Source organism: Magnolia sinica, chromosome 10 (genome assembly GCF_029962835.1).
Source record: "Magnolia sinica isolate HGM2019 chromosome 10, MsV1, whole genome shotgun sequence".
In the NCBI taxonomy this organism is placed as follows: Eukaryota; Viridiplantae; Streptophyta; class Magnoliopsida; order Magnoliales; family Magnoliaceae; genus Magnolia; species Magnolia sinica.
Window position 1 is genome coordinate 69,259,853 of NC_080582.1, and position 72,089 is coordinate 69,331,941.

Here is a 72,089-nt window from a genome sequence, read left to right on the forward strand (position 1 = left end):
GATCCACCTGAGATTTATATCCCTCTCATTTTTGGGCTCATGCTCTAAAATGATCTTTAAAAATGGATGAACGGAATGGATGAAACACATGCATCATTGTGGGGCCCACAAAGCACCGATCATCAGCCACCGGGAGGGTGGCACGGGGACGTCGGAGAGAGTAGCCAATCCGTTTCCCAGGGTCACGGGCATTTCGCTTCCTTCGGGGACTCGACAGTTACAATGTTAGTTTTGCACAGTGTTAAAAAAAAGTCGGAAATCCTGAACGTGATACTAGCCGCTTACTATTTTACCTCTAACCATTCATTTGGTAGCTACATTTGAATGGATATGATTGATTTATATTCGAGATAAATAATCCATCCACAATGGGACAAATGTGAGAAAGATGAGTCACCACGTGCAAAACCAACATAAGTAATAGCTCCCATCCATTTTCGAAAGAAATCCCTGCCAACCGTTGTCTTATACTATTTTTAGATCCTTGTCCTATACTCAAAAACTTTTGTGGTTTATTTAAGTTTTTAATGGTCGGTGTTACTCTCCCCACTGTTTTCTGTGGTGAGGTCCACTAGAGCTTTGGATTTAACTCATTATTTATATCTGTACCTAAAATTATCTTTCGAAATGGATGAACAGCGTATATACAAAACATACATTATGATGGGCCCACATAACTTGGTGACGTCACTTCAGCAGTGAGTCTATCCAATCCGAGTCCGCGGCAACAAATAAGCTACTCCACTGCCACTTGCCAATGGCTCGTGGTCGGTGCTATGTGGGCCCTACCATGATATAAGTGTTTCATCCTTGCCATCCATCTATGTTTCTAGTTCATTTTATGGTATGAGACCAAAAATGAGATATATCTCAATCTCAAGTGGACCACATTACAGAAAACAATGTTAAATGAACGTCGACCATTAAAAACTTTTTGAGGCCATAAAAGTTTTAGATCAAGCTTATCTTTGTTTTTTCCATTCATCTGGGTCTATATGACCTAATCAACAGATTGGATGTCAAATAAACAATACATTGGGCCTTAGGAGAATTTTAATGGTGAATATTCGATCACTATTGTTTTCCCATGGTGTGGTACACCTGAGATTTATATTACTCACATTTTTGTACCAAGCCCATGATATTTAAAAATGGATGAAACACATATATCATGGTAGGCTCAAAGAAGTGGCAATGTTAAGTTGGGATGTGTACAACGGAATGGAAAAAATCTCTCTCACAAAAGATAATTTTGGATTAAAAACATAATAATCACGGAGCGCCTTCTCAATTCTCCATTGAGCTAGATTCCCATCACCGAAGAATTTCAACACAAAGGAGTCCCATCACCAGAAAAACTTCAACAAAAAAAACCGTGGAGCGCTTCCCTTCTTAAGCTTTAACAAACACCACTAAATATGGAATATTTTCCATATTCCTCTTGAAGTTCAGCATTAACAAACAGGCCCTTGAGATTTGGATATGGTTCGATTTTTGGCTTGTGCAATAAAATAATCAAAAATGGATGGACGGCGTGGATAAGATACAGCCATCCTCGGTGGCCCCCAAAGAGTTTATTAAGAGAACTTTGATGCTCTGGTAGAATGTTATGTTTTATACACCGGCATGAAGAAGTTGCTATGATTCCATATACATTATTTAATTTAAACCATCCAAGTTGTGGGTCCCACTTTAGATTGATCTTTGAGATTAGGGATTTAGTGATTTATTTTAGTAAATGGTCGATTGGTGAACATTTGATGAACGGCCGAAATAATTTTTTCTTTTTTTAAAAAGAGTCAGTGGTCAGAGTTCAACTAATAACATGGTCATTAATCAGCGGTTAAGATTTCTCAATAAATCTAAAGTTTTGAAGATATTTACCTGTAGTAAATCTCGAAATTTAAAAATACTCGTGTTAAAGGTTTTTATGAGGTAGTTTATGGAACACATGCCACTGGATTACATCTGTACGTGACCTAAAAATGGAGCGGATTACGTTCGGCTCTTACCGTGGAGCCTACCTTGATGAATTTATTCTATATCAACGCCGTCCATCTCTTTTCCCATATCATTTTAGGAGATGACCATAGAAATGAAGAAGATTCAAATCTCAGGTGGACCATATTATAGGATACATTGGTGATTGAACGCATCGCCATTAAAATCTTCCTATGGCCCATCTTAATGTTTACATAAAGTTATTGCCATCCAAACGGTTGATAAGGTTACATCAACTAGGATGAACTGTAAAATAATAATAATAATAATAATAATAATAATAATATATATATATATATATATTAGCCTGATCCAAAACTTATATGACCCAGTCAATCACAACTGTTTCCTACGTTTTATAATCCATTTGCAAATTGAATCTGGGCTCGTCTCATAAAAAAAATTTGGCAAAAAAACAATGTACTGCAATGTAAAATGTAATTAAGTCACTCCATGCACACCTTTTTAGGTTTGCAGTAGGGCTGAAAGTAGGCTGGGCTGGCCTGGGCTGGCCTGGGCTTGGTTGGGTCAGGTTAGTGCTCAACTCTAGCCCAACATAAGGTTCCTGTGCCTCAACCCTAACCTAACCCAACCCAACCTTAGGTTGAGAATTCTCAACCCAAGCTCAAACCAAGTCGGCTTTGTCGGATTGGTTAAGTGGATATCTAACACCCCATACTTGTCGTACTCGGGTGTTACCATTATTACCTAAATTTGCATATTTGTGTAAAGATATATAATAAACCTATATTAGTAACGATCATTTGATAAGTCATAACCCACCACTAAAGCTTAATAGAAAGAGTACAAAATCCACAAATTCAATCATTAATTTAAAATAAATCAATAACCGTAGGTTGAGACCCTCTTATTGTGACCCACTTACAATTAAAATAACTAAATCTTTAATCAAAACCATATAGGAGAATGAATAAATCAGACTGATAAGGGTAGACCCACTTAAACAAATTACATAGCAGTAGAAGCAATTGTAGAAAATAATAATAATAATAATAACAAAAATGATGATAATGATGATAAGGTTATTAAATGCATCTTAGGTCATCTAATCCCTAATCCAACCACTGATTCCCAACTAAGTAGTCCCTATGACCCTATTAACCGTTGATGTCCATATTTGACCTGTAGATTATCAAAGATTCAAACTATTTATTAAAGCCCAAGTATCACTTGGTGTGGCCTACCTAAGCTGTAGAAGCGCCTCATCTTTGGTCAGGGGCACTAATTGCACCCTTAAAACTGAATGGACGGTGTGGATTGCACAGAGCATCACGGTGGACCCCACATCAGTGGTGTGCGTGCACTGAGGGTGTGTGCACCCGCCATGCACTAGAAGTGAAGACGGGTCAAACCACAAAGTTTGACCCAACAGATCTCGAAATGGAGAGATCTCTCCCTCCTTTCTCGGTTCCCGCCTACGAGCGTTCGAACGGATGAATGTCAGTGGCCCACCGTCAAGACCTAACAAGGAGATCTAAACCGTTCATCGTGTTGAGTGGGCCGTCCCGACCAAAAACCAGTGCCCTTGTACCGAAACCCACGAACGTGCGCACGGTCTCCAGTTAAATTAAGCTAGCGTACAGGTGGAGTTGTGTTTCCAGCCCTTCCAAGATCACCCTACTGTGATTAATGTAGGCCACCTTAGGCTAATCCAAACCGTCCATCTGATTTAGACAGTGGTCCTGGATAAGACCCAACTGATCTCATGGGTTTCCTTATACGTGTGGGCGCACGATTCTCGGCCCAAATTGAGGTTGTGCCTGGAAGTTTCCAAAAATAGAAGGTAGTTTTGTCCTGCCAAGCTGGCAATCCGCGTGCTTGCCCCCTCGTCTCCATCTCAGCCGTTCATTAAAGGCACATCTCAGTGCTTCTTTCGGTGCCAAAAACGGGCAGGCACTCGACTGAGAAACGGAAAAGGCACTGGAAGCATTTCCACTTCGGGAAAAGAGCGAGCTGGCACGATCCGAATCGTTGTTGGGGCTTCATGCGAACATCCTAGATGTCCGACTTAGGGCAGCGACGACATTAGTTGTATCCTCGAAAGAATCTCCCCTTTGCGTGAGAAAAAGGAGCTGCTGCGGAGAAATCTTGTGAGATATTGGGACATCGAGATTATCGGTTTGATTGGTGGACCCCACAACAGTCAGTGGATCCATCCGGTCCATCCAGGTGGCTTGGATCATCAGTTAAGGCCGTTGATAAAAATCCACCATGGGCGGCGACTCCATCTTCCTTGTCCAACTAGGGAACCCACCATGATGAAGTGGGCCCCATTTTCTGATCAAATGCACTCATCCGATGGGCCATGGTGGTGGGAATCCATCCCACGTGATGAACCGACTCCATGCACATATTAATAAAAAAAATAGCGGGTGCAGCCACCCTATTCGAGCATTGCGGCATGAAACAACGGCCGTTGGATGTGATCCAAAACCTAGCCCTACACCTATAAAAGGGTTGCATTTTCCTCGGGATTTCAACCGGGATTCCAAGAGAGAGGGAGAGAAAGAAGAAAAAAGAAGAGAGAACGAGAGAAAGATGACTCGAGCTGGTGCGGCACTGCACGGCCTGCCTGAGTCACTATTCTTGCAGTGGATTCAAGCCTCGGTCGGGCTGAGTCCTGGCTCAGTTCAAGCCATCCCACAGAGAGAGAGAGAGAAAGAGAGAGAGAGAGAGAGAGAGAGAGAGAGAGAGAGAGAGAGAGAGAGAGAGAGAGAGAGAGAGAGAGGGAAGGAAAGAAAAGCAGTAGGAGAGGGTAAGAGAAATGAGAGAATGGGTGCGTTGCTCGAATCGAGCCGTCAACTCGCTGGTTCGACTTAGTCGACTCCTTAGTCGAGTTGTAGGCCTGGTTCAGGCTAAAGGCCCTGCTGGATTCCAGCAAAGCAGAGATAGAGAGAAGAGAGAGAGAGAGAGAGAGAGAGAGAGAGAGAGAGAGAGAGAGAGATCAACTCGGTGGGATCAACTTGCTGGCATTCGAGTTGAAATCGAACTCGAGTTGGTTCCGAGCCATGCAATTCGTCCCTGAGTTGGCTTAGCTTATGCCACCGAGTCTAGCAGCCATTGCTGGACCCTTTTTCCAGCTAGAAGAAGATGGAGAGAGATAGAGAGAGACAGAGACAGAGACAGAGTAGTGGGTTATGGTTTGCCGTTGGAAACCGATCGGGTTTGGTAGCCCGATTCATTGTCAAGTCTTGAGTTAGGAAGGGTCATGGGTTGAGTTGAGTGTGGCTGGACTAAGTCCCAACTCAGTCTGGGTCCTTCCCGATAAAAATAAGTGAGGAAGAACGAGGGAGAGAGGGAGCCATAGGTTGAGTTGACTTAGGGCTGAGTCGACTCGCTAAGTCATGTTGTGTTGGAATCTAGTTGGATCCAGATTCTTTTGCTGGTCTATCTAAAGAGAAAGAGAGGAATGAAGGAGGAGGAAGAGAAGAAGAAGAGCAAGTAGAGAATCGAGATGTTGAGTCAACTTGATCTAAAATCGAGTCAAGTCGTTGACTTGCTAACTTGTGGCGATTTCAACTGAGTTTGGGGGTTTCGTTGTCCCTACTGACGTGCATTGAGCAAGAATAAAAAGAGAGAAGAAGAAGTCTTTGTTTAGTCGAGTCGACTCGTTGAGTCACCGAGTTAATAAAAAACCTTGCGTCTAATGTCAGTTTATACACTACCGGGTCGAGCTACCAAGTCGGCTAAGGATTCAAGCATTCTCTAGCAACATTAGTAGGCGATTCGACACATGAGGTGATGACTTCTTCCCCTTAAGTTTTCCACTTTCTAATTAGTCTAAGGGATAGTTTTGTTGAATTATAGTTGCTATCTTATAACTTGTGATTACTTACACTAATTATTGAATCTCAAGGGTTAGTTTACATTTGAATTACAGTTGATAGCCCCTTACTTACATGTTAGTTTCCATCTAAACTCCAATTGATAGCTTATATATTTGATTTATGATTTAATGTGATAGTTATGAACTTAATGATTAACATATATTTTGCATGTTGTAACCATACATTTTTATATGTCAATAAATTGTTATAAGTCGCTTGGAACTTATTTCACTACACCTACTAATAGTGGAAAAATTCTACTTGTGTATGTGAGCCCACACTTAGGATGTAACGAGATAGAATGTATTAGAGATGAACCCTCGACTTGGAAGTTATTTAGGATGTGGAATACCAATGTGGGTCTACCATCCATAGGTTGTCTTGCCTGCGTGGCCTTGGGATTGACTTTTTTATCGCTCTGATTTAACACTACCCTATAGAACCTCTTTACCGTTTCGATTTGGTATGTACTTCGTGCAGCCTTTTACCGCTTTGATTTAAGTAATTGTCCCATGATTTGATATTTGCCCTGCGTAGCTTCAATGGTTCATTCATATATAACGATGCGATGGTAATTTCCACGTATTGAATTTGATTAGCCATTAGTCGATGGGCATCCATTAAACATCTTAAGGTGGAAAAGCTCATAAGCTGGGAATGGTGGTCATGGGACACTATGCCCGACTGTCGGCCTATGCTGGGTGACGAGCCCCCCGTATTGACCTCTGAGTTTACTTAAATTGGTTGATTGTAATTGGAATAATAATGGTTTGACTAATCATGTATTTATAGCATGTGGGCGATGACGGGTGGCTAATTCTGGATGTTGTAGCACGTGCCCGTAGGCTTATTAGTGTGGTATCGTTTCACTAGCTCCCAGACCATCGACTATCGACCCACATACGTAATGTACGATGGCTTGGTCGTTATGTTATATGTGATGTACGCACGTGAAGTGTTACACTGGTGACCGGCCTTATGCATGGGTAATGAGCCCAAGTCCGACTGGATGAGCATCCCCAGGTCGATGTGCATTCATGCATCCATGCATTTAAATAGTCTGCATCATGTATTATTTTGAATGCCTTGTTATTTTTAAACTATGCATGACTAATGCAGTGGTGTGTAATCTTAAGGGGAATTCACACTAAGTTGATCACTCATTCATCGAATATATAACCGTACAGGTAGCGCAGGTGGTTTAAATAATATCCATGTAAAGATTAAGGAAGAGCAGGGTACGATTATCAGGGATGCAATGGCTGTATCTGCCAAGAAAAGTTGTGCGATCTTGCGGCTCAAGTTTATATGCATTTTATTATTCTCATGTGTTAAATTGTGTATTTTTTATATTTGTTAACAAAGAGACATTGGTTTGTATAAGTTATTATGGGTAGCTGCTCATATATTCTGAATGTAAATGCAAATTTTCCTTTATGCTTGATTTGTCCATCTTCTGCCTAAATACTCAATCTGAAAAGAAAAAAATGCATGAATTTAACTATCTTTAAAGGGTAACACTCGAGTTTTTGGAGAACGAGTCATATACTCGGTTCCGAATACTCGGGGCGTTACAGGATACATGCTAATATTTTCATTATTACATTAATCCATTATATTTCAATACACATCTTATTTTTTGTATCTATGATTTTATTAATTATATATGTAGTTATTTATCGTAAAGAACTTCATTTTTTCTAAGCAAACAAGCTAAAATATATATATTTGGGAGAGAAATCCGGCATATCTTGTTAGCTTGAGTCCTTGGAAATGGCGTGGACCAATGAGACTCAACGGCATTAGAATTTCTTATTCCTTCAACACAGACAATCCATACTCAACTATAATTTATAACTTATATATCCATTGGGTTCAAGTTGGGTCAGGCAACCCGAGACCTTAAACCAAGCCGGACCCAACTTTTATCGGGTTGGTGTTTATATAGCCCAAGCTTGAGACCAAACCCGATACATCCTACTCGAGCCCCACCCAATGTCGGGTCAATCACGGGTCGGTCAGGTTGAACCCACCCGACTTTCAGCCCTAGTCAGCAGCGCACAAAATCCCATTGGTTCACATGACATTGTAACCCCTAAAGCCCATAGGCCTAATCCAAAACTCTGGTGAGCCATAGCAAAGAGAAGCAAATCAAGGAATGAATTTGTTTTTTATTCTCCATGGCCTAGGAGAGTTTTGGATCATGCTGAAATTTGGACCTGAGGTGTTGCATCACATGTACCATTCGAATTAGACGCGGAACTGGTGCGAAGGTGAGCATATATATATATATATATATATATATATATATATATATATATATATATATATATATATATATATATATATATATAGTGTGTGTGTGTGTGTGTGTGTGTGTGTGTGTGTGTGTGGAAATGGTCTTGTGAGGTCGACTTCAAAATCTAAACAGTCCACGTGATGTAACGCCCCATGAAACCTCCAAGGCTCAACTTTATCCTTGATCCAAAACTCTGGTGGGCTATTGTAGACACCCCACCTAGGCTAGCAGCTTGACAAGGTATGGACGATCCTTAAGAACTAAACATGAACCCCACATCCTACCCTAAACCTCAGCGAAAGCAAACCTAGGTTACCCAAAGAGCCCAACAGCCCAAAAAGGCCACACCTAAGGCATAAAATAAAGACTACAAGTTGAAGTTCAGAGTCAATGGGAGCCGGACGGTAATCGAACTACCACTGGTGGTAATCTAATTACCGCCCTCTCTCGACAAATGTGCCCTCTGAGCACATAGTTGTTTCCCCTCCCAAAGTCAACTCTTCTATGCAATTGACCTTGAAACTCACCTTATTTACCACCCTACTAAGCCTCGAGAGCCTATAAGAAGATGTCATGTAGCACTACCCTCCTCATAACTAACCACAAGCCACCACATCATCTTTTACCCTCCAAAGTCCTAAGAATTACCGAAATTTCATCCTAAGAGCCTATAAATATCCTTCACTTCTCCTCATTAAAAAAACCAACAACCAACAAAAGCCTTATAAAGAGGAGAGAGTAAGAGAGAGGAAGCAAGTGAGAGAAAAGAGTGCTCAAGTTTCCAAGTTCCCACCCTTTTAAGCTTCCTCAACCTTTTCATTATTACTCAAACCTCCCAACCACCCCAAGTTATTTCAAGTGCAAGCCAAAGATCATGCAATCATCATTAGTATTTCATATCGCACCATTACTTCCCTTCTCAACCCCCCCTGCTCCTTTAGATTACCATATAATGTATGCTCTGTGACTTGTTAGAACACCAGATCCTATCACATCAGAAACTCATGGTAGCCTAATCCTATTACATAACATTCCAACATCATCGCATCCACTCTTAACACCCTTTCTCCTCTAGACATTCGTTGGATGTATGCTCTACGACGTGCCGAAATCCCATAACTCGCCATATCAGAAATTCAAGTTTGCCTAGTCCCATTTTTAGTACTTCATCATTTATCCCTTGAAACCATCTTACCACACGAAGTAGAGACCGTACACTAGTACGGGCAGAGAAGGTGTCTAACACCTTCCCTCTTTGTAACCGAGGTCCCTTACTCAGAATCTCAAATCGCAGATCAGGAGTCAACTTAAAGCAAGAGAATCTCCGGATCCTCATGCTTTATATATTCTGCAGGTTCTAGCCGACTGCGGGATTTTAAGTTAAGTGGCTAGTGGCGACTCCAAGTCTACTGCATCAATAATCCAAATCAATTTATACAACCCCAAATAGAAACATAAAATCAGCGTGGGTGTCGATTTCCCAGGGTTCACAGAATGGCGACTCCACTGGGGAATTGCTAGCTCGCACTAGTTGAGACCCGACTCGAAAACGTGTGGTAATCTAAACTCAAACATTCGCATCCATTAAAAAAATAAAAAATCAATAGTTGGCTTGCATTTGCTTGAACATCAACTCTTGCTATGACTACCCGATTTCGCGCAGCAATGGCTAGCCAAGAAGAAGAATCAACGGCCTTACCAGCTCCCGAAGTACTAGCACCGATACCAGCACCAACACCTCCAGCGAATCCCACAGACTCGCCAGCTACTACAACCATGAACAAGATGGCTCAAAATCTCAAAGTCAAGAACTACTACTTCGCCTAGTACCAGGAATTATACCAAACATGCAGGCACCACAGCCTAATGCTCAGAACAATTTAATCCCACAACTCTCTCTTGCCTTCTCCCTTCCTCCAGCAGCAAATTCAATTTTATCTTTCCCTACTGAATTAACACAAGATCATCAGCATCCTCCCACAAACCGGAACAACCTTCCCACACATATTCCAGCACATCTTCCAGTACATTTTTCAACACATCTCCCCGGAAATGGGAATCCCAATCAGATCGCAACACATGCTCCCCCTAACAGGAGTCACGGACAAGAATTGGCATATGCCCATGAAGGGGACCAATTTCAAGTCCAACATACTCCCCCTAATGGGAGTCACAATCAAGATCTGTCAGATACCCTAGACAGGAGCCACTTCCGAACATCACACCCTCCCCCAAAGGGGAGTAGAGTTCAATTCCAACTACCTCCCAGGAGCCCATCCTCTTTTCAATAACCTCTCATCCATGGAAATCATAGGGTCAATGAAATGGACCCTTATAATGAAGAAGCAACCCAAGCCATGCAGCAAGGGGCAAGATATCCTCAAGTAAACCGATCAAAAATTGAGGAGCTACATGAACAACTCCAGTTGATACAAAATTAGCTGCAAAGGCAACAAGGAGTGGATCATCTATCCACTAAATTTAAGGATTTATGTTCCTTTCCGGATGCTAGGGTACCTCAAAACTTTGAGGTACCAAAGTTCAAAAGATATGATGGTAGTTAGTGTCCCACAACACATTTAAAAGCTTTTTGCAGGGAGCTCAATGCAATTACAGGGAATGATAGAGCACTAATATGGCTCTTCTAGAAATCCATTAAGGGTGATGCTTTGGATTGGTATACGTCACTCGATAGCCATTAGATTCAGACTTAGGAATGAGTTTCCCAGGCTTTCACCAATCGATTCTCTTACAATCTGAACATGGCTCTGAGAAGAGTAGACTTGGCTGCCTTGAGGTAAAAAATTGATGAATTGTTGTCCGCGTATGTGGGACATTAGCGGGCCATGGCCACCAGGATGAGAAACTTCATCAATGATGAGGAACAAATCTCCATGATAGTCCACTCGGTAAATCCTAATATCTCTGGATACCTGATCTCGTACCCCTATGCAAACTTCTCCTAGCTCATCCAGGTTGGAGAACAGGTAGAGGCCAAGATAAGAGCCGAAACCATCGCCCCATGACCACATTAAGCCTCTTCAATAAAAAAAAAAACAAAATTAAGGGGAAACTCATCGGGTATGGGAATGGAAATGGCAATGCTCCCGTACAACGCACCACAAAAGTGAACAATATCGTGGCAGCCACTTAAGGCAATCAATATGCTCCACAGCAAGAGCAATATCAAAACCAGCAATACCATCCATAGCAAACTCAGCAGGGATATCAGTCACAACTATCTCAATAGCAACAACGGCCAAGGCAGAATACACAGTACTCATACCAGAATAAGCAAACAATGTTGGCCATGAAATTCACTCCATTAGCACAAACATACAGCCAAATCATGACAATGTTAGTGCAAAAATAACTTCTCACACCACTCCAACCTCGGCCTTCATCAAATCCCTTACCACCCAGTTACAATGAGAATGAGTACTGTACATATCACCAATCCCGAGGCCATCCTACGGACAGTTGCTTCGCTTTGAAACATGCGGTCCAAGACTTAATCGAAAGCCAAAAGATTAGGATCACCCCTCAGGCCAATGCCATGGCTTAAGCCAACATTCTCTAAAATCTCTTGCCATCACATCAAGCAGGGCCTAGCTCATTGGGCACCTCTACCATTAGCAACATCGAGGAAGGATGTCCTTCATACTCCTTTCCTCATCAATCTATACATATAATCATACCTGACCCAGTAAATTGGTCATGGGGGCATCAATAGATACCCTCACTCAAACCACATGTATTTCTAGAAGCAGCACCAGCAACAGAGCCTCTCATCCTCCAAGGGGCACCCCCAGCATCAAATTCCACATCTCAAAGCTCAAACAGGTCAAACTCTAAACCTCTCACCTAGCAAGGAGGACCCCCAGGACTTGCTCTATTGGTCCTGCAAGGGGCATCCCCTGCTCAGGAACAATCTCCAAGTTTTCTCTTCTTACCCCATCAATTGGCACATGCCAGAAGGGCCCCTCCCCCACAAAACACACCCCAAAGAAGGGAAGAGGGTCCTGTCATGAAACAACTAAAACTCCATGAAAATTTGGTTGTGTTCTACGGAAAGACACTTTGTCCACCACAAAACATGCCAAAATCGGCAACTCTTCCTCAGTCTCAAGATTAGGTATTCCTGGAAGGAAGTTCAGCTCCTCCCTATAACACGAAAGCAGTCCCATGGAATTACCCCGAATGCGCTAAGGTCGGCAACATGAATCCTGACAGGAGTGCTTCCGGAGAGACAATCAAAATCGGAATGAGGCCCATGGAACTTTGTCAGGAATGGCCAATAAGACTGAAGCTGCCTACGATGTAGTGGCTCAATTTAAAATCATTCCTGCACAAATCTCCATTTGGGAACTATTGTGTACGTCAAGGTCGTACTGAGATATATTTGTGAAGACCTTGAACGATGTACACATCTCTCCAGATGTACCACCCGAAATAATTGCGCACATGATAGGGCAGCTCCTTGCACCACAGGCAATCACATTTACTAACGACGAGCTGTCACTAGAAGGCTACAAACATGGGCGCTCGCTCAACATAGTTGTCCGTTACAGGGATCTCAAGGTCCCCCTGGTCCTCATTGATAATGGATCAAGTTTGAATGTCTACCCCATGAGGACTGCTGACCATCTTAGGATCGAACCATCCGCCTTCAGGCCCAGTAACATGAGCATTAGAGCCTTTGACAATTCCCGAAGGTAAGTAGAGGCCGAAATAGACATAGAGATACAAATCGAACTAGATGTATCCATCATCACTTTCCAGGTTCTTGATATATTCGCCTCGTTTAACCTCTTGCTGGGACGACCCTAGCTCCATGCTGCCGGGGCCATCCCATCAACTCTCCACCAAAGGGTTAAAGTTCCTTCCATGAATAGAATCATCTCTATGCTGGCCGAACCTGAGATCATCCTGCCAGCAACAATCGCTACCCCATAACCTGATATCTCGGTAATCGATATTCAGCATGCAGAGGGTGACATACCGTATCACAGTTTTGAATTTAAAATTGTGAATTCCATCACCAACCCCTACCCACTCGCACCAGAATATGTCATCCCTCCTGCTGAACGTCAAATCCTTAACTATCGTACTGAATTCCATGGAAAATGTACGATAATAAGACAAGCTGTGGCAAATGAGCGAAGACGGGGACTGGGGTATTAACCCTCGCCAGAGGATCAAGGCAGAAGGCCCAAAAAGAGATAACCATTCAAACACACACCCATCCGGTTTCTCCAATTCAGGATGGTTTGTGGGGACAAGGTGTCTACCCTCGAAGAACAATTCCAAGGGCTGAATCTATCCGAAAATCACAACAAGGAATCCATCTGGCCACCAATACGATGGGATAAGATCACCAGGACTCCAAAAGAGCATCTAATGCAAGGGGTAAAACCACCTGACCCATCGGAGAAAACTAGGGGCATGAGTGCGGGATCACCCACAAAAGACCACAACCAAGAGCTAGGGGTGCCCTTTACAAGACTAACAGACAAGGACAGGAAGTCACCTATTCCCATCATCAATCAGGGAAAGAACCTCCCATCAACCACTCAGAGCAACAAGGGGCAAAAGCAGTCATCCATTGGATTAAAAAAGGGAAGTGGCCTTCCCTTGACTGGACAAACATCAAGATCCCATAAGAATGTGGATCAGACGAGCCGGAAGAGCTCAAACTTCTGAGCGAAGAAATTAGGTCAGACACGGACTCTAAACCTAGTCCAGCAGATATCATGGTCATTGGATCAGATGATCCGTCAATACAACTGGATCAAGCCAGCAAAATCAAGAGGGGAAGGAACAAAATTGGTCAGTCATTCCCCTGATAGTCGAATCGGCTGGTAAGCCATCCAAGGGTACTGGTCCAATGTAAATAGCAATTGGCATCCCGAATCATGGCTGGATCAGTCATGGTTGCAACACCGTCCTGTTCGGGATCCCTTGGAGTAAAAAAATCAAAAAATCTCCAAAAATCAAAAACAATAGATATTTCAGAAAAATTTTAAAAAAAATCAGATATTTGTCAAAATCTAAAAAAAAAACCGGAAACTCTTTAAAAATAAAAAAACAACAGAAAATTTCACAAACAATAATGTGCCAAACACACTACTCACAGCGCCAGAGTTCAAGGTCGACTCATATAATTTCGATCTAGAGTTAGACTTTGAACTCATGGATTTAGATAAAGCCCAAGATGAGGAAAATGATAACCCGAGTCTCGAACTAGAGAACTTCCTCAAAAAGTTCGAAACAAAAGCCAATGTCGTTGCGGACAATTTCAAAATTGTAAACTTGGGATCACCGGAGCTCCCTAGAGAAGTGCATATCGGTAGATCTTTGCCTAAGGAATACAAGTAGAGGATGATGGAATTCTTGAAGCCAAGATTATCCAACTTTGATTTCTCCTACGAAGACATGCCTGGACTTGACGAAGAACTGGTAGTACATTACCTACTTACAAAGCCTGAAATGAAGCCGGTTAAACAAAAGCTCAGAAGAATGAAGCCATAATGGGCCTTGAAAGTCCGTGATGAAGTCATCAAGCAATACAACGCGGGATTCCTGGTGATCTCCAACTACCTGGAATGGCTAGCAAATATCGTACCGGTTCCAAAGAAAGACGGTAAAGTCAATATGTGCATTGACTTTCGAGATCTAAACAAACTTCGTCCCAAAGACGATTTCCCGCTGCCTCACATCGACATACTGGTAGATAATACAGCAAGACAAACTTTTCTCATTCATGGATGGCTTATATGACTACAATCAAATCAAGATGGCCATTGAAGACCGCAAGAAGACATCCTTCATCACACTATAGGGAACTTTTTGGTATCGAGTTATGCCATTCGGATTGAAAAATGTGGGCATTACATACCAGTGAGTCATGACTACCTTGTTCCACGACATGATAAACAAGGAGATTGAAGTCTATGTGGATGACATGATCGTCAAATCTCGCACAAGTGAAGGACATTTCGAAGACCTTAAGAAGCTCTTCGATAGGGTAGAAAAGTTCAAGCTCCGCCTCAACCCACAGAAATGTGTCTTCGGTGCAACCGGGGGCAAGCTGCTAGGCTTCATCATCAGTGAAGATGGCATCAAGGATGACGAAACTAAGATGAAAGCAATCATGACTGAGAAAGAAATTCAAGGTTTCCTCGGGCGAATACAATATATCAGCCTATTTATTGCTTAGCTCACACCCATTTGTGAGCCCATATTCAAGCTCCTAAGAAAAAACTCGTGAAAAGAATGGAACGACGATTATTAAGTGGCCTTCGACAAAATTAAGAGGTATCTGCTGAAACCTCCAGTGCTAATGCCACCCACTCTAGGAAGACCATTGTTGCTTTATATCTCTGTCGTAGCAAAAGCAATTGGGTGCGTCCTCGGCCAATACGACACTTCAAGAAGGAAGGAGCAAGTGATCTATTATTTAAGCCAGAGATTCACTGCTTACGAATCTAAGTATCAAGCTTAGAGAAAACTTACCTCGATCTGGTCTGGATTACACAACAGCTTCATCAATACATGATTGCTTATCCAATCCTTCTGCTCGCTCATATGGATCCATTGAAATACCTATTCGAAAAGCCATCATTAACAGGCAGGATCGTGAAATGGCAACTGCTACTCTCTGAGTTCGACATCAGCTATGTCACTCAAAAAGTAATCAAGGGGCAAGTACTGGCCGACCACCTAGTAGCACACTCTCTGCCTGATTATCAACTATTGAATACCTTCTTCCCTGATAAGGACATCCTCCTTATTAAGGGAGAAGAAGAGAGGAAGGCAGGAAAATGGATATTCTTCTTCGATGGAGCCGCCAATTCTAAAGGAAGTGGAGTAGGAGCAATACTCTATTCCCCCGACGACGTCCCGATCCCTATCTCCAGGCGGTTGGCATTTAATTACACCAACAATCTGGCTAAATATGAAGCATATATCACCAATCTAAGAGAAACCATCATCCTCAATGTGAAAAGATTGTGAGTCTTCAGAGATTCACAACTTATCATCAAACAGACAAACGGTGAATGGAGGACCAAAGATGAAAAGTTGATCCCCTATCACATCTATCTGAAGAATTTAAGCGAGGAATTCGATGAAATCACATTCTCATATATGCCCCGAGCCAAAAATTAGTTCGTAAACACCCTTGCCTCAATGCTAAAGATTCCCAAAGGAATTTTTGAGTGGGAACTTACCATGGAACTTCAAGAAGAGCCCACCTTCTGCCTATAAATCAATGAAGCAGAGGCCTCCCTAAGCAGCCGTCCATGGTACACAGACATCAGAGAGTACCTCGAGCACAAAAAATAACCTGGAGGAGCTACATCAACAAATCACCGTATTATCCAGTGGCTGGCAACTCAGTTCACAATAAATGGAAACATCCTCTATAAGCGATCCTTCAATCAAGTCCTCCTTCGCTGCGTGGATGAAACAGAAGCAGCCAAAATCATATCGGAAATCCACGAAGGGGCATGCGGCCCACACATGAATGGTCCTATGATGGCGAAAAAGATTCTACGGCTTGGCTATTATTGGCTAACAATTGAGACAGATTGCTGCAAACATGTCAGGAAATGCTTCAAATGTCAGGAACACGCAAATCAAATCCATGCGCCTGCTTCTGAACTGTATAATCTGATAGCGCCATGGCCTTTCTCTATATGGGGCATTGACATCATCAGGAAGGTCAACCGAAAAGCTTCAAACAGGCACGAATACATCCTGGTGGCGGTAGTCTATTTCATGAAATGGATAGAGGCAGCATTCTATACCACCATCGCAGCATCTCATGTGGTAAAATTCATGAAGAACAACATCATTAGCTGATACGGAATCCCTCATGTCATCATTACAGACAATGGGTCGCCTTTCGTCAATAAAAGGATGGATGAGTTCCTCAAAAAATTCAAAATCCAGCGTCATCGATCAAGTCCCTATCACCCTCAGATGAATGGTGGGGTCGAAGTTACAAACAAAATAATCATTCGAATACTGGAGAAAATGGTCAAGACGTATCGTGACTGGTTGGAAATGCTCTCATACGCACTTTGGGCTTATCAGACGTCTGTACGATCTGCTATAAGCGCAACTCCTTTCGAACTCACATATGGAATGGAGGCGGTGATACTAGTTGAAGTCGAAATCCCATCTCTCCGAATATTACTGGAAAGCGAGATCAAGGAAGGAGAGTGGCAATGAGAAAGATAAGATCAACTACACCTGGCAGACGAAAAATGAATGCACGCACTAAGCCACTCACAATGCTACCAAAGGAGGATCGCACAAGCTTACAACAAGACGGTCCAAAAGAGGAGCTTCAAGGTCGGCGACATGGTTATGAAGCGCATTTTACCGTCACATTTACCAAAGTCCAGAGGTAAGTTTAAACCTTCGTGGGATGGGCCGTTGATCATCCGTGAGGTACTTTAAGGCGACGCCCTTCAACTACCAACCAGAGAGGAGATCTTCTACAGCCCATCAACGCTGACAACATGAAAATCTATCACGGGTAACTATACCTAATTTCATCAATAATTACAATCATAAAGCTGAGGTTAAAAAACAAAAATAAATAAATAAATAAAACACTACCCTAAAATACGCCCGCCATTTCTTCCCTATACAAGTCCAAGAAAAGGAAACAGTTCAAAAACAAAACAAAAAAAAAAAAAGAAGAAAGAGGAAAAGTATAAAAAAAAAATCTTACAAAGCTATCCCACTTCCCCTAAAACAGGATAGTCCAACCCAAATAAACAACTTATGATTGTAATCAGAGACAAAGTCAAGAAGGTAGCCAATCAGCCGGCAATGAAGGAAATCTCCCCATCTCTCTCGGTACTCAACAAAAAAAAAAAAGATGACATGCCTAAGCAAGAAGGGCGAGTTGAAAACCCGAAAGGGTAGCTCGAGTAAACACGGCGGGCATATAGCGGACTTAGTGAAAACTTGAAAGGGCGCCAAGGGTAAAAAGAGCACAGCTGCCAAGGGGTGGGCAAAAGTAAAAATTCGGGACGTGGTGAATATCCGAAAGGACGCCACGGGCAAAAATGCATGACAGAAAGCCGGTCATAGCAAAAACCTAAAAAGGCGCTATGAGCAAGAGAGAGAGAGAGAAACAAAAGTGCAAGTACATGAGAGGTCAAGGTAACGGTCAAAGTGAAGAAATATAAGGAAAAGATAGATCATGGATCAAAATTATATCAAACTCTACCCAAATCTAAGGGTCATGATCCTAGTACGCGCTACCTTCAAGGAACTAAGATCCCAAGTAAACAACTCAGAAAATCGGATTCGACGTGGGCTAAGTCCAATGTTTTGATCCTATCATCTAAAGCACAAATCCAAACATAAGCATACATTGACCAAAAATGGCATAAACAAAAATATTTCTTTCCTTTCAAAGCTTTGGTACACATGCAAAATTTACTATTTTTCTACAAAACTGCTCAAAACAAAAATATAAAACCCTTTTTTAATAAAAGACAAACTGAAAATCAGAGTCAAAGACCGCCTGCTAATTCTCCCTCTCCTCCCTCATACATCGACAGCCGCTGCCTGAGTCTATCAACCTCCATGCACAGGTAGAAGACCTCATCTCTCTCCAATCGGTGGGATGCTATCATGCTCTCATCATATCACCGCCCCACCTCCAGACGAGGGCTATATCCTCGCAGGCGTGCCGAAGCACAGAAAGCTCAGACAAAAGGTGGCCATGTGTAGTTGACAAAAAGCAAGGGTCAATGAAGGGCCTCTCTTTGAACGCTTCAAAGGAGTCGTCGACCCCTGAAGAGGACAAAGCAAAATCCCCAACGATGTCCCTATCATCCTTATCATCTACCAGATGCCAACCAGGAACCTGACAGTAAAGCGACTGCTCCGCCACCCACCGTTGATATGGCACTGTCGCCAAAGGAGGAGCCTAGGACTCGAACTCCAATACAGTCGCATCCAGGCAATCCTGACACAAAGTCTGAATCCACTGGTGAAGAGCCGACATGCGCAGAGGAAGAGGGGCATGCCCAAATCCCGAAAAAGAAAAAGCAGGGATGTCCTGCCAGACGCCGAACTGTCAAAGGAAGCGAATTGAGTGATAAGAGCAATACCCTCGGAAGCCCAGCAGAAGCAGAGGAGTATGAGCGGCACTGCAAATCAAAGGCACCCAACAAAGCCACGAAGCCTCCCAACTAATCTCCCATCCTCGAAGCTCAGAAAACATATGGCGATAAAGGGACTCGGTAGCCTCAGCACCAAGAGGGAGCCTGTCCAAAAGCAAAGACAGAACATCGGTACGATGAGAATCGGGCCAAGAGAGGCGAGGTGTCATGAATAAGTGCTCCCATAACCACACCTAAAAAGAAAAAAAAAAAACAGAAAAAGAAAAGAGAAGAAAGGTGGAATGTGAAGTACCTAGAGGAAAGATTCACATCCTCTGAGGATGCGAGTCTGCCCAAGTGAACACTTAGACAAGCCTAAGAAGAGCTCCACCAGCACCATTGGAATGATACTCTGGCGAGAGAGGACGTGGCGAAAAGCGTCAACAAGAACCGTCAAAGATGATCACCGCCATCCCAAGAAGAGCAACTCTGCCATAACACAAAATAGCAGTGCATTCAAGCACTAAAGCTGACGAGTAGATCCATTGCCTCCTCGAGCAGATGAACATCGATCATACAAGAGCTCAAGGGAGAACTTGCCAGTACCACCATCAACTATGGGGAGAGCTGCTGAAAATCCAAACCAAGGCTTAAAGTCTAAAGACCGCACCTGACAGGATGGAGGAAGATACGGCTCCTGGGAGAAAGGGAGGCCAGTCAAATGGAACAACTCCTCCAAAGAAGGTCCTAACTCCAAATCATTAAAGGTAGCGCCGGAACCCAGTCGTAGGACGCAACACTCAGCAATCGCCAATCTAAGCGAACTCGATAAAGGTGCAGGACCTCTCTAAACCCCAGAAGATGCAGCTCGCGACTCTTAGAGGTGATCAAACTCCCTATCCAGATACACGATCTCTCTGAACAGGTACCGCGTGGCTGCAAGTGACATGTACGAACTGGCATACCCTCAACAATCTGGAGGCCTGGATCAGCTGGTGAATCATAAAAAATAGGCATCCCCTCGTCCAAAAAGTCAATATCATGATGAAGAAAGAAGCCTGACGCTCCCATAACCTCATGAAGCATGGCCTGAAAGGCAGCAACAGGCGGGCTAGAATCACCCACAATCATCACATCCAGAGCTGTCAGAAAAGTAACTGCCCTAGGCGTCGCAATACCAAGGTCACTCCAGTACGAAGAACTATCAAGACCACCACCCAGATCTCCACCATCATCCAGATCAACAGTTGCACCATCACAACCTCGTAACCCACACTAAAAATCATGCCCAAACCATCAACAAGGGGGCCACCACCCGTTAAAGTCCCATGATCCATCCCATCCGACCCATCCATCAAATCTCCATAACCCATCCCATCTGAACCATCCATCACACCTAAACTATCAATGTGGGGCCCACCATCCACCAAAACCCCATGATCCGTCCCATCCAAACCACCCATCATACCCAAACCAAAAAGATGGGACCCACCATCCAACAAACCATCCCCATGATCCACCCCACACATCAAAATCAAGCCATCATCTCCACCATCAAAATCCATGCTATCAACCATGACCAAATCCGGACCATCCACCATCATCATGGTCCCATCCACACCATCCAATGGCATGTCCACACCCAAACTCCTAAAAACCAACCCACCAAAATCTCCCTCCTCACTACCCAATGGCCCACCAAGAGTAGGCCCATCCAAACCATCAAACAACCATTCATCTCCCAAACCTCCTCCTACCACCTCACCAAAATCCATATCACCATTAATGGTGGTTGGAGCTACACCATAAATGGCATTCGCCTCTTTAAGTGGCCCTACCAAACCACCATTAACACCCGCCAACCCATCATCAAGAGCTCCATCCATAAATGAGTTCACACCCACCATCTCATTATAAAAAGTGGAAAGAGGTACATCATTTACCTCAATGAGTGGACCCATGCTCCCTCCATTTCCAGCCATTGAAAAAGATAGAGGGAAGAAGACAAGATAGAGAAGAGGACAAAAGAGGGGACAAAAGGGAAGATTCAAGTTGCAAAATACAGAGAGGAATGTTAAGATAGCAACCTCGGATGAATAGAGAGGAAGCTGCTGTTGCTGGAAGAAAAGCTGAATAGGGGTGGTAATCGGATTAATAGAGAGGAAATTGTTGTTGCTGACGGAAAGGCCCAGCCTCACTCCTACCACGATGAGGCATGCTGCAAAGTCAACATTTATAGGTAAGTATCCGCCCCTACCTCCACAAATGCCTCAATGGCTCAAACATTTCAAAAAGGGAAGACATATCATGAATGGGCTCCTGAATGCTCATTAGCCAAGACCCATTCCTAGGCCCTTTGTCTAAAGCCCACGTTTCTAGGCCCATGGTCCAAGCCCATATTCCAAAGCCCATTATTCAAGGCCCATAGTCCAAGCCCACATTCCAAAGCCCATTACTCAAGGCCCATGATCCAAGTCCCATTCTAAGGCCCATTGTCCCAAGGCCCACCTACAAAGTTCATGATCCAAGGCTCATTACAAGGCCCATTGTCCAAAGGCCCATCCAAGACCCATTATAAGGCCCACCATCCAAGATCATTATAAGGCCCATTATCTAAGCCTGCTGTCCAAAGCCGATGATCCCAAATCCTTTTTATGCCCATAATCCAAACTCACTTAGGAAATCCAAATCCACACATAGGGCCAAAATCATGCCAAAAGATGGGACCCACTCCAAAATAATGGCCCACCATCAAAATCCGTAAAATTGGAAGATCCAAGGGGGGCCACGAATCATCAATCCGGTCCATCAAAAGGATTACATTCTAGTGGCTACCACTTCATGATGTGTAAGGTTTGAACCTTCTTCCAATTCTAAGGCCCACTATCAAGATCATTATAAGGCCCATTATCTAAGCCCGTTGTCCAAAGCCCATGATCCCAAATCCTTTTTAGGCCCATAATCCAAACTCACTTAGGGAACCCAAATCCACACATAGGGCCAAAATCATGCCAAAAGATGGGATCCACTCCAAAATAATGGCCCACCATCAAAATCCGTAAAATTGGAAGATTCAAGGGGGGCCACGAATCATCAATCCGGTCCATTAAAAGGATTACATTCTAGTGGCTACCACTTCATGATGTGTAAGGTTTGAACCTTCTTCCAATTCTAAGGCCCACCATCCAAGATCATTATAAGGCCCATTATCTAAGCCCGTTGTCCAAAGCCCATGATCCCAAACCCTTTTTAGGCCCATAATCCAAACTCACTTAGGAAATCCAAATCCACACATAGGGCCAAAATCATGCCAAAAGATGGGACCCACTCCAAAATAATGGTCCACCATCAAAATCCGTAAAATTGGAAGATCCAAGGGGGCCACGAATCATCAATCCGGTCCATCAAAAAAATTACATTCTAGTAGCTACCACTTCATGATGTGTAAGGTTTGAACCTTCTTCCAAAAAAAAAATACATGCACAAATAATGAGTGGGGCTCTTTTCTTGTCACACCCCACTTCATTATTTATACACACACACACACAAAAATACAACATTTCCTGGCAAAAAATAAAATTTTCCAGCAAGATCAAAATGCCGGAATTTCAAGCAATCATTCTAAAGGGCCACATTTTTTGCCTCTCCTGTCAGAAAAAAGGATCCATGGCCATAGATAAGTTGAGTCTCAAAAACTCCTTCAACATGGGTACTGAAATCCATCAAAATAGAAAGATCATTGCACAAGGGAGAGGTAACCAGCTGAGAAGAAAGATTAGGACCAAGGAAAAAGGAAACAAGGAAGAAGCACTTGAAGGAAGAAAGGGAGAAGTTGCAAGAGACAGCAATGATGTCTCTGAAGGAGAGACCGAGAAGAAGAAATAGGGGGAGGCGAGAGCCAGTCCCTGACCAGCACCCCACTTCAAACCAATGGGCAAACGAGTGTCGGGCAGTAATCTGATTACCACCTGCGGTAGTTGGACTACTGCCCACTACCCAATGCATGGCCCTGCGCGATGTCTCCTTTTGATGGGACGTGAAAGCCCGAAAAATACTTTGGTCCAACGGGCAAAGAGAACAAATGAGAGAGAAAGGACAAATTCTCATGAGATAAGAAGAAAATAGGAATATCTCTTGAGAAATTGCAAAATATCATGAGAAATTGAGAATTTAAAGGAAAATAAAGGGAAATTACAAAAAAAAAATGACAAGAACAAAATAAAGGCTAGATTTGTTGATCAGCCCTATTAATTCACTAGTGGAGGCAATGAAACTATTTGGATTTATTATTAAAAAAAATGCAATAAAAATCGAACGACGCCGCCCTCCCGCGAGATCGGACGGATCTTTTCAAAATTTTTAAAAAATTTACAATAAAATCCCCACGGAGTATAGTTCCTCAGAGGACAGTTTTCAAAAAAAAAAGTAAATAAAAATTTTCAAAAAATTAGCATTTGGCACGCAAAATACTAAGAAATCTCTTATATTTTCCAGTAGCAACCAATGCAAATAATAAAATAAGATTCGACCTCTTCTGGTTTTCCCGGAGGATGATACAAGTACGATTGGCCTGATTCTCAATGTCAAGACAGTTGTACGAAGAATAAAATGAGAATAATGATAAACTTGATCCATCTCTAGTCAGAGTAACCAATTTAAAGTGGAGAAAATCCGTTGTAACCAAAATATCAAAATCAGAAAACTGCATGGAAAAAGGTCACCCGCACATACCTAGTCCGGGACACTTGAAAAGTCTAATTGAGTGCAAGTCGGCGTAGTGAGTTCCCCGTAAGGCCGTAGAATGCACAAGGCAGCTAACCACTTTGACGATCAAATGGAACAAGTACTCGTAGGGTGATTACATAGCAAAGGAACAACAAGATTCAAACAGTATGAGAATCCCCGTAAAGCCACAAAACGCGTGGGGGCCCTACTTTTCAGACTTATTCTCCAATGCTACTATCAATCTGATGCGAGAAGGTTGTGATTCGTGGCCCGTAATGCCGCAAAAAGCGTAGGGACAATCATAACATTTTTCTCAAACCCTCGTGGTATGTGCGAGTCGTCTCTTTTCCAAATAGTAGGCTGACTATGATACTATGGCAGACAATAGATCTAAAGTACAATCTTTTCTGACCAGAAGGGTGGGGTGTCTACTCGCTTTGGCATTCGGTTGCACCCAACCTCTGCCAAAAAGGGGTATCTGTAGGCACCCCACCCAAGTTAGCAGCTTGATAAGACATGGACGATCCTCAAGAATTAAACTTGAACCCCACATCTTACCCCAAATCTCAGCCAAACCAAACCTAGGTTACCCAAAGAGGCCAAAAGCCCCAAAAGCCCAAAAAACTCAAAAGCCCACAAGTCGAAGATCAGAGTCAACGGGAGCCAGGTGGTAATCGGATTACCACAAGCGGCAATCCAATTACCGCCATCTCTCGACAAATGTGCCCTTTGAGCACACAGTTGTTTCCCCTCCCAAAGTCACCTCTTCCATACAACTGACCTTGAAACTCACCTTATTTACTACCCTACCAAGCCTCGAGAGCCTATAAGAAGATGTCATGTGGCACTACCCTCCTCATAACCAACCACAAGCCACCACATCATCTTTTACCCTCCAAAGTCATAAGAATTGCCCAAATGTCATCCTAAGAGCCTATAAATACCCTTCACTTCTCCTTATTAAAAAAAAAAACCAACAACCAACAAAAGCCTTATAAAGAGGAGAGAGTAAGAGAGAGGAAGCAAGTGAGAGAAAGGAGTGCTCAAGTTTTCAAGTTCCCACCCTTCTAAGCCTCCTCAACTTTCTCATTATTACTCAAACCTCCCAACCATGGTGCACTCCAAACATCCAAGTCATTTCAAGTGCAAGCCAAAGATCATGCAATATCATTAGCATTTCATATCGCACCATTACTTCCCTTCTCAACCCCCTGCTCCTCTAGATTACCGTAGAATGTATGTTCTGTGACTTGTCGGAACACCGGATCCTATCACATCAGAAACTCATGGTAGCCCAGTCCTATTAATAACATTCCAACATCATCGCATCCACTCTTAACACCCTTTCTCCTCTAGACATTCTCTAGATGTATACTCTACGACTTACCGAAATTTCAGACCTCGCCATATCAAAAATTCAAGTTTTCCTACTCCCATTTTTTAGTACTTCACCATTTATCCCTTGAGACCATCTTACCACACGAAGTAGAGATTATACACTAGTCCAGACAGAGAGGGTGCCTAACACCTTCCCTCCTTGTAACCGAGGTCCTTTACTCAGAATCTCAAATCGCAGATCAGGAGTCAACTTAAGGCAAGAGAATCTCTGAATCCTCATGCTTTATATATTCTGCAGGTTCTAGCCGACTGCGGGATTTTAAGTTAAGTGGCTAGTGGCAACTCCAAGTCTACTACATCAACAATATAAATCAGTTTATACAGCCCCCAATAGAAACATAAAATCAGCGTGGGCGCCAATTTCCCAGCGTTCACAGCCATGAGAAATGGAAATAGTTTCTTCCCTTTATTTACCTTTCTTTTTTGTTACGGCCCACCAAAGTTTTGGATCAAGGTGAAAGTTGGGTCGTGGGAGTTTATATAGCACTGCATCACGTGGACCATTCGGATTTTAGCTTCACATCACGTAAGATGAGTTCTCAAAAAGTTCTCATGAACTCTCGTGAGAACTAGTGCGCAAGTGAGCATGACTATATATAAGAGGGAGGGAGAGAGAAGAGGGAGAGGAATGCTCAGCTGCTGCGCACTAGTTCTCTCGTGAGAGCTTTTTGAAAACTCATTTCTAGTTATATGAACCCTAAATATAAACCGTCTACCTAATGTAGCACTTATGAAACCCCTAGGGCTCAACTTTTACCTTGATCCAAAATTTTGGTGGGCCGTGACGAAAGAGAGGCAAATCAAGGGAGGAAACTATTTCCTTTTTCCATGGCCCACCAGAGTTTTGGATCTGGGTGAGAGTTGAGAGGGTTTTAATGGGATGATGCATCAGATGGACAGTTCAAATAAAAATTGGGCTCATGTTATTGTACATGAGTTCTCAAGAAATTCTCTCGAAAACTCATGAGAACTATTTGTGTGTGTGTTGGGGGGGGGCGCTCACCTTGATGATGTGTTGTACATCCACATCGTCCATACATTTATCCATACCATTTTTCTTGAGGTGTCCCAAAAATTATGCAGATCCAAATCTTAGGTGAACTACATCACAAGAAATAATGGTGATTGAGTGTTTCACCATTAAAAATTTTATAAGGGCCTATCGTGAGATTTATTTGCAATCCAACCTATTGATAATGTCACGAATACCGAGATGAAGGGAAAATATAAAGATTAGCTTGATTCAAAACTTATGTGGCCCACAAAAAGTTTTTAATGGTCATTCATCAATATTTGTAGTGTATGGTACACTTGAGATTTGAATTTTCTTTAAGGTTTGAGATCGCATCCTAAAATGAAATAGAAAAACAAATGGATAGCATGGATAAAAGGGTAAGTTCCAAAGCTTACTGAAATTTAAAATACTAGAACTTATTTTTAGCATTTATCATTGAATTTTGATATTTTTTTAATGATTCTTTTTTTATTCCTTACGTTTAGTAAATCAATATAATTAAGTGCTTAATTTCAATTTTCATTGAAAATAGATTTATTTTTTCAATAATGCTCTTCCTCTTCTCAAAAATTAGCAATACCTTTAGGTCACTTATAATGTTATATATATATATATATATATAACACAACCCACACTCACGCTGGTGGAATTTCACCACCTACGGATACTCGAACCCTTTACCGGGTGTTGAAACTCCCGAGAGTCTACCACCCGAGCAAGAATAAGGATCCACTACTTATGTCTGATCATATATGTAAACAGTTAATAAGTGGTCACTTGCCCATGACAAAGATTGGAGAGTTAAGGTGTTGGACATCAAAATTGGTGTATTGCTGCACATTCGATTACATGTGCGGTAATAACAAATTTACATCATATTATGACTATTTTTAAAATATTTTTACACTCCTTTTGCAAAATAAACTACATCTCACAGTACTCGTTGATGGCTTCCAAATAAGTGTCATGTGACTGACATTGGAGAGATGGGGGTTAAGGCACGGTCCCATTGCAAAAATACACCGTGGCTAATCGTAACCATTAGTAAGTGCAGGCACACTCAGGGTCATTGACAGTGGACCAACTACAGCAGGCAACATGCAACTAAACTCCCACGTGCTTAGTCCTCCCTACTACATTGAAAGTGTAGAATTTTTGAGTGCCTGTGTATCGACCATTACACTCTACCAGAGTATCAAATAACTCGTGTGTGTATATCTGTCCCTGCCATAGCCCCAAGCTCCAGTCGTCCTCTGTGATGGACCCGCGCGCTCTGGGACTCCCGCCAAATAGGATAATGGTGAAGCTGATGGTGCAGAACCGTTTGAGATGGAAATCCCTTCTCCAACCTCCTCACCACACCAACAAAGCCTCCTCAAAGCCCTCCTTTTCTTCTTCTTCACAACAACCTCTTAGGTCTCTCTCTATCTCTCTCTCTCTCTCACACACACACACACACACACACAAACACACACGCACGCACGCACAAAACCACCTACCCCACCTCCCACCTCTAAAACCCAATACCCAAAAATCTCTCTCTCTCTCTCTCTCTCTCTCTCTCTCTCTCCAATTGGGATGCTGTATTTATATAAATGACATGATGGGTGGGTTCAGATATGCAGTGATTGGAGCTGGCTTTGCTGGATTATCTGTAGCTTGGCATCTCTTACAGGTCCTTTCTCCTTCTCCTCCTATCTGCCATTTATAGGACTAGATTACTATCGTAGTTCACCACCGTTTTAAAGATGTTGGTTACTCTAGGCTGTACACATGACATAGTTGTAGGGAATCTAGACCATCCAAATCGCTAGCCAGACTGTCGATGGAGTATAGCCCAGGAATTACATGGAGAAGTTCATACCCATCATATTTCCCCGTTGGAAATTGGGCCACTTACTATTATTGAAATCCGTCATCAGGATGGTTAGGATTGCTCAAACAGTGCTATTTTAGAGAGACACTCGATCCCCAGTGTGCAACACAATTTGGATGGCCTGGATATCCGTACACGAGTGCCACATGAGAGGTGCATGAGTTACCACCATTTTCAAAATGGCGGTGAACTATCATAGTAGCCTGCTTACTGTTTCTAGTACCAAAACTAGGGATTAGACTCCTATCATAGTTCACCACCTTTCAAAAATGGTGGTGACTCTGCAGGGCTCTGCAACTGCAGAGTCGTAACATGTCATAATTTTATGGTGATCCAGATCATTCAAATCACTGACCCAATTGTGGGTGGAGCATAACCAAACAATTATACCAAGAAAGTGATAGTAACCGTCTGATTTTGACCTTGATATTTGGACAGCTCGCTATTTTACTTTTAAACTACCATTTGATAGCCATCAATTGGATGGTTTGGATTTCTTGATGTTTTTTATTTAGGGATATGGTCAGTCCACAATGCATCCCTAAATTTGGATGATATGGATAGTCATACATGAGTGCTACATGTAAGTAGTACAAGTCACCACCATTCTCAAGGTGGCAATGAACTCTCTCTCAACCCCTATTGAACCAAAAGTTCAAAATCTTACCCCAGTTGGTTGTATGAGAATGAATCACTTGTATCAGTATGTGTCATCGATACGATCAACATGACACCATGCTTGGTAATATTTGAATGTATCGTATCATATCAAGACTGTTTCACAATGAATACATGTAGCAATTTTTGAACCTTGATTTACACGACCCACCATGATTGATAAATACAACCCCATATTTCTACTTCTTTGTAATAAAATAGTACAAAGCTATATAATGTCGTCTTGCGATAATTACAGAGTGGGTGCCAATATCATTTCCCTTCTTTTCTGGCATATCTACATGCTTGCTTGATTAATTAGAGGAATAGAATGTTATGAACTTATGACCTTGATATTTTATGAAAGTAGTATGATCTTCAAGAGAACAAAATGACAGTGTTTTCTGTTGAGAGCAGCAGCTGAACCATGTGGGGCCCACCTTTTGATGATCCACGTCGTTCATCACTTATATGATGGGCCACATTATGGATGGGGTCATTCCATTACTTCTCCTCCATTGGAATATCTTATGTATCTGATTGGTTTCCGGCTGTTGGTGGTACATTTTATATATATATATATATAGAAATATTTTACACATTGTTGGCCATATGCAGTCAATGAGTTAAAAAAATGCCAATTCTATGGGTAAGATTTTCTGATGGGGAGAAGTTTTGCAGCATGTTCCATTCATGACGTGATCTACCAGATGAACAGCTTGGATCATGGATAGGTTGGTCCACTTATCACCAGCCAAGGGGAAAATGGTACTCAGTTCAGTTGAGCATTGTTTACTTTAACTGGAAACCATTTTTTTTACTTTAAATTGTTGAGGCATGCCAGTGTTGTGCGTAACCTCATTTTGCTCAACAAAGTGATGTACTAAACATCTACACTTACATGTGGCACATGTGCATGGTGATTGGGGCTGTTGATTTGGCAGGGCTTCACCTGGATGAACCTTACCCTGATAATTGAGTGATCGGACATATCCAGTCATTGCTCTCAAAATAAACAGTTAGAAAAGACTTGAGCAAAGAAGAGAACCATTCACATTCAACAGTCATACCGCACATTATTTGATGGCTGAGATCTTTGAAAAACTCACTTCCGGACTTGATGGCCCATAGGATCAACTGTCCCAATCACGATACACATCCCACGTGTACCATAGAGATGATACTTCATGGAACTTCTGTGCGCAGTGCGTTTGTGGTTCACTAGTGAAAGCTGCATAAAAATTTGAATCTTGACATTTGTGGTTCACTAGTGAAAGCTGCATAAAAATTTGAATCTTGACATTATTGGTATCTTTCTCGTATAGATTAAGAGTTTAGTATTGTGCTCTCTCTCTCTCTCTCTCTCTCTCTCTCTCAAAAGTGATAATATCATGCAGCATAGCCCCAAGGACACACATTTATGCATTGATATCTATGATGAAGTTGGGATTGGCGGTGGTGCATCCGGGGTTGCTGGAGGACTTCTTCATCCTTATTCACCAAAAGGTTCCCATCTCTACATTTCATGAATTGATGCCTTCTTTTCTGCAGATGCCTGTCAATTTTCTATTTTTTCTATTTTTATGGTACTATATTCCTTTAAAAGCCTTCGTCTCAAAAAATAAAATAGAATAAAATAAAAGCTTCTTTTTTTTCGTTTTTGCTTCTTTAAAATAATAATAATAAAATGAAACATCTTTTGTGAGTTTGATTAGTTTTAGGCTTTAGGTGTGAATGAAAATTGACATTTGATACTGTTGCATGGGATTTCCTTACTGCAAACTGGCAGCTAAGCTGCTGTGGAGTGGAGCTGAATGTTGGGAAGAGTGTCTAAAGTTGTTACGCATTGCAGAAACAGCTGAAGATGGAAGAACTACGGAGCGAGAAGCTCAAGATTTCACACGCAATTCTAATGGACTTCTAGTTCAGAGAAGGTTTTTTTATCCATTATTTTGTATGATTGTGCTATTCAGTGGGTTTTGATACAGGTCATGGCACTAAAATTATATAAGAATGATTACTAAGATGCACAAACAAGAAATTTTGAGCAACTGTTATCACTTCTGCGTAGGCGTTGGAGCTCTAGTAACAGGACTCATGTAAGCAACATGGAGAAGGGGCCTCACTGCACATGTGCCACTGCACATGTGCCTATGTGGCACACTTGTGCAAGATCCAGACAGTTTCTCAATTGGTGCCTATGGTGAACGTCCCTTGTTTGAGAAAATTAGGCCACTAATCAGGTTTTTCGTTAACTCATATGTGTATGAGAAAATGTATGGATGAAAAAAAAAAAAGTTGACCAAGGGTCCATATTCAACAGACGTTTTTGGACCACCCAGTGAGTGTACTGGCCTGATTTTGGGTTTGAGAATGATCACAATGGGGCCCACCTGATGAATGGTCTGTGATGTGCACTCCCACTGGCATGTGTACATGAGACCACCTTCCTCATCTCATTTGCACGAGTCCCATTTTTATTCCTCATAATATTAAGTAATGTTAAGGAAAAGTGGTGCCTTATGCCATGTGAAGCGTTAGGTTTGAAGCAGCAAAGCAAAGAAATAAATAAAATAAAAAGAGGGAATTAGGGATGCAACTTGCATTCAAGTCAATCCAAACCCAATTGACCCACTTGAGTTCAGGTCAGTTGCCAAGGTCCTCAGGTCAGGTTCAGGTTGGAAAACACCAACCTTATTTGGAATCAGGTTGGTTTCGGGTTGAGCAATTTTGGCTCAGTTTTGGTTGGGTTGGGAATAATCACATGTATTTGGCTCAAGCCAGGTCAGGTTGGGTTAGAGCATAAAGGATTTCGGGTTGGGCACCTTGGGTTGGAATTGGGGTTGTGTTGGGTCCTCTTGAGGTCGGGTCGGGTCAGGTTGGGTCAAGTATTTTGGATTGGAAATGGGGTTGGGTTGGATCCTCTTGAGATTGGGTCAGGCTTGGATTGACCCTCAACCCCACCCAACCAGCCCAAGTTGCACCCCTACAGGGAGGGAGATTAGGAGCTAACACATGGCGATTAGGGACATTAATAACTGACATTGATGGTTTATGATGAAGCAGAGATGGTAATCTATGCGTTAATCAATTATCTTGAGAACATGAAATATATATTATAAAGAACATACTGCAGTGTTCCAGACTTCCAGTATCCATCCATGATCTTTCACATGTAAGAACCAAAACACCAACTGTTAAAGACTACGACATCCACAATTCTATACATAAAACATTGGAAAAGGCAACTTGCGTATTTGAATGGAAGGATCATGAATATTTTGAAGTTCATAGGGTTGCCTAAAGGAGAGGAGCCTTATTCCACAATAATCTTGTTCCCTAGGGAGAGGGCCTTACCTGATCGTTTATGTTTGTAATCTTATTCTCTATACATGGCCTCACAATAACATGCGTGACGGATGGGGGGAAACCATTAGCATTGCGTTTAGATGGGTAGATAGGTTGGAGTAAGGCTCTGAAGATAAAACTGTGTACTTTGAATGTTCAAAAAGTCTGAGACCCACACCATGAAGAGATGATGCCCGCATTTTCTATGAAGCATACCAGGGGTATGCTTATGTTATAGTAGCAATTGAAATGTAGTTGGTTGCCACTGTAAGATGAATTTGCTGCTATATCTATCTTTAAATTTCAGACATTAATGTATAAATGAGTAGGGCAGAATTCAGGGCTTAGCCATTACGATGGTATGAAAATTGGGTTTAGACATGGATAATATGATCATCACGTGTTGTTGCATTTGGTGAACTTTCCGTATTACAAAGTAAGGACCCTTCATCTACAAGACCTTTAGGTTAGATGGGTCACATTGATACGAAGGTTTCAAACAAAATGAATAGATACAAAGAAGGTGAGTCCATGAAGTTTGAGACTAGAGAGCTCAAACGATTGCAATTCTTATAAACTGACCAAAAAATATGGTGTCACGGTCATTGTGTTCTTGAACTTCTTTAGGTCTTGGATATAACTTCCAAATGGTGTGGGGGACCTGTTTTTATAGAAGAAAACAGCTGGTTCAATTACTGTTTCAGATCAGAGATTGGGAGAGAGATTTTTGTCCATAGCTTTACCATGGAGAAGGTGAAAGCATATTGCAGGAGTCATTTTGACTGGGGATTGGTTGCAGCCTGGACTTTTTATAAGGATTTGGTGAGAAAGCCCTAAGCAGGTATCGTGGGAACTTTTAATGGTCTCTTTTGTTGAATCATGCTTCATTTCTAACACAAATTTTTTCTTGTAACCCTTTGCAAACAACTCTTAACTTTTCTTTATCTTCTGCCTTAGTTAATGTTGTCTCTTTTTCACTTCATCAGGAAAGGGATGTTGCAGGACCCTTTTCATTTCCTTAAAGAAAACAAGTGGGGTCATTATGGTTTTAAGTAGGTTTCTTAGATGGGCAAGGACTGGATTTGTGTAGATTTGGGCATATTGATGGTGGAATTGGATTATCAATCTTGGTGATTTTGAAATTTGATGAATTTAAGACTTGTGAAGTTGTTGTATTTGGAAGGGTTTCACATCTTATTTGGATTTGGGAGTTGGAAATTCAATCCTTCGTATTTTCATGCTCATTTGAACGTGTTTTTAAAGACAGAGTTGCCTTTGGCAATTTTTTGTATTTTCAAAATTTAGAGAACTATGATAATTTATTGAAGGGATTTCCATCTAAAGAAAATTGAACTTCTAACAATGTTTTAAAACTCACGTCTTATTTGTACTTGGTGTGTAGAAGCCATTGTACTTCAATTTCTCACTGTCCAAGGATGATCAGTAGGCCTCAACAAGATTCAAAATGATATTCCCTCCACATTTTGCCTTACAATTCTTGCCTAACTTCGATGCACTAGGAGATCAACTACACCGACTATTGGTGTACACATGGGTACACAATCTTTTCCAAATTAAAAAGCATCAAGTCTATGTAAGCACGGAAGTCGATGTCTTGGAGGCAACTGATCTTTTTTAAAAAATCCCAAAAACACAACCCTAAACTGCTGGGAAAAGGCTGTTTGACCAAACTGAACTCCTATTGTGACCTAAAAGGGGGAAAATCAAAACAAAGATCAATTGAAATTGGGGTCCAAAATTAGGAAGAATTCTATAAGTTCTAGATGGTGAAGTGGTTCTCAGATCATGGCATGCGAGGTCCAAGTACATGCATTTGGGGGTGATTCGAGACGGTGTTTATGAGATCTGTGTTCCGCTAGAATCTTCCATACGCCTATTTCCGACATTGGGATTGATCAGATTATCGATCACCAATCGTGCCTGTGTTTTTGTCGTGCAGCAACCCAAGACTTACACCCTGTCGACCGCTGGAATCGTAGCGCAGCACACCCTGTTTCAATACCCATAGTGAGATACGCGTGTTTATGTAAATTGAGGCAGGCACATATATCAATGCATGCACGCATGATGTGGACCTCACTTGCTAGGAATCCAAAAGGAATCTTTACAAGCATCTTGGCATATTCCCTATCCGATGTGAAATGACTTCACCATACTCCTACTAAAGACAAAAGACACCCATGCCCCCCATAGCTTTTTTCAAATTTCAAAAGACATTATTACATAGCCTTTGCCAAAAGACCCAAATACCCCTACAAAAGATTTTAACCTACCAATTAATTAAGAGTAAACAATAGAAAATAAAATATGATTTAACCTAAATTGCATGCTAAGGCTAGGTAAATAATGCAGATAGTATAAGGGTGCTTTAGTAGTTTCTGTAGGGGTATTTGGGTCTTTTGACAAAGGCTAGGTAATGATGTCTTTTGAAATTTGAAAAAGATTATGAGGGGCATGGGGTGTCTTTTGTCTTTAATAGTAGGGTGAAGTCATTTGACATGGGATAGGGAATATGCCAAGATGTTTGTAGAAATTTTTTTTGGATTCCTAGCAAGTGGGGTCTACACCACACGTGCTTGCATTAGGTGTGTGCCTACCTTGATTTACGCAAATGTGCTTATCTCACTATCCGGATAATCAAAACGGAGCGTGCCGCACAGCATTAAAATCGTAGTTCCCGCATGGTCGCCAGGGTATAGGTCTCGGGTTATTGCGGTTAGAGTTGTACACGAGTCGAGCCAAGCCGAGCCGAGTATCGCCCTACTCGTACTCGGCTCTTAATGCCCGAGTCCTACTCGTACTCGGCCAGCGAGCATGGAATCCCTGCTCGTGCTCTACTCGCCCGAGTACGAGCAGAAATTGAGTCGAGTCGAGTCCGAGTATTCGAGGTGAGTTCGAGTCCGAGTCTGAATTTAAGCCCAATTCGAGCAGGGTTTTCGAGCAACGAGTTCGAGCTTTGAGCCGAATTCGAGTTATAAATTGAGATTCATTTGAATTTCAATTCGATTGTCAATTGGAATTCGAAGTTGACCGAAGCAATAAAATATATAAAATGCACATAATTTATGATTAAAAAACTTCGATAATTACATTAACATATTTACAGTGCATTGTTCAAAATGACAATTTATAACTAATAACCTCCATAAGAGGAGTGCCTTCCTGTTTTGTCATTTGATCCATCGGAACTGCTATCTATTTTTTCATATACATATTGGTTCACTTCCTTTGAGTCAGAAGGCGAAGAGATATTTCCTTAGTGCGCTTTGACACTTTGAACTAGATTTTTCAAACTTTCTTTATGTGAAGAATTGTATGTAGTACCCAATGCCTTATAAAATTCACTGAGACGGGTCAAAAATTTGAATTTGTTACTCTTTTTCTTTTTCTTCTTGTTTGTCGTACTCGACCCTGCTTCAACATCGTGTTGTCTTTGACTCGAATATCCCTGAAGTCTAGAAACATCTTCCATACTACGTTTTAAGGCGAGTTGGAATTGTTCTTCCTCCAAAGCTTTTAATCTGGCTTCCTCCCTTGCATCTTTTATGGATGTCATTCATGTACTAGATCTAGAAGCAGAAGGTTTGGATGGAGTGGAATGTTTTCTATTCGAATCTAACAGGGCTTGAAAAAAAATTTGGACATCCTTAGGGGCATTGGGGCATGGTTTTACATCACCACCTTGACATGACAAGTGTAAGCAAAAGCAATTAGTCTTGTTCACAAACTTCGTGCCACACAAACCACACTTAATCTTTGTTTTTTCAGACCTTGGTGGTGATTCAACCAGGGAAGCGTAGTCCCATATGTTTGTCGATGGGTCAAATGACGACATATCTACACTCAATTTTTAATTTAAAAAAATCAGAATATTGATAAATAATTTGAACTTGATATAGGAACAAAAGAAAGCAATATAAATATATCAAAATTCAAAAATAAAAGCAAATGAACAGGCATATGTAAATAAATATCAAAGATTCAAAGTCTTCCAAACCATATTCCAAAAGGACCAACACTTTCATGTTTGCAGTTGCAGTGAAATAATATTACAGATCATTCAACTTTCAACCAAAAAGAATTGAAAAACCAAAAATAATTACTGATCTACAGGTAGAGACTCGTCATGAATCTCAATCTCCTCTTCTTCATCATCATCATTCATATCTCCTCCCCATATCGGGCGCAACCAATCTTGCGTACAATTCAACGCTTCAACTATATTTGGCGAAAGTGAGCTTGGATACTTGCTCACAACCCTGCTCCCTGTACTGAATGCGGATTCTGATGCCACTGTTGAAATTGGTATTGATAATATGTCCCATGCCATCACAGATAATGTAAGGTATTTTGATTCACTAACCCTCATCTTCCACCATTTCAACACATCAAATTCGGATCGCACTACGATTGACTCCTTGAGGTACATTTCTAGCTCTAATTCCTTAGTATCAACTCCCATTCGTGCTTATGTCAAGTATGATATGTATTCATTTAGCACATCCGGATTACAGTTACAGAAATATCCGCATCTGTACTTTCTTCAACACCCGCTGCAGGTAAAGTATTAACATACGATTTGTACAAATCTTCAAGGGCTTGACGAACCTTAGACGTCTCTGTTGCCGCTCTTTCAGTAGGATAAAACTTCATGAAAATAAAGCTAACCAACCCCATATTACAACGAGGATCAAGAACAACTGCCAAGGACATCAACAGATGACATTCGTCCCAGTATTTATCGAACTTCGTCTTCATACCAACTGTCATCTGGCGTATGAAATCTGGACCCGCACTGACATTTTTCTGTAGAGTATCACGGAAGAAACAGATTCGCGGTTGGATACTGATTCCCAGAAAAAATCTTCGTGCAATCGTAGAAAACTTTGAGAAATGTGTGAACTTGTTGTGCTTTGGCCTAATCATCTGTGCTCGGCAACCAAGAATACGTTCTGTCACGCGCCGCGTATTCAGGAAATGTAAGCTGTAATTCGATTGCCGTATCTAACATTTCATAGGTCGAGTTCCAATGTGTACAGATATCTAACTTCAACGTTTTTTTAGATGGCACATCCAAACGTTGGATGATGTCATTCCATACACCCAGTCTTGATGGCGACCCCCTTATATATTTCACACTTTCTCTTATGTTCTCTATAGTGTTGTCAATTTCTTTCAGCCATTGTACAATCAAATTTACAATATGGGCACAACATCTGGCCTGGAATATTTTCCCTTCAAAAAAAAAATTTCCTGTAGCCCTGAACTGGTTACGTAAGCATGAAATGACACTGTCATTTGCTGAACCATTGTCTAAAGTTATTGCTGAAATTTTCTTTTCAACGCCCCAACCTTCTAGATAACTGTAGATGCAATCTAAAATAAGTAAACCAGTATGTGGAGGAGGAATGTTGCGGAAGTTCAAAATTCTCTTGCATAGTTTCCAATCCTTATCGACAAAGTGAGCGGTTAATGAAATGTATCATTTTCTTTGATTGGACGCCGTCCATAAATCAGACGTCAAAGCTATTCTGGACACTAAAGCCAAAACTTCTTTCAGTTTCATCTTCTCCTTTGCGTACATTTCCATGCACTCTCTCTGCACTGTGATGCGAGAGACATTCTCGGCCCGAGGGTTAAGGAATTGACCGTAAGCCCTAAACCCTTTACTTTCGATCATTCTGAAAGGTTTTTCTTCCAGAATCACTAATCTAGTATACCACTCATTCATCTTCTTTTTGTTAAACTTATGAGTGGACACTACGCCTTGGGAGTCGTCCCCTTCTGACTTCGTAAATTACAGCAACTGTTGGCCGGGAGGAGGGAGTCTTGGTCTCTTAGGACACGTCTTCAAATGTCTAATTAGATGTGTCATAGATCCTCCTGGAATCTTGCTAAATAACTCTTTGCAGTGATTAAACTTTATCTTCTGTACACTGTTAACTGTCACATCTTCGAAATCATCTCACACTGTTGATTTCTTCTTCTTCCCTTTGCATGCAGTTGACATGTCTGTGTCTCCCTCTATAATTAGAGATGTGGCTGATGCACCTATTCCATGGGTATTTGGGATTTCGTCTCAACTAGTTATCTATAAAATAAAATTCTCGATATGTTATACTGCTATACCTAGACGGCTAAACCACTAGACGGGCATACTTACTTAACTGTCTAAATCAGTTACCCATTCAAGGTTAAATAGATTGTAATGCCTTCATTTTCCAATTTAAATGCTACGCCGAAATTCCGGCAGCATCTCGCCTTACCTCTCTAGAATATATTAATCTTGTATTTGATTCCCATGTCAATCATCAACACAAATTGTGGACATTTGACAACAGAAATAAATACATGAAATATATACAAAGAGAAAAAAGATAGACGAAACCAGAACAGGCATATGCATTTAAATTGGAATAAATGAAGACATTGCAATCTATTTAACCCTGAACTGTCCAAAATGGGACAATTTGAGAATTTCTATGCATCCAAGAACACACTGAATCTATGTCTGGCAACATAGAAATCCTCAAATAGGCAACTGATTATCCTATACTACAACTAGAACAATACAAATAATAATAAAACCTGACAATCAAACAATAAATGAATTGAAAGTGCAATCTGAAAGATGAATGCTAAGTGTAATAACTTGAGTGCACTGAGCATTCCTCAACCCAAATGTCAAATCCAATTAAGCTATTGAAACCCAACTCCAGCTACTAAGCATCCAACAAAGATAAAAGAATCGCTATATTAAGTTCAAAAACAAATAACAATCTAAATCCAAATCACAAATGAAATCAGAAAAGAAAAGGACCCAAAACCAGTTTAGACATTAAAACACATATATCGAAGTGGGCCCATAGTCAGCCACTCACCCACTAAGCTGTTATTCGAACTCACCTAATTGAACTCTCTTTCTTTATTTGCACCTTCAAAGTTCAAACAATATTATCTGGGTAGCAAATGGGCCCAATCTAAGTTCAACCTACTTTAGGCAGGAATACGCTTGTGGGTTTGACTCGATGCAAGATTTAAGCTTGATAATTAATTGGGTTGGACGGGATAGTATTTGGAATTGGATACCGAGTCGGCCTTGATTAGAAAATCCATTTTGGCCAAGTTGACATGTATGGAAAGCTACCATTATTTTCTATTAAATTTTTTTTTTTCATAAGATTCTCATTGTGATTTTCATGAAGAGCCAATTTTATATGATAGTAAGAGGCATTAAACAAAGCAACTCATAAACTTAGTGTGATTTCAAATATTATAAATGTTTCATATGCTATTATGAGTCATACCCACAAAACTACAAAGTAAAATTTGTGTTTGTTTTTTAAAGGTATAACTAATTTTATTTGCAAAAGATGCATTATTTTGTTTTTCTGAAACATTTATTCTATGCATGGGTAGACCTTTGTTTCCATGTGATTAAGTTAACAAAAAATAAAAATAAAAAACACACATGGAATGAAAATGTATTAAATTAAATAAAACAAATAGCTCATGTTGAATATTTGGCGTGTTTGAAAAGAGAGGGGATGAACTATTATTTTCTAATGGAATTCAATTCTAGCTAATGGTCATTTAAAATACTAAAAAGTAGTTTACGTACTTTTGCATTTTATATATCACTAAAATATTTGTTTAATTTTTTGTTGAACAGTGTAAACTTGCTCATACACATAACACGGCAGAGTGGGCCACCCAGCCCATTTCAACACCTGAGTCTAACACATGGTTTTAAATTTTTAATACCTCCCCAACTAGGACTGACTCACATGTTCCTTTCAAATATTCTATCAGGTCTTATTTGACTAGGTTGAGCTTGGGATGGCCCGCTTGGGATCGAGCTTCAGCTTTCCTTCCTAGCCCACCATCCTATCGTCTATCGTAATCATATTTCATCATACCCATTAACAATTCAGCTAATAATTATTTTATATACAATTAAAATAACAATTCTTACCTGATGGACGGACAAGGGCACCGGGCAGGGGTGGGACGAGCTACGGACAGGGGCGTCGGGCAGGCCAAGGACGAGCTGCAACAGGGACAGGGGCACCGGGCAGGGCAGGGACGAGCTACGGACAGGGCAGGGCAGTGACAAGCTGCGGACAGGGGCGCCGGACAGGGCAATGTGAGCGCCTGAGAGAGAGAGAGGAAGAAGGGTAAGGGAAATGGCGACCGGGCAGGGCAGGGACCGCCGAACGGTTGCTGTGGCTGTGCGGGTTAGGGTTTTTTAAGAGAGGGTTTTTTTTTTTTAAGGGGAACGTCGGAATGACCGAACGAGAGAGAGAATAGCACCGGACAGGCCGAGGGACGAGCGGCAGGGAGAGAGAGAGAGAGAGAAGAAGAAGAAGAAGAGGTGCAGGGAGAGAGAGGCCGCAGGGCCGGACGGCACCGGACTGGAATGAGAGGAGAGGGGGGGAATGGGTAGGGTATTTTTGAATGGGCGTTGGCCGCTGGGAGGGAGGGAAGGAAAGGGAACTAGGGAAGGGTATTTTTTTTTTTCGTTTTGGGCGGGCGGGCGGGCGAAAGCGACCGGGAGCGGGAGGGATTAGGGCTTTCGTTTTAGGTATAGGGCCATGGTCAAGTATGAGTCTCAAGTACCGAGTCGAGTACCGATTCAAGTATACAACCACGAATCTGTTTCTTTCGTCTCTTTGGAAGATTAAGGATGCTCTATAGAAAAATGCCAGTGCGGGTCCAGATTTCAAATGCCAGATGACAGTTGGTATGAATACGAAGTTCGATAAATACTGGGACGAATGTCATTTGTTGATGTCCTTGGCAGTTGTTATTAATCCTCGTTGTAATATGGGATTGGTTAGCTTTATTTTCATGAAGCTTTATCCTACTGAAAGAGCGGCAGCAGAGACGTCTAAGGTTCGTCAAGCCCTTGAAGATTTGTACAAATCGTGTGTTAATACTTTACCTGCAGCGGGTGTTGAAGAAAGTACAGATGCGGATATTTCTGTAATTGGTAATCCGGATGTGCCAAATGAATACATATTATACTTTGCACAAGCACGAATGGGAGTTGATACTAAGGAATCAGAGCTAGAAATGTACCTCAAGGAACGAATCGTAGTGCGATCCGAATTTGATGTGTTGGAATGGTGGAAGATGAGAGTTAGTGAATCAAAATACCCTACATTATCTGTGATGACACGGGACATATTATCAATACCAATTTCAACAGTGGCATCAGAATCCGCATTCAGCACAGGGAGCAGGGTTGTGAGCAAGTATCCAAGCTCACTTTCTCCAAATATAGTTGAAGCGTTGATTTGTATGCAAGATTGGTTGCGCCCGATATGGGGAAGAGATATGAATGATGATGATGAAGAAGAAGAGATTGAGATTCGTGACGAGTCTCTACCTGCAGATCAGTAATTATTTTCGGTTTTTCAATTCTTTTTGGTTGAAAGTTAAATGATCCGTAATATTATTTCACTGCAACTGCAAACATGAAAGTGTTGGTCCTTTTGGAATGTGGTTTGGAAGACTTTGAATCTTTGATATTTATTTACATATGCTTGTTCATTTGCTTTTATTTTTGAATTTTAATACATTTATATTGCTTTCTTTTGTTCCTATATTAAGTTCAAATTATTTATCAATATTCTGATTTTTTTTATTAAAAATTGAGTGTAGATATGTCGTCATCTGACCCATCGACAAACATTTGGGATTACGCTTCCCTGGTTGAATCACCACCAAGGTCTGGAAAAACAAAGATTAAGTGTGGTTTGTGTGGCACAAAGTTTGTGAACAAGACTAATCGCTTTCGCTTACACTTGTCATGTCAAGGTGGTGATGCAAAACCATGCCCCAATGCCTCTAAGGATGTCCAAATTCTTTTTCAAGCCCTGTTAGATTCGAATAGAAAACCTTCCACTTCATTCAAACCTTCTGCTTCTGGATCTAGTATACGAATGACATCCACAAAAGATGGGAGGAAGCCAGATTAAAAGCTTTGGAGGAAGAACAATTCCAACTCGCCTTAAAACGTAGTATGAAAGATGCTTCTAGACTTCAACGATATTCGAGTCAAAGACAACACGATGTTAAAGCAGGGTCGAGTACGACAAACAAGAAGAAGAAAAGGAGTAACAAATTCAAATTTCTGACCCGTCTCGGTGAATTTTATAAGGCATTGGGTACAACATACAATTCTTCACATAAAGAAAGTTTGAAAAATCTAGTTCAAAGTGTAAAAGAGCACGAAGGAAATATCTCTTCGCCTTCTGACTCAGAGGAAGTGAACCAATATGTATGCGAAAAAATAAATGTTCCGATGGATCAGATGACAAAACAAGAAGGCACTCTCTTATGGAGGTTATTAGTTATAAATTGTCATTTTGAACAATGTAATGTAAATATGTTAATGTAATTATCGAAGTTTTTTAATCATAAATTATGTGCGTTTTATATATTTTATTACTTCGGTCAACTTCGAATTCCAATTGACAATCGAATTGAAATTCAAATGAATCTCAATTTATAACTCGAACTCGGCTTAAAGCTCAAACTCGTTGCTCGAAAACCCTGCTCGAACTGGGCTTAAATTCAGACTCGGACTCGAACTCGCCTCGAATACTCAGACTCGACTCGAATCGATTTCTGCTCGTACTTGGCTCGTACTCGGGCGAGTAGAGCACGAGCAGGGATTCCATGCTCGCTGGCCGAGTAGAGCCGAGTACGAGTAGGGCGATACTCTAGTACCGTGTACCGTGTACAACTCTAGTAGGGTATTTTTGAACGGGCGATGGCCGCTGGGAGGGAGGGAAGGAAAGGGAACTAGGGAAGGGTTTTTTTTTTTTTCATTTTGGGCATGCGGGTGAAAGTGTGAAAGCGACTGGGAGCGGGAGGGATTAGGGCTTTCGTTTTAGGTATAGGGCCCTGGTCGAGTACGAGTCTTGAGTACCGAGTCGAGTACCGATTCAAGTATACGAGTCGAGTACTACCTAGCTCGTACTCTACTCGAAATCATAACGAGTAGCAAAAATCCACTCGTACTCGGCTCAAACACCTGACGAGTCGAGTTGAGCGTGTACCCGAGCTTACTCTGCTCGTGTACAGCTCTAATTGCGGTACAAAAATACGGGCACAATCAGCGATTGACAATCCAATCAATCCCAACGTCGGAAACAGGCGTATGGAAGGTTCCAGCAGAACACAGGTCTCACAGTGTTTTATATAGTGAATAGCGTGCAGCATAGCGTTCCCCCTTTTGAAGTGTGAGGCGTAAGCTTCATAACATGTAGTGTAAGCTACATGCTACTTCTGGATTTTTAATCAAGATTGTGCCTTCATGATATTTTGCACCAAATTAGACTGATTAATAATTAAATTTAATAAAATTTTATGATATTTGGTGCACCCAAATGCAACCGAAAGTAATAGGAAAGGATAATAATTGAGTGTAAAGGTTTTTTTTTTTCAAGAGCAAAAAAACTGATTAATATTGTCACTAATATTTTTTTTACTAAAAACATTGAAAAAAAAATTAACTAATTTTTTAAAAAAATATATAAAAATGTAACAAATCATTGAAAACATTAATTGGTTTTAATGGCATAGTGAAAAATAATTTGTAATGTGAGCTACATAGCTTGTAGCATATGCAAATTATATGTAGTGTAGGCTACATGCGACTTGAGCTATTTTCATGACATACGTAGCATAAGCTACATGCTACATAGCGTAACTGTTTAAAACACAATTGAGATTTGTTAAAGGACTGTTGGCCAGATTTGAGTTGGAGGATCTACCATATCTGCTGCAGGCATTTTGGTAATTCCTGAACAAGATAGACATGTAGTTTAACAATAATCATGTTGCCCACAGTACTAGTTGAAAATTGAGGATTCGGCTAGACCAAAAAAAAAAATCACAGTTATATTCGGGAGATGGATGACTTTTCTAATGGTCAGAGCATTTCTTTGTTCGTTAAGGTGAGGAGTGAATTAACCTGTTTGGAAGAAAACCAAGATGCATTTTTTTCCTTCCTCCCTTCCCCTTTTTCAGAGATCTGAATATATTATCTTCAAGATATTGAAGTTCCCTTTCATTCTTAAATTCATAAGGATTTCCTTTGACTGAAGCCAACAATACAGGTTCTATTGCACTGGAAATATGGAGTATACATCCCTTTTCATTCTTTGCTTTTCTTCTATTCATAAAAATGTCACTCATTACCTGCAACTGAAGTTGACAGTATAGGTTCTATTCATATAGTAATGATATGAAGTATGTGTGTGCTCTGCCTTCTGATGCCTAGCTTTTGCTCCTTGCAACCTGTCTAGATGATGCCTCTGACAATGACTGTGGCCTCCAGGGGCATCTTAAGACCTGCATCGGACATGAAGAATGCAGATATCTTGAAGGAGGTAATTTCTGACATCTTTATTGATAACAATGTGGGATGGCTTTGTTCAAGGAATTCAAAAACAGTTATGTAATGGCCATTACGTAACGGTAATGGTGGTGCTGTTATACGCTAGGGGCCGTAAGACCCAATTTGAAAAAAGATAGCCCGTAATGGGCTGATGCAGGGTTGATACTTTTTTTTTTCTTTCTTTCAAAAAATTTTCAACCATTGCAGGCCCATAATGGATGTTATGGCCCCTACAGTAACAGCTCACAGCCACCGTTACTGTTATCGAATACCTTGTGTGTTATCAGAATTTAAGTTAGTGGTGATCCTGATTATCTATTGCTTCAAATTAAACCGTTGCCTGTATCGTAACAGCGATAAGGCTGGCCATTACAGCCACCATTACCGATATTAAATACCTTGTTTATTATCAAATTTTATTTTGTGGTGATCTTGATTATCTATTGCTTCAAATTAAGTAGAATGCTCAGAACTGCCTTGGGAGTTGCAGAATAGAATTCATTCACAAGGATGCTGCCCAGAATCTTGTACCTGATCTCTGTGTGCCTGTCAACTCTGCTGTTTACATGCCCCAAGCTGTGAATGTTCATCCTAAGCGCTACCTTCAGGTGTGAATACTTTCCCCATATTTACCCACACCCACGAGCTTTTTTCCTGTGTCTTCATTTATTACCTCATGGCTTGTTTGGTAGATACCTAAAAATGAGTTCATCTCATTTTAGTTAATCATAATTATGAATAGAGATCATATTTCCTTTTGTGGTTGTAGAACTCACTGATTTGACTTGAAACTTGACACAGTCAACTCAATTCTACGAGACTTTGAACCGAGACATCAGAAAACTCAGTTTTGCAAGTGAATTGGCCCTGATTCGGGCAGACTTGTCAAGTCCACTTGCTACGGTCAACTCGACATGACTCATGGTGACTCAGGCCAGGTCACTTATGTTGTTAAGGCACTGTTTAATTAAAATAAATGAGAGCAGAGGTAAGAGATAAACCACAACCTGTGTGAGTGCTAATGCTCTCCACCAACAAGCTATAGCATGGTTAGCTATCTGTTTTCATGTTTATACTTATACAAGCATAACTAGTCTTTTACTATCCTAGTAGGGTGATATTTTTAATTTATAGTTATAGCTATTGTGTCAATTTGGGTTTCGAGTCCACCCTACCTGTATGAACATTGATTCAAGTAAAAGTTTTTGGGTTTTTAAACTATGTTTCTCATTTTCAAGAATTGAAAATAATCTTGATAACCAACAATCATGATCTCTACTTGTACATACTTATGATTGACTGAAATGAGATGAACCCATTTTCAGGCGTCTACCAAAATGGCTCTTAAGGATTTTATTATTGCTACATTTGACAATCGTCATATATCTCGGCACTCTCTTATAGGCTCTCTTCTTGGCATGCCAAAATCTTGTGAAAGATTTGTCAGCAGCAGGGTATTATGGGAAAGAAATCCACATGCATAAGAAATCTGTCAACCGCCTCCTTGAACTAGCAGGTGACTTTTCCACACAAACTCTAGTAACGGCCCAAATCTCTTATATTTGCTTGGTGCAGTAATGCTTTATTTTCTTCCATGCAAGCTCATCGATTACATCGCATTTTCCAGTATGAGGGACCTGCAGTATCAATAGCTATTTCTTGATGATGGACCGTGTGTGCGATAAATGAATGAGTGATATTGAACATTTTCAATAGCGATAAAGACTGGATACAGAGATCAATGGAAAAAAAAAAAATCACTCAACCAGTGGTGGCGATCTCACCTATAAATGAAAGAGCCAATTCATTTAAGAGAACCAAGAAAGAAAGATGATGCAGGACATGAAATTTAAATATGATATGCATGATTTTAGGCTTTAGATCATACTAATTCACAAACAATAACATAAAAATTCCACATCCCACACAAAAGTCCAAACATTCAAACAAGGAGAATCTATGCGGGTCCAGGCCCACATTGGCTAGGACTGGATCAGTAAAATTATGGACCAAACAATGCTCAAAGGGAAATAAGAATCATCCACACATGCACAGTAACCAGTCACTAATCCATGGGATTCACCAGTTCCAATTCAGAGAACCCTAGGGTGACAAAGGAATAGAAATTGGAGATTTAGGGCAATCTAGGATTAGGATTTATGAAAAACAAGTATGAGAGAGTAAAAGAAGAAGGAAACCTGAACCAGAGGACAACCTCCACATGCGGACAACGGTTGAGGCTTGATGCACGTGTGTGGGGCCTACGTACCCAAAAATCGTCCTCTTGGGGCTGGTCGGCCAGGCCTGAGCTTCATAACCCCAAAGTTTCATGTTGATCCGAGCTGTGGTCTGTGCGTAGTGTTCCGCCAAAGTTTCAGACCTCCTGCAGGTCCAGATTCTGGAATTGGCTTTAGAGAGACGAACAACTGCAAAACAAGCATATTTGAAGCGAAGATGATCGTAGAATAGACGAAATAAGATGGAGGGGCGGATTGGGACAAACGTGGCTTCACACCACGGTAGTTAGCCCTTTGAAAAGGGAGGGTTTCGCACCCACTTGAATTTTTCCAACGTTCAGAAACTCGGAGAGCAGAAAAACACGTAGGAATTTTTATTCAACTTCAATGAATCAAAAGAACTACAAGGGGTGCCTATTTATAGGAAAACCCTATACCCCAAAACTCGCGTCATGTGCGCAACGTATTACTTGGCGATGAAGTAAACTAAAATAAAAATCAATCAAAGAAATCTAAAACATTCATGATGTTCTAAATAATATAAATAAGCAAAACCTAAAGTATGAAGTTAATCCGAGTAGTCGACCACGATCATGAGATCCAATGATATGCTTTACTTGACTATCGGGCCTACTCTTTTGAACCAAAACTTCATCTTTTAACTAGGAGGTCCTCCCTGGACTTCATCATCGAATCAGATCGACGGTGGGACCCTCCTCTGTACATATGTGCGTAGGGGGGGCAGCGTGCATGCGCGTGTGCACTTGATGTCCCCATCAAAAGAAATGAGGAAAAGTGCATGATTCCATAGGTGCTTCTATTGGACTCTATCAGATATCAGTCAGTCTATGATTGCCCTCGTAGATGCACAACTTGGGTAGTTTGGTTGGACTACTGAAGCATTTGGTGGTAATATGTGGTGGAATATGAAGCAGTTGAAATTCTTAGGAATGATTCTTGGTATCAAGGGAGAAAAAAAAGTCTTTGTTGCATGCGAATATGTAAAATGCAAAGAACAAATGCTATTTGGGCATAATAAACTAGCATGCAACAAAATGGGTGTTGTTTCTAACACGGACACTTCGTTTTTCGAAAAGATTGCCATGTTAAATACATCTTGGACAATTTGATAAGGCTATTAGGGAAAAAGCTCTATGTATCTTATATTCTCGTATTTTAGCAGTATTTATATACTACTTTTTTTTTTAAACATTTTAATATATCTTTAGCTATATAGATGCAATTTTCCAATCTTAAGTATTTCCAAATAAAAACTTGTATCCAAACACACTGTTCAATATTGTTATTTATCTGTTCTAAGATCTCTCTTTTATATATATATATATATATATATATAAAGAGAGAGAGAGAGAGAGTCATGCTCACCTACGCATGTGCGCACCTTTGCACACGTGTCATGGGCGTCTAATCCGAATGGTCCATGTGATGCGGAATGCCATGAAACCCCAAGGGACAAATTTTCACCCTGATCTAAAATTCTGGTGGCCCATAGCAAAGAGAGATGCAAATCAAGGGAGGAAACTGTTTTCATTTTTCATGTCCTACAAAAGTTTTGGATCAAAGTAAAAATTGGGCCCGAGGGGTTTCATGAGGTTTTGCTTCATGTGGACCGTTCAGACTTTGGAGTCACATCACGTATGATGAGTTCTCAAAAAAGTTCGCACGAGTTCCATGCGAACTGGTGCGCAGCTGAGCATTCGGCTATATATATATATATATATATATATATATATATATATATATGGGAAATGGTTCTATGCGGTCGACCTCATGGGAACTTCCCATGAGGTCGAGCTGTGTGGGCCCCACCATGATGTGTGTCGAACATCAACACCGTGCATTTGATGGGTCCACTTTAAATTATGGGATATCCCAAAAATCAGCCGTATACGGAACTCAGGTGGGCCATACCATCTAAAATCATGCAAAGACATTCCTAAAACATATAAAATCACTTGGTTGGGCCCACCTTAAATTTGGATGCATCTAAAACTTGGTCCAAGTGGGACACATAATGGATGGGCTGGATTTGTGAACTACATCTCAATGGTCCCAATAAATGATTATGAATGTTTGAATCGGAGGGTAACCCCTCTCAACTTTTGTATGTGGTGTGGCCCACAAAAGTCATGGATTGACTTAAGTCCGAGGCTCACCATGGAATGGTGCATCTGACTGATGGGGTAGATGTTCAACACGCATCATGGTGGGGCCCACACAGCTCGACCTCATGGGAAGTTCCCATGAGGTCGACCACATAGAACCATTTCCCTATATATATATATATATATATATATATATTCCTATTCATTCATTTAATCTTCTCTTTTAGTTTTTTTTATCTAAGCATGTCCTGACAAGCGACAAGTTTATGTTACCTAGTGGATATGGGATTGGCTTATATTGACCGCCCAAACTATAGAAGAAAAGGATGAGGAATGGATGCTTACGGAGGTTCTGGGAAGATGTGGGACCCGTGTGATGTATTCACACGATCAAACCTGTCTATCAGCTGCATCACATCAGAAATCAGAAAACCCCTGTGATATAAAACTCTGCCCAATCCAAAACTAAAATGGGCCATAAAATGGAACAAGCTGTGAGTGAACGCCCACCCTTGCATTTCACAAGGCCCCACATGATCCGCTAAGCAGTTCGAATTGTATCCTGACCCTTCTTGTCTGGATGAATGGTATGAACAAACTTGATTATGTATACACAACATGTTGCAAACCACCCGCCCCCCCCCCCCCCCCCCCCCACACACACACACGGTAAGCATTCCCTCTCAATATTTTCCCTGTGCTGTGGCCCATATGAGTTTTGGATTGGGCTGATTTTTGGACTGGGGGGGTTTTCTGAGGTGACACATCTTATGGACTGGTTGGATGGTGTGAATACATCACTGGGCCCCACATCTTCCCGGTACCACTGGAGTGTTCCCCTATATTTCCATCAATGTCCAACTGATAAGCTCAGTGGATCCTTGTTTATAATCTAGAATAGAGAAATTGATTGAACTTGTTTTCAGATAAAGAGGCCTTGCCTTGTCTTTTGGAATTGTTGGTACTTGCATTTTTACTTGAACTGCTTAGCTGCAGGGATGCAATTTGTTAATGATATGTTTAAGAGGAGAAGAATTAATGATATGCTTAAGAGGAGAAGAATTTTCAGAGATATTCAAGTGCATAATTCCATTTTTGTGGAATGACCCCAGCTTGATTATGCAGGGGAATACAATGCTGTCATAATCTGTTTAGGCGCCAAAGCAGACACGCTTCTAGAACTGTCCGGAAAGCTCCCCTTGAGAACATGCAGAGGCATAGTTGCGCACCTACATCTGCCAAACGATACACAGTAAGATCCTCATTCAACCGTGCATTCAAGCTTGTAGTGTGCATTGTTTGTGTGGAAAGCTAACCCAAACACAGCGAACTGATTTGTTATCTGGAGGCATGTGGCACAACAGTCCAGAGTTGGCCGTTCATCAGGTGTGGCCCACCGTGGATGATGTTACCAAACTGATTTTACCTTTTCTAGTTAAATCCTGCAGATTGCAATGCCATCCAAAGTCATGGATCGGATAGTGAGACTTTCCTGCAGCAGGAGATCCGAATCGGGAACCAACCAGTAAATGGTCCAGGTCATGCACCATTGTGCCACATGTCCTGTTTTTGTGAAAGCTAACGCTAACCAGCACGAGTGCACGTCATACCAGATAAATTCTAATTGATTTATTCATTAATATTTCATGGAGATGTCATTTTCTAGACTTGCCCATTTCAGAGGAGAATATGGAGATCGTAGCCCATCAATCTTATCCGATGCATGGCTTGCAGTCCAAGGGCCACGTAGTATGATCATGGGCTCAACATGGCAATGGGGGTCGAGGAACTATTCTTCGAGCGTCTCTGCAGAAGAAGCTTCCACTGCCCTTGAAGAGCTCACACAGAAAGCGTCTTCCGTGTATCCAGTTATAAGCAAGTGGGCTTTAACTGAAGCAAAAGCGGGTCTGAGGGCAATGCCACCATTGACTCCTCTTGGGTCCCTTCCGCTTTTGGGCTGTGTCGACGATGCAGTTGGTCATCAGAATGTTAGGTGTAGATACTGGTTCTTCGGAGGGCTCGGTGCGAGGGGCCTGCTTTACCATGGTTGGCTAGGAAAACTGATGGCACAGGCTGTGATTTCTTGTGATGAAGATGTACTCCCTCTTGAACTGACTTCATGGAAGAGTAGGATGAAATGATTAAAGGGAACCCAATTTCAAAAGAACCCCATGATCTTTTTTCTTTTTCCTTCTTTCCTTTTTTTTTTCCCAGTGGATAAGCTAGGATGTAGTCCATGCTCTTGAGTCTGCTGGCAGCTCTGTTCAACTACGCTAGAGGCTTGAACCTGCTCTTTTGTGTTTGGGAATGCAGAAAACTTTGGGGGCCTGTTGTGATTGAGAAAAGAAAAAGGGCAATTGTGATGATTGTCGCCAGATGATTTCTCAAGATTTCCATGAGCAATATTGGGACATGGATTGTCATCAATTTTGGTTTTGGGGTATTGTTTGGATAGCAAGGGGAGAACCCATAAAGCTCTGGTAATTTTCACCTTATATCTTGTGTACGAGAATTTGATTATGAGGTTTGAGCAATAATTGCTTTTAAAATCCGATATTTTCTTTGCTATTCAAACATGGTGAAATGTTCCATCTTGAGAAAAATTATATATTTTCCTTTTCTTTTCTGTTCTTTTCTTTTCCAACTATCCAAACAGGCCTGGGAAGTGAAATCAGTTCCTGTGGAAAACTTACTCTTCCTTTAGTTGAGGGGTTAATAAAAGATAAAATTAAAAAAGATTTTTTTTTATTTATTTTTTTATTTTTTAAAGGCCTTGGAAACTGATATCCATTTCCTAGCTTTTCAAGAACTTGGACATTCAAGGGCTGTTTCTGAAGGAGTTGAAAAATAAGTCGATTTTCACGGAAAACTACTTTCCTAGTGTCAGGTTAAAATGAAAGGATAATCAGAATTAATGGGTTTTCGTTACCTGTGGATTTTGAGTTACATATTCATAGCCACGTTTTAAATTTCCTCCATTCAAAAGAAAAACTGATCTTCCAGCCAAAATCAATTACTGATCTGTCAAAAGTGAGGTTTTTGGAAATAGGTTATGATTCCTCACTACTATTGAGAGTAAACAGATTATTTGAATTAAGGAACATGAGTCTATTTAAAAGTAAAGGGGCCCTGCATTTATCTATCAAACTAAAACCTTGTTTTTGTTGGATAGAGATCTGTGGGGCCCACTTGTAAGCAATCACTGTGGTGGGTCCCATGAGGTTTTGCCTCCTTTTTTATTCTTAAATATATTTTTCTCTTGTATCGTTTGAGGTTGAATTACAAATTCAACTTTAAATGAAGATTTAGATGAGAGGATAAAATAAGATCGGATGATAAATTGAGAGATTAATATTGTCCATTTAGCTTGTCCCTTAAATGATCTAAGCCGTATATCATACTCTGAGGCTATCTATACCATAGAATCAGAGGGGTGATTAGACCCATCCACTCCAGTAGTGGTCAGGTGGACCGCTAGACATGAACTGTTCATCCTTGGCTTTGTGGAGGTCCCATATTGTGTAGACTGTCAGATCCTGAGGGTTCACTCTTTCACACAGACTTTTAGTTGTATCAGAGCAACTCAACGGCGGATCTCTGATTTGGTGTTTTAATCACGAAAGGTCATTTGTCATTTCATTACATTATGTATTTTATTTTAATTATATATCGATCAATTACATATTCATTTATCTATTATTATTTATTTTCTTCCCGAGGTATGGGGATCAAATAATAATAAGTGTAATATCAATTATACGATATATGGATTTACATCCTATTGGCCCAATAAAGTTGGAGAGGTCAATCTTGAGAATTGGTAAAATTTAGACATTGGAGATTTGATTAAGCCTAAATATAATACCGTATCATAGATTGATTTTGGGCAGTCGCAACCATAGACGTCGTCACTGCTCGCAGTGGCAGCAACCATGGCCATTATCACCGTGAACAACGGCAACTCGTAACACCTCTCTTATTAAATGGTAATCAAAGGGACTGATAATGGTGTGTGTTTATCATAATCCTCTAACAAACATGTGGCTGGAATGTGCATCAATCTACACAGTTATGATTGTAAGGTCTTTTTTGGACGGAGGATAGCCCAGAAAACACAATCAAACTATCTAAGCATATCCAATTGGTGGGTATGAAATGAACAGCTAAAAGGTAAATAATCAGTAATTCAAATCCAATAAATTTTGGGAGACTTTCCATTCCTAACTAGACCCGTGGTTTGAATGGTATGGATTGGGGTATATATTTGCTACCATACAGTAGATGACTTACCACCAATTATTAGATGATGACAAACACATACAATAGTCTCTCCAACATTTATGCAAATGTTATCATTGGTTGAGAATTTTAGGATTTGGAATGAGGAATTTTATGATTTGGCCCACACCATTGAACGGTGCACGGGCATTTTCTATTCTAGCAAGTAGACCATTGGTTTAGTAATCTTAGGCACGGAAGGTACAAGCTAAATAATGAAGCTAAATAATGAACCAGTGATCGACCTAATGGCTTTGTTAGAAAGGAAAATGGGACTGCTCCATTTTGGATATATGTGATATAGCCATTTTAATGGGATCATAATTACTGAAGGCTTAAAATCTCAGTTAATGAAATCAATGGACAACAATTGTGTACAAGTAATTGTTGTCTATAGTCTCATTTGTTAGGTGGGTTCAAATTTAGACTTGGGCCCATTATTCTTATCATAGCTTCTTCTTCTTTTTTTTTTGTAAAATTATCTAAATCTGCCTTTTGTAATAAAAATAAAGGGACCATCATAAGCAATCCATGAGTGTTTGGAAAGCCCATATGGACCTCATATTAATGTACAAATTGAAATGGACCGGATCTGAAGCCCAATTCACTTTCTTTCAAGATTAATTGTATCTTATTAAGGGTTTTTAATAAGCCATTTGTGGGTTGATTTAGGCCAAGTATTGGGAAGTGTCTTGGGTTTTTTGTAGCAATATCTAATTAATAGTATGGTCCGTTTTGATGATTAACGGTTAATATCTCTTGAAATGACGATGATCGATGTATGTATTAAAATAAAAGAACTAAAAATGATAAATTTCAAATTTTTGTGATCTTGATTATGATGTATTAGTATCATGATTGTAATCATTTTTAGGTGGGCTACACATTTTTTGGAGTTCGACAACCAAAATGTATATCTCACGTGTTTCTTGATTATTAAATGTATGCATGCATGCATTAATGCATGTATGCATATATGGGAATGTAGATTCCTTCGCATATCCTACAATTCACTATTGATCAAGAGACCATTAGTGATCGGAACCATCATCAATCGTGACGATCAACGTTAATGAGAGGATCTATCATCAACAGTAATCATTAACAATAATAATCTAATCCATCACAAATGGACATAATCATTGGTGATGATATGACTCTCTTAACATCTGAGCACTTGTGTTTTTTTTTTTTTTTTTGAAATATGATGATAAGGTTTATATGTGTGATATAATTAGGCTTAATGCGATTAGATATAGTGCCATTTTTTATTAGAAAATAGAAAACTTAATGTTAGGGTGCTCTTTATATAAAGGTTGTACATAACCTGAGTGGGAGTTAAGTTTCATCCACCAAATGATGCATACAACCTGTAATGGAAGGTTGCATGTTATACAAATATATTCTAATAAAAGCCTCATATTCATCTTAAATAAGAGAACTTGATTGATCTACACTGCACATTCGGGTATGTGGACTTTCAGATTTTGTTGAGATAAATTGACTACTTTTATACTTTGAAATTTTGAATAATATGTAGAATGCTGATAATTAGTGTCAATATCTTAAATCATAGCTAAGTTGTGATACTTAATGCAATGTAGAAATGATCACCAAAGCATTAATCGTTGAAAAGCTCAAAGGTCAACAATTCGATGGCAACAACTATGAAGATTGGTCCCGCGCGGTGCAAAGCCTTCTAGACGAGGACAACATATCGCATACACTAGATGAAGTTTAAGAGAAACCTATATTGATAAAGAACATAAATTTGTGAGAACATAAGACTGCAATGAACCGCTACAATAAGTAGTGTAAATCTCTCTGCCCATAATGTCCTAATTAGCACAGTGCACAAAGAACTCATTGTATGAAGTGCATGACACGGCTAAAGGGATATGGGATGCATTAGCAAATGCCTATGCGCAGAATTCAGATGCAAAAGTTCGGACAATGGAACTGGAGTTCCAAGAATACAGAATGTCAATCGGCTGTCCTATTAAAAATCATATCCACAAAATGGAACAGATGATAGGCGCCCTTATGAATATGGATTTCAAATTGACTGAAAATCAAAAGATAATAGCAATGCACCGTTCCTTACCCGAATCTTGAGCCTCAATCAAAAGAATTCCGAACCATACTGATTCTATCTCTATGTTTAGAGACTTTCGTGCCATTTGGTCAGCCATAATGGACCGATGATGGACCTAATGGCTTTGTTATAAAGGAAAATGGGACTGCTCCATTTTGGGCAAATGATATAGCCATTTTAATGGGATCATAACTATTGAAGAATTGAAGTCTCAGTTAATGAAATCAATGGAAAACAATTTTGTATAAGTAATTATTGTCTATAGCCTCTTTTGTTAGGTGGGTTCAAATTTAAGCTTGGGCCCATTATTCTTGTTGTAGCATTTTTTTTTTTTAAAAAAAATTGTGAAATTATCTGAATTTGACTTTTGTAACAAAAATAAAAGGACCATTATAAGCAATTCATGAGTGTTTGGAAAGCCTATATGGACCCCATATTAATGTACAAATTGAAATGGGCCAGATCTGAAGCCCAATTCACTTTCTTTCAAGATTAAGTGTATCTTATTAAAGGTTTTTAATAAGTCATTTGTGGGTTGATTGAGGCTAGGTATTGGGAGTATCTTAGGTTTTTTTTAGCGATATCCAATTAACAGTACAGTCCATTTTTTATGATTAATGGTTAATATCTCTTGAAATGATAATGATCGATGTATGTATTAAGATAAAAGAACTAAAAATGATAAATTTTTGAATTTTTGTGATCTTGATTATCATGTATTAATATCATGATTGTAATCATTTTTAGGTGAGCTACACATTTTTTAGAGTTCAACGACCAAAATATATTTCTCACATGTTTCTTGATTATTAAATGTATGCATGTGTGCATTATTGCATGTGTGCATGCATGAGAATGTAGATTCATTCGTATATCCTACAATTCACTATTAATCAAAGGACCATTAGTAATCGAAACAATCATCAATCGTAATTATCAACACTGATGAGAGGATCCATCATCAATGGTGTTCATTAATGGTAACGATCGAATCCATCACAAATGGACATAATCATTATTTTTGATAGGATTCTCTTAACATCTAAGCACTTATTTTTAAAATAAAAAAAAAATATGATGATAAAATTTATATGTGTGATATAATTAAGCTTGATACAATTAGATCTATGGCCATTTTTTAGTAAAAAATAGAAAACTTAGTGCTAAAATGCTCTCTATATAAAGGTTGTGCATAACATAACTGGGAATTAAGTCTCCCCCACCAAATGATGCATGCGACCTATAATGGAAGGTTGCAGGTTATACAAATGTATTCTTATAAAAGCATCATATTCATCTTAAATAAGAGAACTTGATTGATCTACACCGCACACATTCAGGTATGTTGACTTTCAAATCTCATTAAGATGGGTTAACTACTTTTATACCTTGAAATTTTGAATAACACGTAGAAATGTTGATGATTAGTGTCAATACATCGTATCATAGCTAAGTAATGATACTTAATCCAACGTAGAGATGGTCACCAAAGCATTAATTGTTGAACAGCTCAAAGGTCAATAACTCGATGGCAATAACTACGAAGACCGGTCCCATGCGATGCGAAGCCTTCTGGACAAGGACAACATATTGCATACACTAAATGAGGTTCAAGATGAACCTATATTGGCTAAGAACAAAAATTTATGAGAACATAGGGCTGCAATGAACCACCACAACAAGTAGTGTAAATAAAATTGTTCTGCCCGTAATATTCTTATTAATACAATGCACAAAGAGCTCATGCCGATGTATGAATTGTGTGACTCCACTAAAGCGATCTAGGATGCACTGAAAAATGCCTATGCATAGAAGTCATATGCAAAAATTCGGACAATGAAATTAGAGTTCAAGGAATACAGGATGTCTGTTGGTTACCCTATTAAAGATCATATCCACAAGATGAAACATGTGATAGGCACCCTTAGGAATATAGGGTTCAAATTGACTGAAAATCAAAAGATAATAGTAATCCACCATTACTTGCCCGAATCTTGGGCCCCGATCAAAAGAATTCTGAACCATATTGATTCTATCACTACGTTCAGAGACTTTTGTAGCCATTTGGTACAAGAGATTGAAATAAATACAATTCAGGTAGGTTCGGCCAAAGCTTTTGCAGCAAAGACCCATAAGCGAAAAGCTAAAAGGAAACAGTCCAAAGCTCGCAAGAAGGCGAAGAAGTATGAACAATAACAAAAGTCCACTACACCTCCTCCAAATCTCAAGAATGGGAAAAGAAGAAAGAAGCAGAAAAGTCAAATATAAACTTTGGCCTCTATGCCCACTAATGTGCTCATAAAAAGATGGCAATTCCTAAGTCACTAAATACTTTGTATGTAGGCATTTGTTCTGAAATCCTTTCCGTCGATACTCTATCTAACAAGTGGATTTTGAATTCATGTACAACAGAGCACGTGGCACGAGAACGTCGAGGACTCGAGGAATTCCGGCCTAGAGCCACAAGTAGTTATAATATGTATATGGGAAATAATGTTGGTAAATACGTACTAGGGATTGGTGTTTACTGTCTCCGTACGCGCATAGGGCGAACAATAATCCTCCATGATACTCTTTTTGCATCGGGCATGCATTAGAGTTTAATTTCTGTTTCTAAATTGTTAGTTGATGGTTTCGATATTTATTTTTCCGGGACATGGGTTTCTTTAAGACTCAATAACCTCATCTTTACATGGAAAATTTTAATTTCATATTTATATATTTTATACGTGGATAGTAATAATGCACATCTTGCTTTATTTACTATGTCGAATGAAATATAGTAACTGAATCTCTAAAATGGCACGTGAGGTTACGTCACATTAAAAAGAACCGTATGACAAGACTAGCACGCTCTGGTTTTTTGGATTTATTATTCAAAGTTGATTTGTCATTTTATGAACATTGTGTGTGCGAAAAGACCTTGAAGAAGCAATTCCCTAAAGCAGTTAGGTCTAAGGGCTTACTGAAGATAATCCATTCATATATTTGCGGACCATTAAATGTACGTGCTAGAAATGGATGTTAATACTTTGTCATTTTTATTGACGATTACTTGTACTATGGATGTGTATCTCATCTCACAAACATATGAGGCCTTTGATTATTTTCTCAAATGTAAAAGTGAGGTGAAAAATCAGCTTGAGAAAAATATTAAAATCCTTCAGTCCAATAAAGGTTTCGAGTATACATTGGAAATATTCAAATCATATTGTGAAGACATTGGCATTGTATGGTAGGACATAATGGCTTACTCTCCACAACAAAATATAGTTGTAAAGAGAATGAATAGGACACTATTAGATATAATTAAATCAATAATGGCATAAGCCTATCTCTCTACCACATTTTGGGGAGGCGCGGCTAACAGTCGTCTATGTCCTTAATAGAATCACGTTTAAATCCATTCATATGACCCCATATAAGAAGTGGACTGAGATGATTCCTTCTCTAGCCAACATACGCCCTTCGGTATCTTTGGAATATGTTTTGTTGCTTGCCCCTTATAGAAGTAAACCTGATAGTAAAATCATTAAATGCGTGTTCATTAGGTACCCCATGCATTCAAATGGATACGTTCTAGTTTATGAGGATCGTAAATGATAGATTGAGATAAAATTTCAGAACATGACCTTTGTCGAAGATATACATCCCAGCCGAAAGAAGCAAAAGGTTGCAATAGAACTTTTTAAAATTCTTGATATATCTCAAGAGAGAGAGTTCTGCTTTTCAAAATGAAGATGCTCATATAGTTCGTTGGGACAGTAGGAGCACATTTCTCAATATGCTCCTGAGTTACGTCGAAGCGAAAGAGGATTGATTCTCCGAATATACTTCGATATTGAGAGTTAGCCATTCTCTTGTATTGTGGTTGATGATGATGAACATTATTCTTATCAGGATGCATTATTGTTTCCTAATTTGGCCGATTGGGTGACGACTATGGACGAAGAGATCGCTTTTATAGAGAAGAATAAAGTCTGAGAAATTGTAAATCCGTCTTCCTATCGCAAAGCGATAGTTAATAAATGGGTACTCAAGATATTAAAAAAAATGTAAATGGTACAATGGACAAGTACAAAGCACAATTAATTGCTAAAGGTTTCATACAAAAATAATGCATTAATTACGAGAAGACTTTTTCACCTGTTGCAAATTTCTCATCAATCCACACGACCTTGTCCATTGTCGCAAATTTAGACTTAGAGTTATTTCAGATTGATGTAAAAACTGCATTCTTAAATGATGACTTGGATGAAGAAATATACATGCAACAATTCATAGGTTACGTAGACAAAAAACATCCAAAGAAAGTCTGCAAGTTGTTGAAATCTATCTATGGGTTGAAGCAATCTTCAAGACAGTAATACATGAGGTTCCACTTATCTATCACCACTTTCAAATTTGCAATGAGTAAAGAAGATCATTATGTATATATAAAACGGTCTAGAAGATCTTTTATGATACTATCTATATATGGAGATGATATCATGTTAGCTGGTAATGACATGCGATTGATGATGTTAACTAAAGACATAAAAGATCTTGGTGAAGCCAACTTTATTCTTGACGTAAAAATCATCAAGGATCGCCCTAGTAAATTCTTAGGCTTGTCTCAAGCCACTTACGTAAAGAAAATCTTAGAGCGGCTTATGATGAAAAATTCAAAAGTTTTTGAAATCCCTATGGACGAAGCTACGAAGTTAGACAAAAAATTGTGTCCTCAAATTAAAGCCGAGAAATTGGTTATGTACTCAGTACCTTATGCAAGCGCAATAGGCAGCTTAATGTATGTTATGCTTTGTACCAAACTAGATATTAGTTATGTAGTTGCATAGTCAGTCGTTATCAGAGTAACTGGGACAACCTCATTAGCAAGCCGCCAGACATATATTCCACTATCTTAGAGGAACAAAAGATCCAATGTTGTGTTATGATGGAACGAGTCTTGAGCTCAAAGGATATTCTGATGTCGTGTAGGGTAATGACACTAATAATGAAAAGTCTAATTCAAGATATGTCTTCTTAATTGAATGGAGAGCTATCTCATGGTCAAGTAAGAAACATACATCCACAACCCTTTCATTTATGGAGGTCGGGTACATTGCATTGTGTGTTGCAGTTCAGGAGTATGTATGGGTTCGCAAATTCTTACTAGGTCTGGGTGTTGTACGTGGTGTTGTACCGAGCGTTCCTGGGCCTATATCATTGAGGATAGACAATACTTCTGTCATTAACTTATCAAAGGACCTCAAACACTATCGGAAGTCCAAGCACATTAAGATCAAGTATCATTATGTCCGTAATCAAGTGAGAGATGAGAAGGTCACCCTCAGCTACATTCCTACTAAGGAGATGATGATTGATCCCATAACAAAACCTATAAGTAGAGATCTATTTCAAGTTCACATCAGACATATGGGATTGAGGAGAGCTTGAGTGATATGCTTATATCATGTACCTTTGATCTTTCATTAATGAATAATATATTCCATTTATTCAGTATTGAACACTAATATAAACTATGCTTGTGGATCATCAGCATTTACCTTAAGGGCCTGTTTGGTTTTACCAAATAACAGTATTTGGGGTGCAATGGGCAATTATGACATTTCACACTTGTTTGGTTTTTAATGGTATTCAACTGCATTAAAAGAACGACTGTAGTTGGTTCGATTCGGCGGTAAAGCATAATCCAAATCCTGCTACGATGCAGGTACTCGAATGAAATCGTCTGACGCCCGTCTTTCTGACTGAAATAAGTATGGTGGTCCGCGGGACACCATTCCACCTTAGCAGCTAGTAATACATATGCACACAACTATATTTTCATTCAGAATACAGAAGCCTTCACTCCTTTCCCAGCGAGACCGAACGGAGATTTCCACATGCAAGGTATGATCCACACCTTCCGAGTTCCATTTGCTGAAATCCTTCCCTGACGTCGTTAGAAGATTGCCATCCTGGCCTGGTGATCTTCTTCCCTTTCAGCGTCCATGCTAACCATCCTTGTCTCTCTCGTTTACCAGATAGTGAAAGTTAGATCTTGCTGGAAGGGAAATAGACTGTTAATATAAGGCTTCGATTGCTGTTATCGGACGGCTACGTCTTCACGGCTACATCTTCTATCGGAAATAGACTGTTAAGGTAAGGCAAATGATGGCTGTTATCTTCCATGGATTGCTAAGTGGATTTTTTATAATGTTTTTTCAAACAAACCTTGCGTTTTCTGGCATCTGGGTTCTTACTGTTGAGGTGTATGTTGAGTATTTTGGAAGATAGAAGCCTAGAGCCACTTCGAAGCTTTAACAAGACTTTCAGGTTGACAGGGATTTAGTGTGGGCCCATGGAAAGAAGTACCTTAAAAAAAACATTACCTTTTATGGACCGTTTGGATATACCGCAAATGGTGGAAATGGCAGAATGGGGTGGTCCTATGTGCTGTCTACATTCCTTAGCAGTTCTGGACTGTAATGTCCTTACGGACGTTTAGTCCTTGATGCCTTAATCCTGCCACTCATCATGTGTAAGAGGTAGATGATCCCGGCATATTTTAGCTGCAAAAACAGCCTTCCGCCATGATGTTTTTGCCAGATCATCTATAAATCCTCTGTTTACATTCTGTCAAATTTGTATAAAGAAGAGATACAAAAAAGAAAGATTGATTGTTATTTCCTGTTTTTTTTTCCTCTGTGTGACTAAGTAAAACACTGCTAATCTACAACAGAGATTTAGTGCCAAAGAACCACACTAGTGTGGTTCGGCTCTGTGAGATGGACAATTAGTTGCTAGTTGAATCGACATCTGGACAGTCCATTTGATAGACCATTTACAAGTGTTTCCACATCCATACAATTTCATATCCATGCATGTTACTGTTTTGAGATGCTAACCATCTTCTTTTCAACCATTCAGTTACTTCTAATTAGGGTGGTTGGATGGTAAGGATCTGTTAAAGAGATTGTCCTGTTCTCACCTTCCATGTAATATTTCTTTGCTCATTGTATATAGGCAAAGACTCTCTTCCATATAGAACTGGCAAACTCATCCGTGATTGAGGTAAGTGTAATTCTCTACTACTGACTGTTTACGTTTTCTCTCTTATCCAACTTTATAATATTGTTCATATTTGCTTCGAATCAGTTGAAATAAAAAAGTGATTATCACAAGGGCATAGATGTTTTTATAATCGATTTATTATATACATGCAGTAGGTCTTGTAAATGTTTGTGTTGATTTCCTCTATCAAAGTGTGTTGGAGAATAGCACATTTCTTTACCACTTTTACAGCTTTATAAATTAAAAGTTGTTATCTGGAAAAACTAAACAGGCCCTAACAGTAATCGACCTATCTGGCCTACATTACTCTATTGACAGTCCAAGTGCCCTGGTGAATCTCAGATTGGCATTTGGTTGAAGGGCTGTCTGTAAGTGCTCCAACTCAGAATTGAGTTAAATATGTAGTTGTGGTCAGTTTCGAAATTAAGTGGGTGTTTGGGAAGACCTCAATAAGGGCCTGATTGGTTTTACCAGATAACAGTATTCGGCCTGTAATGGGCAACTGTGACTTTTCCACTCTTTACCTCTTTATTAATTAAAAGTTGGAAATACATATATCTGAATATCCAACTGACTGTTTACTCTGATAATACTTACTCAATATATAGTGTACTCTAACAGTGAAATCAAATAATATATTTTTGTTTGAATTTGATTTCTTATTGTGTAACTGTTCTACTGGAATGATCAGTTTTGATATTTAAAAATTTCACCCATTCTAGGGCTCCATTATCCAAATGACTGTTTGCTGTGTATAACGGGCTGGATTAAACTTTGGTTGAGTAAGATAGTTCATAGTATTAATTGGTCCGGATGTCAGGCAGTGAAGTCACTAGCGATAACAATTCACCAAGGAAAGGACATGGTCCGAATGTCACAGATTGTTCCCGCTTTGGAACAGATTGAAGGGCTCACAGGACATGAGATCCTTCACGCTACAAAGATTCTATCGAAAGATGAGCAGCAGTCTGCCTCCTTCCTTTCACTTCGCGAGCACAGGAAGTTGGACTTCGTGTTGATGCTTCTTTCACCGGACCACTCCTCCGACTGATCTCAGTTAGACGTACAGGGACTTTGTTTGTTTCTTTGGATGTTTTTTTGGACACTTTATTTTTGGACAATTGCTTTTGGTTGTTTTGGATAACTGTAGGTGACCTTATGTGGATGGATGTGCCTGTATAGAACAGGTCATGGATGTGCCTATATATAACGGGCTTTGGATGGACTTTGCTACTAGGATGGCAGTGTTGGACATACTGTCATCCTAAGGAAAATTTGACGACTGTTTGCATGTTTTTGGACTTGGTGGCTATGGTTTGTTGATACGTAACTGTCTGTTACACTGCATAACCTGCTTTTATTATTGGTTTACTATATCGATGATCTTTACAATGTTTGTAAGTTTTTTCTGTAAACCATTCCGTTAGATTTTGCAGGTGTTCGTAAGGTCGGTTCAGGTAAGTGAGAATAAGTACTTCAATACCATGTTGTCTATTCCACACAGGTACCATTTCAATTTGATTATCTAATTTTTTATATATTCCACTCAGATATTTTTACTCTTTTTTTGATAATGTGTAGATGGTAAAAAAGCTATATGTTGTGTTCAACGGTCGCCGCCCTAGATTATATTATGACTGGGAGTGTCGTCGGGTGTAAGTGGAGGGATTTTCACAGGCACGTTTCCGTGGATACAAGTCGGCAGTCAAGGCATATCGTGAATGGTCTAAATGGTCCGAGAAAATGGGTGTTCCGGCTGTCCCACGGGACGAGATGGTAGTTGACCAGGAGAGTGTTAGGTCGCAGCATAGAGAGCGCTACAATGCCATCTACTTGAGTCATCCTGTTGGACAGACCTCGGCAACAACCTCTTGTGCCCCATATGACTTTGGCACAAAGAGATGGGGAGGTGTTGCAGATGAGGGAGACTGTGGGGCATTGGTCAGATTCATCTTTGGAATCTTGGTATTGGTTCTTCTCATTCAGCTTATTTCAAAGCTGAAGTAGTGAGCACAGGTTGTGTTTGTATGGACTTTAAATGAGGTTGTTTTGGACAACTTTGAATTTACCTTTCTTGATGGACCATTGGTTACTGTTTTGATATGTTTGGTTGACAATGAATTTTTAGGTATCACAGCTACGATTGTACTCTATCTTTTTCGACCCCTATGACTGTTTTGTTGAAATAGGTAATGTTCGACTAATCAATGGTCCTAACATGGGGGAGGCCATTTGGGACGTCCGCTCATCCAACCGCCTCTTCTGTTTCTGATGGTGCTAACATGGTTGGGGCCACAGATGAACGGCGTGGATATAACACCGTCAGAAGGTGGGGCCTAGAAATAAACGGCGTGGATGTATCAATTGATGAAGGTGTGGCGCACTGATGCACAGCGGATGAAACATGTGCAAAAAGTGGGGCCAATCCTCACAGAAGGCAGGGCCCACAATACATTGACCATGACTGCTGGTCCACTGTGTGGGAGAGACCGTCAGTCCACTCTTCTGTATGAGAATGCAATGGAAACAAACAAAATCAAACAGCCACTGCAGTTAAGTTAGCAATGAGGTGATGGACACCATAACACTGCAGCTAGTGTGATGCTTGTAATACTCTTATAAACCAAACAAAAGATTGCTGATTTGGTATAGAGTCCTTCCAAAAGATTGTAGAAATCAAACATGTGACTGTAGTCAACCGAAATATAAGCAATCATTAAAAATACAAGTGAAACAGCAATCATTACTTCTTTACTTCCAAATACCGTGATAATTGAAAAACCAAACAGGCCCTAAGATCACGTAGGATTTTTACTTTTGTCAGTAGACCGGTCATCCACTCGCACAGATTGACCAACCATGAATGTACAAGAGATGTACATTTGAAGTGATGTTTATATGCTGATGTGCAAACATCCCTTTATTATGAATAATAAAAGATGTGGATACAAATGAGTTGTGTCTACCTTTAGTCCTAAGAGATTGAAGATGAGACTGATCAAATAGAATAACATAATCACGCCATTGTTCTTCATACAATCAATGTTATGGCCCGAGGCTAGGTTGTGAGGATATGAAATGAATCATACCCCATGTGAGATGACATGCGTATTGTAGACTTGACATATACCTAGTATTGTCTACTTTACGACGTGCATTGTAACCACGTCTTAAGATTTTTTACATGCAGAATGCTTTGATTTAATATAATCATTGTAACATGCAAGTAGCCAGTTCCATAGGTGATTCCTTATGTCCTTAGCTACCCTCCTCTTGTGAATAAGAGGATGATATTGAGTGTCGTTACTTTAGTGTATCATGACGAAAGGCTCTTGATTGGCCAAACTCGGTTACAATAAGAAAACAGCTTGATTGATTCCAAATTACACATCTACATGAGGAAGATCTTGTGACAACTACACTAAGTTTTTAGAATTATAAATATGCACTTAAAAACTTATCTGCTGGCAATATTGGGTTTTTAATAGACTTTTACAAAAGATATATATATATATATATATATATATGGGAAAAGATACTATGCGCTCGACCTCACGATAAGCTCCCATGAGGTCGAGCTGTGTGGGCCCCACCGTGATGCGTGTCGACCATCAACACTGTGCATTTGATGGGTCCCCTTTAAATTATGGGATATCCCAAAAATCAGCCGTATACGGAACTCAGGTGGGCCATACCATCTAAAATCATGTGAAGACACTGTTAAAACATATAAAAGCACTTGGTGGGGCCCACCTAAAATTTGCATGCATCTGAAACTTGGTGTAAACCCTCATCCAAGTGGGACACACATAATGGATGGGCTAGATTTACAAACCACATCTCGGTGGGCCCAAAAAATGGTTATGAATGTTTTAATGGTGCACAGCCCCTCTCCACTTCTGTATGTGGTGTGGCCCACAAAAGTCATGAATTGACTTGATTTTTGAGATCTAGGCCCACGATGGAATGGTGCATCTGACTGATGGGGTAGATGTTCAAAACGCATCACGGTGGGGCCCACACAGCTCGACCTCATGGGACGGACTCGTGAGGTCAAGCGCATAGTACCTTTTCCCTATATATATATATATATATATATATATATATATTGTGTGTGTGTATTAGTATTACTTTAAAATGATTCAAATCGAAGTTTGCAAAAACAAAATTTTAATGCGGAATGAAACAGGCATTATAAAATTTGGTTTATTGAGTACTAGTTAGGTGGTTACTTAGTACCTAAACACATATGAGAAGTTAACAGTGTTCTAGCTGGTCCCACAACTCTAACTGTCAATCCTTCCCTATAAATGGAAAAACATCTCTCATGAAAATCATATGAAAAAACAACGAGAGTACAGAGAGAAAATTGAGAGATTAATATTGTCTATCTAGCTTGTTGCTTAAATAATCTAAGCCATATATCATAATCTGAGGCCATCTATATCATAGAATCATCGGGGTGATTAGACTCATCCACTCCAATAGTAATTAAGTGGACTGCTAGACTTGAATCGTTCATCCTGGACTTTGTGGAGGTCCCATATCATGTAGACCGTCAGATCCTGAGGACCCAAAGTCTTCTGCACGAACTTTCAGTTTTAATTTCATAACTCAAAACCCATTTTGAAAAATAACAAAAATAAAAATAAAAAGCCTATCTTGCCCATGATTGTTTTTTGCCGTTTGGCAAAGTTTGTAAAAGAAAAGGGAGAGAACCTTACCAAGAATATGATGGCACTGACCATTTGATCTAGTGTCATGTGAATCCACTCATGTGAAACTAGGGGTTGCAGAGGGCGGAGTTAGGGACAGGCCAGGGTTGACCCTAGCCCAGCCCTAATCCCTCAAGCCCCGGCCCTAGCCAAGGCTAGGACCTAACAGACTGAAAATGCCTTGGCCCTTACCGTAGCCCTAATAAGCTAGGCAGCCCAAACTCAAACTTATAAGGAAAAGAGTCAAGTGATCAAAGGTTTCAACATGCCCAATTTCAGTGGTCAATGGGTTCGCCAGAGGCCCAGAGTAGAGGATGCTCACTAGAATTAATGGTTCTCACTGGGCTCGGATATCATGAAATTTTCAAAATCTAAGAGGGGGTATCATTAATTTTTCAAAAACTAAGCAGGGATCGTGTATCCTCCTATTATTTATTTATAATGATTGTTTTACATGAGAAGAATTGAAATGGTGGTGAGAGAGAGAGAGAGAGAGAGAGAGAGGAGCCTGCACGTGACAGGTGGATTTGCTGCCACCTACATGTATGTGGGCTTAGGAAACCTCATATTAAAAGTAGAATCCTTCAAAAATACCACAGTATTGGAAGTAACCCAACACACCCAAAAGCAAATGTTCACAATAGAATTCGCTAATGCATCCAAACACAGATGGAAAGCATTTGCCAAACAGTATTCGGTAAACCATTGTTTGCCTTCCAAAACCAATTCCTTAATCAGCAAGAAAATACCCAGTTCATAGCATTTACACTCATCATTATTTGATGCATTTCTGCAAAATTTACATAGGAAAACCACCTAATGTTTCTTGGATTAGTGCACCATGAAACAGATTGGTGTTTACATGTTGAGGCTTGACATCCTAAGAACTTTTCATTTCTGCTTTTCTTACCTTGTCGTCCACACATACACCTGGCCCCCACCAGTGGCGCCAGCCAAAGTCCCAACCTTAAACGGATGTGCAGCAAACCGGCATGGAATTGCAGTCATGTACGGGCTTTCTAGAGACGTCGTTGTCTTGTTGACTGTGGATATGACATCCACTTCCCTTTTAGTATTACCCACAAAGAGATTCGAATCATCCCATCCCCATATTGCTCTGTACCAGCCAAGCAAAAGCAAACATTGTTAAGAGAAATCAGGACGATAATCCAGAAAACAACTAATGCAAATGTGATGTTCGCATTGGATGTGTATGAACGATTCCTGTGTGATGTGTTAGAGAATCACAAGGCATTCAGCAAGGTGCTTTTGTGCTGATCCCTCCTTGAGGGGGAAGACATCATGCAGATTGTGACATTCGGACCCATTGGAAAGGGTGCCCAAAACCATAGTGACAAATCTCGCTCTTGGCAATTCCTCAACCCAGATATTTCTTGGGAGATTTCAAATTTTGAGGTTTTTAATTATCAGGAAAATCTCTCTAAAAATAAAATTGTTTGAAAATAGTTATTTTAAATTAATAAATAACTTTAAATTTTAAATATGTATTCATATAACAAACTCCTTAAGTTTTTTATTATTTTTCTTGATAATATCATAATAAAAAAACCAACATTTTAAAATCTCTCAACATGTTGTAGATCTCACCATAATACCATTTAGTGTATTTTTTGCCATATCATGCAAGATTTTCAAAATCTTGGTGATATTTGTCACATTGCTCAAAATGAGACTCAAAAAGGTATTGTGCCAAGTAGTACATGTATTGACTAGGATTGCACCCCCAACTGTTGGATATCAAGGCTGCCTCTCAAGCAGCCATTGCCCAGTGCAGACAAGTATTCGGATGCTTTATTGAACTGAATTTCGTTTTTCAATTCATTGATCATGTTTGTGTAAGAGGAAAACCATCAAAATCTAAGAAAATGGAAAAGGTTTTCCACTTATGTGACCTAATATTTTGTTTGGAAAACAAAGAAAATGGTAAATTCCACCAAGCAATCATTAGCCTCTTTCTATAGTTTGGATTCTCGAGCACAAGACACAAGGCAACCATTGTGAGAGAAATATGAGATTTTGTGACTTAATAACAAGACGCCCCAAAGTAGAATTTCCAATCCCACACCAAGGACTCCTCCAATCCAAACCTGCCCATTCATTATAAGAAATGATGCAACTTTGGATGACACCATTTTATTTCATAACCATTAAACCTCTATTTGAAATTCCTTTTTTTCAACTAGGACTAGAAACGACAGTAACAGTAATCTGGGGGTTAGTCCCTCTACTTCTGTCTAATTGAATTATTGTAATTCAAGTGAATTGAAGAGCCAAACGCAGTCTAAATCTATTGCACAAGCACAAAAGGTTGAATAGTGACTTTGCCACCAACAGTTTCACCTGCACATTGTCAGCTCTTTTGTGCTTAATTATTGATTTCTCAAGCATCGAGGAACGCATCGTGCTTTTCTTTTTAGTAATTTAATGGCATGCTAAACATAGATGTTGAATGTTATGTGTATAAATGTAGATCCCTGATATATTGTTCAAACATGCAAAAAGATTTTTGCATTAAACATGCAATCTTGGAATAGCATATGGGTAGGAAATACATGTCCATCAATCTTCCCTACTGAACTGGAATTTTCAAAGATCATGCAAGGCCACTTCATTTCCATCACAGCTTGTTACAAAGCTTGTAACTTTTTTTGGGATAGTGCCATGAGAATGAGATAGAAATAATGTGATCTTTGTTAATTTGAAATGCATTTATTAGTCTGAAGAGTGGAAATGATCAAAGTGCATGGTCACAATTCATTTTGATTGTGCATCCCAATAGCAGCCCTAAGGAGCATTCTAGATGCTTCAAAGCAAGAGTAAGATATTTCAAACTTTAAAAAGACTGCTATGAACATTAACCTGATTAACAAGATGGTGCGCTTCACGGAGAATGTGCTCCTTTAATTCTAGAAGAACATGAATTGTTCATGAATGTGTTTTGGTTGTATTTTCTTTTCAAGGGCTAAAATATTCATGCCTAGAATTAATGTGTCCGTCAGTACAAGTTCTACACCACACATGACTATGAAAAGGCCCCACTATGAGGATCATCTAGTACAAAAAATCAGCCCTATCCAATCATCAAGGGTGAAGAGTGCAGAACAGTATGAAGACAAATGAAAACGACTGCAACATCTTCATAAAGGTTGCAAACACAGGGAAAGCATACACTAGTTCCAACTTAAAAACTGATCCCAAAAAAAATGAAAGAAGAGAGAAAAAAAATTCTAGCACTGTTTCCAGAAAGCAACTGAGTATATCAAATATGATTAGAGCAAAAAAATACCTGAAGGTAGAAATCCATTTACTAGTCTGATTGTAATGGGGAATCATAGTCATATCTTCAAACTCAACACCACTCAGTAAACCAACATTGTTGTCATAACTGCATCAAACAATTCCAACAAAAGGCCTCAAAGAGTCAGTTTCATCATTACCCCAGACAGAATTCACAAGTTTGCTCCATCACCGACATATGTATTCTCTTTTATTATCTGCATGCCATCAAGGTGTTAGAGGGAAACAAATCCACTTGCTGCTGCTGCTGCCTAGATCAGATTGCAAATAAATAGGATGTGCAAACAACATATATAACATGAAAACGTACTCCTGTCTGTGGAGAGTTGAGGCTAATAGATTTGGAACTTTAAGCTAAATTTTACCAAAGAGGTGAATGTTATATAAAACAGACTGGATGGACGAACTTATGGCCCTCGAACTCAATAATCATAGTTCACCAATATGGTGGAAGTGTGTGTGTGTGTGTGTGTGTGTGTGTGTGAGAGAGAGAGAGAGAGAGCTATTGTATATACACATAAAAGTACCGGCATGTCTGGTTTTCCAGAGATCCACAGGTCTGACAACAATCTCCATGTCAGACACCTAGACAAAATACCCAGTCCAGGCCACCTAGATGACCACATGATGATTTAAAAAAACAAAACAAAAGAGGTCATATAGATAAGCATGCAATTTAACTGGCTAGATTGTAGAGTGGTTTGTTCACCCACTGGTAGAAGGGAGTCCTGGTGTAACTTAGCAACACCAGGATCAGTAGCCACATTTCTCAAACTGGACACTAACATAGGGAATGCATTTATGTGATTTAACTTAGTACACCACTATCCATGGTTAATTCTTGTCTGTTCAAGATATTAATATATTATACACAGATAACCTTGACAAGTTCTGGAAACAAGATCTTTGCTACATGCACACACATCCACAATGGAGCTCATGTACACCCACACATGCCAGCATGGCACACAGGTGCAAGATCCAATCCATCCATCAAGTTGGTCTGACCTTCCACATGTTTTCCCAAAAATAAATCTGATTAACTGAGCATGTGGGTGGATGGGTTAGGAAACTTCAGCCAAGTTTTTCAGAGCTGTACATTTGTTTTGCAAAAATGTGGTCCACCTGACCATTGGATCAACCTAATTCTTGGGCTAGGGCATTAATATAGTGGTTCCTTTCTGATGGATGGATTGGATCTCAGGTCTATCATGCCGGGATGCGTGTGTGGCATGTACATGAGCTATATCACACTCACATCACGTGTGCACTTAGAAAAGCTCTCGAAACAATATTATAAACATCTAAAGATGAAATGAGAAACCATGTTTTGATTGGCAAAACAGAATTTGCAAAGCCAACCCAAAATAGTTGGAACAAAGCTATGATGATGGTGGTGATGTGATGACAACAATGGAGAAATGAACTCCAAAACAGGTGACAGGTCAGTAGATGATCACTTGGACACAAGTAAAAGATTTCCAGATTTATCACTCAGTAAAGGAAAGATCTATTAGATTGAGATATTT

General features: G+C 40.1%; 2 protein-coding genes across 4 annotated transcripts in view; one reads left to right on the forward strand and one right to left on the reverse strand.

Annotated features, from left to right (window-relative positions):
- Positions 1 to 27,621: 27,621 nt before the first annotated feature.
- LOC131216928 (uncharacterized) lies at positions 27,622 to 51,651 on the forward strand. 3 transcript variants are annotated; one of them, XM_058211560.1, is made up of 10 exons: positions 27,622 to 27,834; positions 28,036 to 28,093; positions 29,633 to 29,719; positions 30,349 to 30,457; positions 30,741 to 30,885; positions 44,673 to 44,724; positions 45,194 to 45,340; positions 46,137 to 46,248; positions 50,221 to 50,347; positions 50,777 to 51,651. In XM_058211560.1, exons 3-10 carry the CDS (start codon positions 29,678 to 29,680, stop codon positions 51,234 to 51,236), a joined length of 1,194 nt encoding a protein of 397 aa, XP_058067543.1. In that variant the 5' UTR covers positions 27,622 to 27,834; positions 28,036 to 28,093; positions 29,633 to 29,677; the 3' UTR covers positions 51,237 to 51,651. The 3 variants fall into 3 exon arrangements, with proteins under 3 accessions (XP_058067543.1, XP_058067542.1, XP_058067544.1); XM_058211559.1 differs by lacking the exon at positions 29,633 to 29,719; XM_058211561.1 differs by lacking the exons at positions 27,622 to 27,834; positions 28,036 to 28,093; positions 29,633 to 29,719; positions 30,349 to 30,457 and having other exon boundaries at positions 44,641 to 44,724.
- A 16,270-nt stretch (positions 51,652 to 67,921) lies between these two features.
- Positions 67,922 to 72,089, reverse strand: part of LOC131216929 (uncharacterized) — a 7,155-nt gene continuing 2,987 nt past the window's right edge. The window contains exons 4-5 of the mRNA XM_058211563.1: positions 70,550 to 70,648; positions 67,922 to 68,359 (exon numbers count right to left, since the gene is read on the reverse strand). Coding sequence (XP_058067546.1) covers positions 68,149 to 68,359; positions 70,550 to 70,648 — 310 coding nt within the window. The 3' untranslated portion in view covers positions 67,922 to 68,148. The remainder of the gene's footprint in view (positions 68,360 to 70,549; positions 70,649 to 72,089) is intronic.

Coding starts and splice junctions, on each gene's coding strand:
- LOC131216928 (XM_058211559.1), top strand. CDS start 27,677: ATGGACCCGCGCGCTCTGGGACTCCCGCCAAATAGGATAATGGTGAAG. Junction 28,094..30,348: donor TAGCTTGGCATCTCTTACAG/GTCCTTTCTCCT, acceptor AATATCATGCAG/CATAGCCCCAAGGACACACA. Junction 45,341..46,136: donor ATCCTAAGCGCTACCTTCAG/GTGTGAATACTT, acceptor ACTCTCTTATAG/GCTCTCTTCTTGGCATGCCA.